Source organism: Pseudopipra pipra, chromosome 9, assembly GCF_036250125.1.
Source record: "Pseudopipra pipra isolate bDixPip1 chromosome 9, bDixPip1.hap1, whole genome shotgun sequence".
Classification (NCBI taxonomy): Eukaryota; Metazoa; Chordata; class Aves; order Passeriformes; family Pipridae; genus Pseudopipra; species Pseudopipra pipra.
In genome coordinates this window covers 7,986,454-8,058,542 of record NC_087557.1, presented here as the reverse complement: position 1 = coordinate 8,058,542, position 72,089 = coordinate 7,986,454, and positions in this window count along the sequence as shown.

Genomic DNA, 72,089 nt, shown 5'->3' with positions numbered 1-72,089 from the left:
GCGATAAGCTAATTTAAAAATGTTCACAAAGAGCATTTGAAAAACAAGATATACTGGGATATGAGTGTAAAACTAGAGAAGTGTTACTATAGTAACCCATGTTGCAAAGTACTGTTCATGCAGTATGTTTCTGAGCAGACAAATCACCCTCATTAAGAGTAAGGTGCATCTCTGCAATAAGTTGGTCAAGTAAATAGTGTTACAGACTCTTTAGACATACTTATGTCATTACATCTGTTTGTATCTGGAACAACATTTTAAAAGAAACAAAAAATAGCAAGGTCCCGAATACACCCCAAAACCACCAAGCTGTGTTTAACAACACAAAGATTTGTATTAACTTCATGATTAAGTAATTAAACCTCAGAAACTCAGGAATATGGCATCCATATTCCAGATGGGTTCAACTGAATCTAGGTAAGACATCATGCTTTTTATGAAATTTGTTTTCTTCCCAAAAATTACTTAATTAAACCATTCATTTCAATGATTTATCTGTTCGAGATTTGTATTTTGCCTTTGATTCTTTGACCAAACTATATTACAAGAACTTCTTGTGTGGAATGGCAACAGCAGAAACCATCTGTTCTCACAGAATCATAGAATGGTTTGGGTTGGAAGGGACCTTTAAGATCATCTCATTCCAATCTCCCCACCGTGGGCAGAGATGCCACTCACTAAATCAGGCCCCGTCCAACCCGGCCTCTTTGCTTTTCTTCAGTTTGGTTGCCTTCATTTTCCTTGGACATGAACAACTTATTTTCAAATTATAATATTTCTTCTTAAGAAAAATCCCAGAGAATGTCTTAAATAGGTATAGTATGATACAAATTTCTGCATTATCCTTATAAACTAAATATTAATCCAGTGTATGCCCTGGATATTCTTGGATTGTAACAGCTGCTTGAAAGCAGGGTCACACTCATTTCAGACAGATACATAAGCAGCTTTCAAGAATGCTCCTCAGCAGTTCACCCTTGAATGTTAACAATGGCTCCTGGGTGCACAATAGTTTTGTAATGTCACATAAAATTAAGAAGTGCATGAATCATAACTTTCCTCTGTTTAATTAATGCTGTTAATTTTAGATAAGTTAGACAAACCAGAAAAACACATATGCTCTAAACCTGACTTTACGTCGCATACTGAGTTGTTAAATTAAATAATACACATATGATTAGAAGATCACAGATAAAATAAAACTGCCTAAATTCTATCTGTTCCAAACAGATTTTGAGTTAATCCTTAGTAACCACAGACATAGCCCATATGAATAAGAATTTTGACAGTAAATTGAATCTACCTTGAGAAACTGAGGGCGATGCTGTAGCAGTTTATGACGGACGATCTGACTCCGGCATCAATCCCTGCACATCTCTCTGGGACAATATATCATGGCTTAACCTGGTTATCACACACTTCCCAAACCACAGCTTGAGTGCAAGCCCTCAGGCTATAGCAAATTCAAGTCAGTACAACTAAGATTATCTCCTTACTTTCCACTGTTATATATATTAACAGTCAAGCACGAGGCCAAGCTGTTCTCAATTAAAAGAAATCAATGCATGGAATTCTTGAATTCACAAGAAGTATGGATATGGTGTGGAGGGGAAGTTTCTCCATGAAATAGGAGAAAACAATAAGACCAGAGTGGATTTCAGAGACCTTAGTACAAAATATGCCAGACAGCTAGATTTACCTCTATTGCTCTGAAATCATGCAGTTTTTTATCAATGCTATATTTTATAAGCTAAATTCTTGTCCAAGACATATTTAGAAGACCAATTAAATACACTGGAAAATTGATCATTTATAATTTCCATGTTACTCATGGAAAAATTCCCTGTAACACTGTTACTTTTAGGTTAGCCCACAGTAGTGGCACAATTCCAGAATACCACTAAAACTATAATTCAGGTACATGGTATGAAGAGTGCAATCCACCAGTAGCAGAAATACAGAAATTAATATATTCAAATAACATAGAAATTTATTACTCAGCTAACTGACAGCTTTAAGGCCCAATATCTATTACAGTTCATTTTCTCTGCTGTCATTCTAATCAGAGTCTATGCATTTATTATAGTTAGCTTGATTTCTATTTATTGAATGCATGTGTGAGACTATATATAGGCATCTTGATCTAGAGTGGAAACACCTGCATTTATTTAATGACTGCTATGTTACTTTTCTTCAGCAATGCCCAAGTAAACCCTTGGATCCAAAGGACTGAGTGAAAAATTAGAATTTGAGGTTTATTCATGACAAAACCCAACAAAAAGGTTGGTTCTTACAATCCCTGTCATCATTCTACTTTAAAGAGCGCTCAATAAATTACTCCTTTAATGAAAATGTCCATATTTACATGGGAGAGAGAAGAAAAGCAGAAAAACAATTAGATGTTCTTGCTCTCTCTTTTGGCAGGTTGTGTGATGACAACTGCACAGGCATTTAGAGAGCTGCTTAACTGATGCTCCTAATATCCAAAAAGAGGCAAAAAACACACAATGCCCCACTGATCAGTACCCAGCAACATTAAAGCATAAAAAGGCAATTTTGGTGAAAAAAAGAGATAAGGGCAAAAGAGGAGGGGGAAAAAAAGCCCCTTTCTTACTGATAAAACTTAAATACATCAAATTCACCTTACATTCAAATGATGGTGTACAACCTCGCCCCCCAAACAAAACATAAACCAAAAACTCAAAAACTTATGTCACATTGATATACCAACAGCTCTTAATACATAAAGAAGACACAGCCAAAATATATATTGTGAGAAGAAATATGAAAATAGCAAAGGGGTGGTATGGATAAAAACTTCAATGTATTAGCTGTGTACTAAAGTAATAAAATCATGGTTTATCCTTTCTGTAACAGTATTTTTTCTTTTCCCTATAAAATACCATCTTCAAAGATGAATGGAATTTTTCAGTTCAATTTTAATTTAAATTCTTCTGTAAAAAGAAAAAAACTTAATTTATATCCACAGAAAAAGAAAGCTAAGGCACTATAAGACAGGGCCTATGAAATGTACATAATCCACCCACTCTTTTCTGATTTATCTTAACTTTCTTTAATCCGTGAAGCTTTTGAGAAGATACCTCTGTATTTTTAAGATTCAGGAAGCAATTTGATTAAACTTCAGAACAGGAAAGCTACCACTATTACAGTTTTCAATTTATGTTTTATCCACCCCAGGTGTATGCTAAGTAATTTCATTTCGTAAATACGCTGCTGAGATTTAACATGCAACAACTCATAAGCAGGAGTATCTGGGTAAGAAAGATTTATCTCAAGGCAAGCAGACAAGGTCTTAGGGTCAGTAGAGAAAAGGAGCATGGAGAGAGAAAATGAAATGTGAAATAGTGTAAACTAAAAAAAAAAAAAAAGCAAATGTCACATCACATATGCACAAGAATTTCTGTGCTAGGTCAACTTTCTCAAACACTCCAAAGAAGCTTTTAATTAAAAATTACTGGAATAATGATAAAAGCTTATTAGAAAACCCAGTTTATACTTTCCACGGTGTCAGAAAATGACTATGGTTTGCATAAAACCACAGGATAGTGTTTTTCAGTGAAGGAAGTCAGAGTTTCCCCAGGATTTCTCCATCTGTCCCCATGTGGCAGGAGGTCTCTCCTTACACACCTCTCACCTGCACTTCCTGCACACTATGATTTTACAACTTCCACAGAAACTCATGGATAAACACATACTCTAAAAACGTCTAATATTTAATCAGTGGTTCTTCATCTCATTCAGCTCTACACTTTACAACACATTACAGAACCCAATAATATAATTCTTTGCCCTGAAATCATGTATCCACTGCTATGTTATACAGCCTGCACACCAGACAGCACCTAGAGCTTAGATCCAATTGTAAAAAGGATGCAATCTCCAGGTGTAAAGTACTCAGTCACCAGTTCACAAAAATGAAATAAGTCTGTGTCCTGGGATGGGTGTCTGAAGGGGGCCTTCAATGTTAAAAGGTTTTCTTGGGCATGCTAAGGACAGGAAGGACAAATAAAATTAAACTTAAAACATCACTATTACACCACTTTCAAACCTCTTCCAGTTAATGTCTTCTTTCTTTGGTGACTTTTAAAAATAATTAAAATGTAGCTCTTCATTGGATTGCAGCACTACTTTCATTAAATTCTTTTAAAACTATTCCACTGAAGGCAGAAGAAGGAGGCATAAACCAGTGAAGAAAAGCACAACACCCAATTAGGAAACTTCCCCTAAAGCTCATCCTGCTCTCACAAACTCCAGTTTGCTGCTTTTACAACTCAGTGCCTGGAATTACTACAAGAAAGGAAGCAGGGGGAGAATTTCTCTGTGTAGGTGATATTCATTTAGCAATAGGTTAACGAAAAACTATAATTACAGAAACTACTTGGGTGACTCATGGAAAAAAATGGAACCTGAATTATTTTAACTTTATTCTATTCAACTTACCAGATTTAAAAAGTTGATAATCCTTTATGAGTGGTGAGCACATATTTCTTACCCAGGCTATTTCCATTGACTGTAAGTGATTCATACCACATGCAGAACTGCATTCAGCTTAAGTGGGGTTTTTTATTACAATTTGAATTGCATTTCAGCCATACTCACGGCCAAAAGCCACAGGATATTGTATTGCATCATCTGCCATGCAAGCATAAAGTGGGAAAAATTCCCTGCCTTAGGTTGCTTTCATAACAAATCAGGCTTGTAAAAATTTGAAAATATAAATGATGACTGAACAAGTGAAATGATTTGCCCAAGGTACAAAAGGTCTTTTTAAAACTTGTCCCACAGAAAACCACTATGATGCTCTCCTTTTGCACGTAAAAGTATTGTTTTCTTACATAAAAACTTTTTTACATTAAAAAAATAATTGAAAAACAATGCTTCTAGTTCTGTACTGCCCTCAGATGAACCACAGTATGCTTTGATAATAAAGATAGTAACTATGTGAAGAGTGGAAAAAAATGGCATGAAGCCCAGGGCCCCGTTCTCTTTCCCTAAATTTGAATTATCTGGTGCTGCCTTGCTCTTTTTAATGGCATCCTTAGTGTCCTTAAGTATTATTGCTTGGTGCTATAATATTATTTTGGCTTATTTCCTACTGTGAGCAGGAATGTTTCCATATCTACAGTTTTGTGCTACCTACATCTAATAAATGTTTACAAACTGTCTTCTAACAGGAAAAAATAATGAGAAACCTAGTCAATAAAATTGCCCAGAGTTATGACAAAGATTTGACTGAGAGTGGGTTTTTTCCAAAAATAACTATAGTTGGTAAAAGAAAGTGCTAATATAGCTCCTGGTTGGGTCCAAATTCAGTCTGTCACTGAAGTCTTTCCAATGATTTCTTCAGGGTTAGTTCATACCCATTTTGTGGACCCACACTATATGAATATAATTTGTAGAAGTCTGAAGGAATTGCATACAGATTTGCTGTGCCTTTAGTTACTATGAGTTCAGAAGTTTTAGCTTCTGCAACAAGGTGCAGTAAGTAGAATTGTCAAACAAGCACCAATGTTTTTTCTTATGCTAATAAGAAAAATGTGCTCTTTGAGAGTCTATTATTTCTACTAGCTGAAAGGTCCTTCCACTCACCCAACAAATTTCAAACCGAATTTAGCACTGATAATTCTTTTATAACGTCCCCATATGCTCTACCATTTATTCCAAGGTAAACATAAAACGTGATAAATTACTCTTTAACCATCATCCTTGGAAATATTCTTTTCAAAAAAGAACATGCAGTGCGTGAACAGTGATAAGTGTCTATTTATCATTGTAAACATCTTGCGGATATTTACAGCTTACTATTAAAATTAAGTAATTCCATGTGGACCACAGGTATTTCCTTGACATCTTCATGTCTGTATCATCAATAACCATAAGTCATTATAGCCTGGTTTTATGGGAATAAATGTTATAAATAAGATTGAGCAGGACAAGTGTAAATTCCTACCAAGTCTTACCATTTGTTTTGGAACCATAGAACAGTTCCATTCTTCCTTGCAATTTTCAGGTGACCTTCAGAATATCAATTATGTAATTGTCTTGTAACTTACTGTCAGCAATAAAAGGTGTGCACCACTGAATTCAAGTACTGGGATACAACATGACACCCCTGTTAACTCTAATGACTATTAATAGCTGGTTGGAAACATTTTCACTTAGAAGTTATTCTAAGTATCTTGACAGAAAATGCTACTTTCAACAGCATAATTATTTTTCTGAGAAATTATTTGCTTTTTGAAAGAGATGCCACCATTTCATAAAAAATAACAATTTCCTAAAATATAATTACCTACCCACTGCTATAATACCACTTGTGAATTCTCTCCTCTCTAGCCAGAGGCTCCAGTGAGACGTGGTTTACATCCCATGGTTCATCTCAATGGATAGAGATTCCTGTGTTGCTCTGCACTAAAAAGAGAGTATATACATGTGTGCTTCCAACAAAGGAGCTCTGGAAGCCACAAAGCCACAGGGGCAATACTGTGTCTAAGTTATAACCATTTTTGTTAGGTACAGTGGCATTTTCTTATATTACTACTGAATTTTGAGTAAAAACACTTTACATCTTTGCAAAAAATCAGTGTAAATGAAGAATTGCAGAGGAAAAGCATACTCTGACCAATTAAAGACTGTAAGCAGGTCTACCTTAGTTCAGGGTGATGTATAGGTATTAGAGAGCTAGAGATCTACATAATTAAAGCTCTTGTTACAAGAAAATACACAGATTGTAGGAAAGACTTTTATCAACTATCCAGAACAAGGACTCTCTTTTGTAGCCTCCACAGTAGCAAACCTTCCACCAGAACAGCCATGACAGAATTAACTTTATTCTATACCCTGATACTAAGAGAATATATCAATACAATTCCTCATTTAATTAAATAAATACAATTTTTTTAGCAAGCAAAAAAATACTGTTTCTCTTCTACAGCTGTATATGTAAGTGAGGAAGATCAGCACTATAACATTTGGTCCCCAAAATCTTTCTACACAGTAGGTACATTTGCTTCACTCCAAAGGACTCAGTCTCTGTCTCTGTTTCCTCCAAACAGACTTAACTGCTTCTTCCCCCATTGTGACCAAGAGAAGCAAATGTTTTTACTTCTCAATCCTTTTTATTGGAAAAAGAAACTAATCTTCTTTCCAGTTAAGGAGCTGAAGCATATGAATCTCTTCCCCTGTTTTTCCCAAATTGTAAAGCACAGAACCAAAATCCACTTATATTTTGCATAAGAGTTTTGCCTGCAACCAATGAAAACTGGCTGCAAAGTCAAAGAGGATTTTGCAGGCTTGGAACTGGAGAAACAAATTATTTTTTGTCAAACATTTTGTGCATATGTGTTTCCTTATTTATTCCTCTTTTGCATTAGTCTTGCAAATGATACCTAATGGGCTATAAAAAGACTTTTTTTTTTTTTTAATGAGTGGAGATTAATTTGCTTAGAGATTAGAACACAGTGGCAGATATCTAAAACTTACAAGTGAATTACAAGATACAGACATCAATAAAAAATTACTTAATGAAAGGATAGGTTAAAACAAGGACTGACTGAATGAGTCAAGTGAGCGAAAGAGCTGCATCTACACCAAAATTACCCCCAGAGTGGTGGGCATTTCAGGTCACTGCTCTGATCACAACTGTACTAACTAACACAGCAGTTAATACCTCACCTGTCACCCTTTCCCCCCTTAACAGTCACACACAGTGCCCTGCTCTGTCGAGTGTTTCAGTGCATCTGGACACTGGGTTGTTACTGGAAAAGCAGCTGCATGAGCAGAGCTCAGGGTACCTCTGTCATCAAGGCCTTCTCCCTCTAGCACACCCATTTACTGAAGAAAGGTATATTCTATAGACTAGCAGAATAGCTTACAGCAGTATGTTCTTTAAGTAACTAGAAACCAAGACAATAAAAATCTATCTCCTAATAGATCCATATATACTTTTTATTTTTTTTTTGCTTTGTTTTTAAACCTGTAAAACACATTAATGTTATAGGAAGTGAATGCTACCTATGACACTAATAATGTCTATTTTCATTTTTTTAAACTATTAAACGTAGCACAAGATATCTCATCTATTGACCAGTGCATTTTGAAGGAGGAGAAGTGGTGAAGTAGAATATTAAAAACAAATACTGCTAACTTTCTGGCATTTGTCACTATTTCAATTCGTTTCTTCAAGAAGTCTTTTAGTGTTCTCAAATTCCAAAAGACCTTTCCAGACATTTCTTTCTGAGCAGTTGTCTTTCAACAGACACTTCTGTTTCCTTTTCTATTATATGATAAGCAAATATTCTCCAATTAAAGATAGAATGCTGACCTGAATATTTTGCTGCATTTAAAAAACAGAAGCAGTGAAGACATAATAAATAAAATCCTCATTATAGTATAAACCTTCTTTGAGTGATTTCTACTTGTTTGAAAAATAGCTAATTGACTCTATCACTGTAACAGCTGTTTTGAACTAATGATTTGCTGAATACAGACAGATCATTTAGCAACTGGGAAAAAAATTAAAGCTGAACAGGCAGCATTGCTGGACTCCAGTATAGCAACTGCAGGTGGAGTTTCTTGACACATATCTAACAGTAAGAGCAGGTGTACTTATGAAACCCTTATTAAAATAAGCAAAGACACCATGTAAAGCAACAGCTGAGTTTAAGAATGAATAAATAATTTAGGGGTAAGTGTGCAGTTCACAAGAAAAATACCTTCACCACAAGTAATTAAGTTCTTGTACAACGTTGGTTATTGCTTCTGACAAACATCTCCAATGCCATTTGCTTTGAGTACATATGCTAGCATAAACAGTGTAAAGCAGATAGTTTAACTACTTTGTATTACTGAAATCCCATTCTTGGTCATGCATTTATTTTCTTTTAAATTTATTACCGACAGAAAATGAAGGAAAGCACTGATCTGTCCTGGGTAAAAGTGTATCTCAACCATACTCACTGAAGCCTGCTAGGGTAAATAGGTGTAATTTTATTGAGATAAATGGAGCTAAACCAATTTTAAGCTTCACTGAAGCTTATGGAGCTGAGGAAAGAATGCATCCCTTGTTTTGTAAAAGGATAGAAAAATTTAGTAAAAAGGCATAATGTTAAATTTAACTGCACCGGGATCTCAAAGATGCAGTAGAATCATTTATTTCCCAAGTATTCTGTGAAGAGCTGGCAATGTAAGACTAAGTACAGAGTTATTTTTACTTACAAATGCTGCTTGATTTTTCCCTTTAGTAGATCTTGTTTTAGAAGAGTTAGGCTACAGATTTAAATTCTTTGCAGGAATTCTTTGGTATTTCTGAAGAGAAACTATCAATATTGCCAGTTGAAAAATCATCCTTGTGGAACATCAAGAGATTCCTAAAGTAACTGATTGAATTTCAAAGAAAATTAATTGCCTCGTTGCCTCGTGTTCTTACAGGAGGAATCATCAGCTCAACGCTTGTTTTCGTGACTCCTGTAAAACATACTTCTCTCAGTCAGAGGCAAAGCATGTGTGTTAAACACACAGCTATTTCAAATTATTCACCAAATAATGAAACTTACAGGTAACATCAGAGCTCTCATTTCTCTGCTAGAGTAGTAGATCAGTAAAAGTCTTGTTTCCAGCGGAATGGTTATGAAAATAAAACAGATGTGATACATAAAAATGGAATTGGCTTCTTTTACTCTGAATAGTGAAAATTGCTTTGTATTTATTCAGAAGCCTTTCATCAAGCTATACTCTCCAGTAGTTTATTCTGCGTTTGTTTCTTCCCTCTCATTGTCTTTTACTGTTCTGCTTACTGCAATCACAATTCTAAATTCAAAGAAAAATAAAAGAGATATTGGAAAACAATAATCCAATCATGAATAGAAAATGACAGCGGTTATGTCACATACACAGTGATGCTGAAGAAGTCAGCCCTCTACTATTGTTACTACTTGGAAGGGTGGTGACAGCATACAAAGCTACTCCATTCCTCCTTCCTGGAGCCACTGACTCCGTGCATTAGGTGCTGCAGCAGAGATATGGAGGAAATAAGAAAAAGGAAAATGGAATATACATGTTGTCCCAAAGAACCACACAATATAGAAAGCCAGAAAAGGTTTTTCACAGGCAAAAAGCTCAGCTGTGGCTGGAAAGTGCAGTCTGTGAGCAGGCAATGCAAGGGGTATGTTACTACTGGCCAGACCCATATTCAAACACTGCCAGTGGAGTTGTCCATGAGAATACTGGAAGCATGTAATGGCACTTTCCAGTAATTTCAAACTTAGGGACTTTCACTGCTAGACATCACATCCTCATCCAGACAAAAAACACTCACTTTTCCAGGAGCTACTTGTGGCAGAATTGTATCTGGACCTGCATCTCTAGAATAGACTCAAATTTTTGGCTGTGACAGATTGTCTATTAAAAATTCAAAATCTGGATGTAAGAACAAGAGCTGCAACTAATTTTGACTGCTATCAGCATACCTGAACTGTGCTCCTATCATTAATCAGGTTTTAAAAAATAAAGTAGCACTACTGATACATGAGCCAGTCTGGATTTCTCTGCCTTACTTTCTCCACAAGCACACATATTTTAAAAAGTCTTGAAGAACCAGCCCTTTTTGTCTACTTTGCAAATACTTGCATATTTAAGCAGTCACACTGAAATCAGTATGACTGCACATATGCAAGCTGAACACTTTTTTTGCCAAGTGCTGCATTTTCTGATGTCCTGTTCAGACGGGAAGAGGAAGTTTCTCTCATGAAACTGAGAAACAGTTCCTTTTAAGACTGGAAGTATTAAAGGAGAGTTTATGAACATTTCCAACAGCTCCCTAGAGAGCACATGCTAAAGATTAGTGGTATCTTCTTTTCCACTCAATTATAGAATTTAGGTAGGAGAGATTTTGAAGGAGCCGTTAAAGCACTTAATACCAAAGTTTTAGGGGGCAATTCTGGGAAGTATAGATATAGCTGTAAGTCTGTGCTACTCCTACTTCATTTTAATTTAGAAATAGATAGTTAATAGAATAGTAAATTCCTTAACAAAAGAAATAAAATGGCTTTTTCAAATAGAGTTTTCTCCACTTAAAATTCTTACACACATAACAAAAGCCCCTATAAGAAAAATACTGGTTTAGGATAATATACTTATTTAACTCAAGCTGTTAAAAGGATAGATAATTCCCCTCTCCTTATAAACACAAAATTTAAAGGGCAATGTTGTAGTTATTCAAACTGTTTCAACTGAAGCATGTTATGCTGATAACAAACAGTGTAATAATTCCCTTTAACAAATTTGTAATTCTAATCAGCATTGGCTTTCTGTCAAGTACAGTAATTAAGGAAGTTGTCGATGTCCATCTGATTATTCTTCTTGATAATGGCATTATTTAAACATCAATCAAGCATGAATGTTCCATTTTTGCTTGGAGAACAGTACATTAACACGGAGAACATACTGTTAAAACCCTCATGGCGTTTAAAAAATGGGTCTCAACAACCAAAATTGTCTACATAAAAATCTGCACACAGATGTTCATGATTAACAGTTTAGAGAGATATCCGTGACCATCTTTAGGTAACTAAAGGTTTTTAATTAGTCCTTAAGGTACTGAAGGCCTAGAAATGGCACAGAAATCCTTGAAGCAAATCCTCCAAGAATTCTAATACTACAGATGATGTCAAATGAGACCACATATCACACCAAGATGCCTGGCAAAGAACCATGAGTGAAGGACAAAGCACACAAAGATCTTCGGGATTATGCTGTACCTCTTGTTCCTTTTTTAAGGCTAACTGAAAGCAGAAGAAAGACATCACCATATTCCACTATATGCACATATGAAGTACCCTGAAAAAGCATATTGTGATGTGCCTTCAGCTCCCATCTTTCAGGGGGACTCATACTGCCCTTTCCCACTCTACTGAAGCAGGACCTTCCCTGGTGCAGAAGGTGGAAGGTACAAAACCTGACGCTTTTCTTTCCTGGTCTGGCATCTGATCATGTGCTGAGAACCATATCTGTCACTGAAACACTATGCAAAGCAGATTAATGAAGTCTATCATATCTGTGTTATAAATTCAGACTGTACATATGTGCAAACATACATTTTCAGTTGGGTAAATATGACTCCTAACAGAAAAGGCAGAAAACGAGAAGAGTGACACGAAAATTCTGGCTTCCTTTGCTTAGGAACTGAGCTAACCTGAAACTGTGTTGTGGAAATGCAGCTTGAAAAATGTCATGGGGCTTGGATCCTTTGCTAATATCATTTTCAAGTACATTTGGCTCTGGATAAATGGGATACACAGAGCTCTAATTTAGCTTTTATGTGTACTGAATACACTACTTTAGTTACCACCCACATTATTTTCAGCTAATTCAATACCTTGCAAACCATCTTTCTTCTTTTAATATATTCTGAAGTACATTTAAGTATCTTAAAATACAAATCAAACCTCTCCAGAGTGCAATAAAAGCACAATAAAGCAGGTCTAACACATAATCAAATATGATAACCATATATTTAAAGGTGGAAAAGAAACTCCTATAACACTTGGAAAACTCAGCCAGCGTTCAATACTTCAGAACAAAACAAATTGTCAGTCCAAATTCATTCAACCTGTCCTCATTACACTTCCAAGTTCCCATTTCTCTTTTTGTAAAATATAGAAAAATAAAAAGGAATGAGACAGAAACCTTTGAATAGCAAGAAATTACTTATTCTTCACAGCCTACTACAACCATGTATACTCATGAATTTATTCATCAGCATTTAGAAATATAGGCAAATATTCAGTAGGTGGGCTGTGCTTGTCTAAAAAAATCTAGTTCTTAAAACAGGTGAAAGAGAAAGACAGGTCTGTAAACCACTCAAAAATTAATGAACAATAGATTTAATTTAGATTTTTATCACACGCTTCTCATAAAAAATTACTTCAAAAAAATGAAAAAACCCATTTTATCCAGAAAAATAGCTTAAAATTTATGTCCACTTGGTTAGAATGTTAAAATACCATACTGCACCTGTAGAAAATACTATTAATAAACAGGTTCAGATAGTTTCACTTAGAGAGCATGTTCTAATTACAGATGTAAGGTGAGCAATTCTGCTGTTGAGTGAATACACTACACTCTTTGATATTTTTTGGTGGCTTTTCTGCATAACAACATAAAAGCATCCTCCTTTGGATTTCCACAAACATTCACAGACAACTATGACTTGCCCATAAAATGAGGGCATTTTAAAGAAAATAATTACTTTCAGTGTGGAAATGACAGGAAGTATGGAAAATGGTAGAATTTAAAGAATAAAAAGATAGTTTCAATTTCTAGATTTAGCTACAAGAGCTGAAAGTCAGACACTGTGCACTACTTAAATTCCTAATGCATTTCCATAAAGAGCAGCAGAACTCCAAGGGGGGAACCACCTGCAAGCACAGGTACTTAGAGGAGACAGCTGAGGATTACAGGAGAGTTTAATACTTAAAATGCTTTTAGGCCCCTATCCAGATATATTTGAGCACACGCTGCCCTCTTACAAAACGTTATATTTTACTAACCTGAACAGTAAAACATGACAACACCACTAAAACCTTCAACCCTTCTAACACGAAGTGCAATAACTGTTCTAAAATAAAAAAATGTGTGCAGAGGTTTTAGAAATCTTTGCCAGGAATAGGTTCCCCATGACAGATTTCCCACTCCCCCCCCAGGTGTTTCCATAAGGAATTCTGACTCTCACTCCATCTAAAAGAATCAAGAAAAACATTTTTTAATTAAGTGTTACAACTTTTATAGCAAAACTTATTGGGAAAAAAGTACTTAGTTTTTGAAAGAGCTGTGGAAATATTACAACTATTTAAAAAAAAATTGGACCTACTGCACCTTACCTGCTGCAACACTGCTTAGGAAGCACATCTAATTCTCTTCATCTGTCCCACTTAGATGTAGCTTCAGGAGTGGCTGTTTGCAGGAACGTGAGAATCATTCAAAGGCCATGACTTGACTCCAGCACTGGTGATTGCTTGGAAAAGCACTGCTTTGGAAAGCAGTAGGTTCACAGAAAACCTTTTAAGACAACATAAAACACAATTAAAAAAAAAAATAAATATTTAGGCACAGAAAAGATGCTTTTAGTATGACTGTTTTACTGTTGCATGCATACATTCCTACCTTTACCACATAAAGCCTATGATCAGAAGACCTGCTTTTGATGAGATCAAAGTATTTTTGCTCACAATTGGTACAACTATTCCTCCAAACCTCAATTCTTCCTCCACATGACCATAATTTATAACCTTCCCCCTTGTCAATACACTACTAGAAATCTCTAAACAAACTGATAAATGTGATTTATTCTCTTTCTCCAGTTCTCTCAGGGTGATATTCACCCACAGGTAGTTTAGAAGGTTATTTAAGGAAGACAAGCCTTTAAGGGTTAAGTATGCTCTAGGAAGAAACACTCCAGCTTCTCATACATTTGGGAAGTAGGTGATTGACTTGGCATGTCTGGAGGAAATGTTGTAACAAAAATTCCAACCATTTTTTTTGAGCAACACATGGTTCCATAATCCCCAGCCACACACTGGGTAACAGGTCAGAACTTTTCCCAATACTAGAGCAAAGGATTACTTTGCACTCGTCACTGAGCAACACCAGCAAATTATCACATGCACCAAAGTGTTCCTGCCACACTTGGGTGATGAAGGCAGTGACCTGAAGTTCACTGCTACCTACTGAATACCCCAATAAACTAATTATGGACTCCAATTTGGAAACACAGCAATGACTCCTCCATTTTTTTTAGGTACAGTATATTCTGAGAAACATCACAGTATAACAAGTACCATTTCATCTGGACATATTTCCGATGACAATGTAATCCCAGAAATGGCATTTCTGTTTTCAGGAAAGGTCATTGTCAGTATTGGAGTGGAGATAAAGTAAAATGAGGGGGAAATTTGACCTTTTGGAGCGTGGCCACAACTGTTCTGAGCTCACCCACGTAACAAAGGAAGGAAATGTGGAACGTGCCCTTGAGTGCTCTTATGATTTCGGACACTAAATACATTGTCATAGCTGCTGAGTGGGAAAAGCTGCCATTGGAGTGACCAGGCTTTAGATTATCTTTCAGCTAAATAGGCATAATCAAGACATGCCTTTCTGCTAACTCCAGAATGATGTGTGGAGATATGTAACTTACAATTTTGTTTTAAGGTTGTGTTTTAAGATCATGATGTTCAACTCTTTCAAAACACAGACCGAATATATAGAAATAAAACCAAAGTTCAGTTTTCAAAAATAAATGAATAAATGAGTCAATAAACAAAGAATTCATCCACATCCAGCATATGGATTTCAGTTGCCTGGACTAAAATGGCAAGGCAATAAAAAAATGCTGTTCTGTCATGTATTACTGAAGCCAATTGATTTAATATCAGGAAATCTTCCTTTGAAATCACGTTAATAAAGGATTACTGTAGCATCGATTTTGCATAACTATTTATTTATGAGTTTATAAACTATAGTAATAAAATTCTTAATCAGATAAGGCATTTCCATTGTTTGAAGGAAAATATTATTGTAAAAACAATATTCTAATTGTTAAATCAGCAACTCACTCCTGAAACCAAAGCCATCATCAGTGTGTCAACTCATCAATAGTCATGATGCTGTTGGGAATAAAATATTTCCAGTACTACTAATATCACCATTTCAACAGCTCATTTAGAGGAAAAAAGCCTTATTATTTTATCATTGCTTGAGTAAGCTCTTCACATCTCACAATTTATTACTTTAATTACAAAAAGTGTTTCATATTATTTCAGGACCATTGAAAAACTATTTCTCTACAAAGGTGCAGAGATGCTTTCATATTTATGGGTATATCAAAAACAATTTAAGAATTGTTGATGATGTAAGTTTGAAAACCACAGAATAACCAGACTCATTTTTCAGTTTCTCGCAATTTAACTGCTGTCACTGGCCTAATTTGAGAAAATCCCCTGAAAAAGGAGTCCAATTTAAGAGGTTGCCATCTTGAAAGTAAAAGAAGGTAATTATTCAACAGAATAGAGGTGCTCCCAGAGCCTCCCGTTTAGATACCAATTAAGCATGCTGTCTCCGTATTTTCAGGCAAAAATACATCAGCAAAAGCAATACTTTTGAAAACGTGATTGACATAATGAAGTGGGAATAGACCCTGCAGTTACTGAAACAAAACCCAAATCACTACCCACACTAAATGTACTATTAAAAACATAAGAGGGGGGAAAAGCAAGAGAACTAGTGGTGTCAAGCAAAAAAGAAATCCCCAAACACAATCACTACTCTGTTTCAAAGGTCTAGACATTGTTGTATCACCGATTATACATATTCCCCTTAACCCAAAAATTATTTTTGGCTAGATAAGACTGACTGACACAATTTCAACAGCAGCAACAGTTTGGATTCACTGAAGTATTTGTTAAAACCTGCTAAAAATAAGAGCAACGGAAGTAAAATATCATTTTTTTTTTTTAAGGAGGGAAAAGAAAAATAAGTCTGAAGCCTTGGAAACTACCTGAGAAATGCAGTAAGCTTGCACCTTATTTCTATGTGGGAACAGAATTTATAAATAAGGAGCACAGTCAGTTCCATGCAATTAAGGTGTAGATGATACAGCCATACATCCAAGCAGTATGGGGATTTTTTCCTTTAACTCTTAGGAAGGACATGAAGAACTTTTAACCAAGTGCCTATAATTTCCGAGCCATATCATATACTATTAAAAACATCTAATAGACTGAGTTTAAGAGAGAAAAATAAATACCACTCTGGAAATACAGGGTGACATATACTAAGGAAGTAATTAAACCTCAACATTATTTACCAAAACCTGAATCACTTCCTCCATTGTTGGGTTCCTTATGGAATAACTCAATCTAACAGTTCATCACAGTGTTTCACAGACTGGCATCTTCCCACACAGAGAACACTGTTTGAAATTGTTTTACTAGCAAAAGTTGGTGAGAGATTTTACATTCATTTGCATGTGTCTGGGACTTTTTGCATGACTGATGACACACCAAAGAGTTTTATTTTTGAAAAGAAGTTACTCTCTGCAACACTGTGCAAAATATCATTGCCAGCAACTTCTGCTCATGCTTGAATGACAGTGAACACTGATCCCCTGGGGTCACCAAAGATGAGCCTGGGGTCAAAGGAAAGCAGATGAAAACAATTAACTGGATACTTCACTAAGCTTCTTGCCACTTTGCAGATGAAGTATTCTGTCACTGCAGATCCAAACAGCGGAAAAACTAGTAGTTTGTAAACTAATATGCAACCAGATTTCTTTTTCCAAAGAAAAGCTGAATTTCATAAAAGATTTTGAAGCGTAACATTCTGCAAAATCAGCTCAACCAAGTGTTCATGGACTGCTTCTTCAAATGATTATAATGAAGTCCAACAGTTTACATGGTCTCTCTGAAGTAAACTCTATTACATTCCAACATTTGACGTAAATAGATAAAAGCTGATATGCAGTTGATGAACCCTTTTTTTCCTGAGGGCCTTAAGTTTCCAAAATCCATTAAGACTTTTGAAAACCCAAGATCTGTCTCAGCTTAATTATCTAAGGGAGTGAGTCATTTGACAAAACATCTCTCTGATTCATAAGCTACTTGCATAATTTAAAAACTGCTACTGCTTATCCAGCCTACACCACTACTGGTGAAAGAATATGTGTAATAGTTGTGTTGGCATTCCCTCGAGTAATGCAAGAAAAGATTATTTTCTCATGTCTTTGTATCATAATTTGTAAACATATGTGTGTATATATATGGGAGAGAGGGATCAAAACCATCTTACCATATACTGCTTTTAGCACAAGGTCTACTATCAGAACCTTATCAGTTCACAAGTGAAGAAAAAAACCAAAACACTAGATAATTTTAGAATACGGGCATGCATATAATCAGTCTTTTCCTTCTTGAACACCCTTAAAGAAATAATAATCAAGAGATGCTTATTTTAACGAACTGTAACATCTCAAAAATTCACCTCTTTTATTTTCCAATTTTGAAAAAAAAAAACCCAAGCCTACACGTTCTAAAATTAACATGAATACAGTTAGAACATATACAAAATTTCATATATTTATAGTGAGTTTTGAGATTTCCATCACATTTTCATACACACAGTAGTTTGGGCTGGGATAGCTGTTTCCTTTACAGTAGCAGGTATGAGGTTGTGTCTTGGATTTGTGACCAAAACAGCAAACCCCAGGGATGTTTCAGCTGTGGCTGAGCAGGGCTCTCACAGAGCCAAGGCCTTTTCTGGCACTCACACCACCCCACCAGCAAGGAGGCTGGGGGGGCATGAGAGGCTGGGAGGGGGCACGAGAGGCTGGGAGGGGGCACAGCTGGGACAGATGAACCCAACTAGCAAGAGGGATATTCCACACCATTTCCCCAGCAACAAAAGCTGGGGGAAGAACAAGGAAGGGAAGTGGATGTCTGGAGTTAAGGCATTTGTCTTCCCAAGTAACTGTCACATGTGGCAAAGCCCTACTTTCCTGGGAAAAGTTAAGCATGTGATTGCTGGTGGGAAGTAGTGACTGAATTATTCTGTTCTATATTGGCATGCTGGCTATCTCCGATATATTTTACAGATGTAAAAACCCCCAAACAACTCCATTTCCTTGTGTTAAACTTGTACTAAACAGAGCATTGCCTTCTACTACTTATTCCTTATGAAAATTAGCGAGAATAAGATTCTCAATGGTTACTCATTATCTGGACTCAGATGATAAGACAACCTTAGATGGTATTAGCTGGCTTACAATAAAAATGGTCCAAAATAATAAATAAATAAACAAATAAATTTGCGTAGGATTCTTTAAAAAAGGACCTTCTGAAATAATGAGGGAAATTAGTGACTAAACACCCAGAATTTTACCATGTAATACTATATAAATTTCTTGGCCTTAAACTAGATTACTATCTAAATTGTAAATGTTTACTCTTCTTTTACCACAAACTGTTTTTACCTTCCATTTGAGCTTACTGGGGTAATGAGTGCTGAGAGCAGTATTTAGACTTTCCAAGTTCTGGCAGCTAAAACAGCAGCTCAACCTTCTCTGGCTCTCTATGGCCACAGTGAAACAGCAACCCCTCAAAGGCAAGCTGGCTTAACCTCACATCCTCCAGAGGGTGATTCAGAGCCATCCTCTATCCCTTCATTGCCTATCTGAAGTGGCCTGCGAGACTACAATCTCTTAGATACCAGTTAGATGTTTAAATATAGATACATGAACTGTTTTCTTGCATCCCCAAAAGTGCTTAAATTACCTCCTATGAGAGAACACGGGCAAGAAATGAGGAGGACTTCATCTCTACTACCTGCTTTAAATTACTGCTCCCAAGAACATGATAAAATGGAACTGCAAGTGTCTAGTTAAAGGAAACAGCAGGAAATCATTTTGGGTTAGCACAGTTCAGAGAGCAGCTTGTGCTTAGAATTATGATTTTCTTCCTATAGGTAAATCCTTTCTTGTGTGCTCTCTACTTATTCAAAGCCAATCAAAGCATCATGATTTTTTTTTTTACAGATAACAAACATTTAACCATTTAAGAGCCCTAATATTCCCCATCACTACAAAGAAAAAGAATCTCTGTAATACAGATATGAGTATATTCCACTTGTTTACAACCTTCTCCTTTGTTACACAACTTCTGTTTTGTTTGCTTTACTCCCTCCTTTTGTCCATTGCCAGTATAATAAGAAGTGGAAGTGAATCATGGACATGGAAAGCAGTCAATGACTTCTAAAATTTCTCAGGAACTGCCTAACTTTACAAGAGTCAGCACATTTTAATTTCAAGAACAACGAAAGCCAGGCAAAAACACATCTTTCTAAGCAAAGCATAGCATCCTTTATTCCAAGTTACACTTCAAGTGATGCAACTTACAGAGCAGTCACCTCTCATTATGCCTCACTTGATTTTACTCTTGTAACCTAGATATTTCCAGTAGATATCTGTACTTTAGACAACTTTCTGTTCTGATTACCTTTCTCATCTGTTTTATACCAACCAGCCCTAGAGAGGAGTGAGACTAGTGCTGCTTAAGTGTGCTGGTAAAACTGAGTAATTCTGAGCTGTGCATTGCAGTTGTCCATTAGAGCCCGGGGGGGACATCGTTACACCAAACACAACTAAAGCTCTATTTGTCTATACAATAGACAAAATTATTCAAAGTCAGGTGAGGGATTTGTGGTGAAAAAGACCTTTCCTCATCTGTTGTCAACCCTCAGCAGTTTACTCGGCTTTTGAACTTTCACCAGCCCATGTTATCAAGGAAAAACTGAGTGCCAAGCAGTTGGGTGAGCAATTCCAGCTCAGCCAGAATACTCCTGTCCCTGCTGAACAAACAGATGCACAGATACAGGAAGGTGGTTTAGTTTGGTCTGCAAGTCTATTTGGCCTTCACAAGAGATTTCACAGAAGCAGAACAGTCTTTTAGAAACAGATCAGAGCCTTGTATCTCAAAGTGCATTTGAAGGTATTCCCCATTTAAAAGGTTAACAAGTTTTAGCTGAAAATGACTTAACTCCTCAGGCAGGGATTAAAGTAATGGTTAGTAGATGGAGAACTATCATCTTACAGCCACCATACATCAGACACAGCCACCATGGCCCAAAGAAGGACTTTTGCCTAAGGCTGTGCCTAAATTCATAGCCCATGCTTTCAACACAAAATTAATTTTGAAATAATGGTCCTTGAAGGAATAGATAAATGAAATGGGAAGATATCTAGGGCTGGGAAATGCCTCCCCATTTCATACTTTCATTTTGTGTAGAAGAAGCTGTAATCACAGTCAAAGAATGAATAGCACGGAAAGAATGATCTTCTGTTCCTAAAATTCAGTTTAGGTAGGCTAAACTTGTAGGTGTCAACAGCATGCAATATCATACTTTTAACAGAACTTCTAAAATGAAAGTTTTTATCCAAATTCTGACACTCTGAAAAATGAGAAAGCATTTTAAAATAATTGTTCTTGCAAATGACACCAGGGAATTTAAAAAAATTTCCTCTCAGTATGTTCCCTTCAAACTCACAATATTGCTCCAGCATTTAGGAAGCAACAAAAAGAATAAAAAATCATCCATTTATTGTGTTCTGCAGGGTGGTTTTACCCATGGCAGGCAGCACTTCATATTCATCATTTGAAGTTTGACATTTGATGCTGATTGTTGGATTTGGGTATTTGTTTTGGATTTTATGGTGGTTTTATGTTTTTTTTAGTTTAAATACTGCCAATTACTTCAGAGCACAAGTAATGGGTATGAGTCTCAAACACCTTTAAGAAATACAGAATGATTTGTGTGAATGGCAAGTTTTTTATTTTATTCACCTGCCATTCAAACAGACATTGCCAGTGTTTCAGTGGTGACTACAATTGAAATTACTGTTTTGCTCAGTGGAGGGGACAGACCCCCTCATTTTCCTTAAAATCATAGTGATCAGGCGCTTAATAGGAAAAAGCAGTGGCAAAACTCCAGTTACTTTTATAGTTAGTCCAGATATCACATGGAAAAATCTGAAACATAACTTCATTCTGATCCTCTTTAAGAAGCTAAGCAAGGCTGCCCATGGCCTTGGCTTCCAGATATCTTAGTACTTCAGGGCTCCCTGCTCAACACACCCACAGTCTTTGCTGTTCTGTTCTCCTGTCAACTCTCTGTTGCTAAACTTCTCTTTCCTCTGAAGTGTTTCTAGTGCTATTTGAAGATAAATAAGTTGTAAATGAGGTGTAGTCTAACCTTTAGAATAAAAGGGAAATCCTTGCATAATTATGATAAGCAAATTAATTGTCTAAAAAGCCAGCTTTTGTCAACAGGTCATAAACAGCTCCACTCTCTTCTGCACGAACCTTCTGATCTGTGTTGTACCAAGTTAATGACCAAATTCTCCCAGGCTTCATTTCAGAGTAGCTATTTTCTTACACTTGAGAAATACAGTCATTTTAAATCTTAAGGTACACAGACTTTTATCAATTAAGCCATTCAAAAATTAAAGAAGTTATATGCAAAGTACATTCTGATCATACATAAAATTTTAAGCTGTAAGATTTCTTTCAATGCTTGTGTCCTTTAATATAATGTAAAACTATCAAATATTGATCATTTGAAATATTAACAACTAACTCCATTTAATGAACTATAGCTACAGAAGCATTTCTAGAAAACATTGTTGCTTATTACCATTGAAAACATGATCATTGTTACTTAATTATTATTGTGCAAAGATGTTGCAGCAGATTAAAAATAAAATTATCATTCCTGATTTAAGCAAAGAAGTTTGCTCTCTTTCTTCATAACTGCTATCAGGATAAAGTGAGAAAATCTGGTATGACATCAGGGATTCAAACTTCCAGCTAACACAGATGCTTTTCATTATTCCCAGACTGCAGGGAATGGATATACAGACAGAACCTCTGAGCAGTATAAAAGTCTATATCCTATAATAGCCCATCAAACAAGTTTTTTCCCCTACGAATGCCCAATAGTTATGAGCAAGAGGCTGTCTTCCAAAATAATGTCATATGTGATGTTAATAGCAAAATAAACTTTTGGTATTGAAAGACAGACCTGACAACCCCACCAATTTTTAGACTGTTGACTTTGTCATCAAATTATTTGTTATGTAGAACTGGGACACAAAACGTTTTCCTTTAAAATAAACTTCTGCAGATTAATTTCTGCACATGCAAATGCATTTAAGTGATAAATATTGCCCCTTGCTAACCTCCAGTACTGGGTTAGTTAAGGACATTAACACACAAGAAGAAGCCAGAAACAAAGTTTCAATAAATACTGTTTGAGTTCACACCTCCATGAAGGTAAGGTTGTCACAACTGTATTTTCTGCATGTTTACATCACTGCTATTAAATGGCAGAGTCAATAAACAATTTAGTGATACTTTGGGTCTTTCTCTGTCCGGAAAAACAACCATTAGATTTGCACCTAGAAATAGCTTCACTATATTAACAAAAATTGTGTTTCAATGCAATCGGAAGTGAGAGCTCAACTACTCTGGTGCAAATAAACAAAAAGTTAAGGAAGGATCTATAGCATAAAGAGAAACAAACTAATGTTCTTCAAATGCTGACTAATTATTTAAGAATAAAATATTTTGAATAACGAGTTTCAAAACCTATCAACATAATTACTGCAACTAAGTGCTCACTGAAAAGAATAAGAAACAAAATATGCATCTTCAGAGTTTCTCTAATTTTAAAGGATATAAAGAATATTTATTATGTTTCTCAACTTTCTACTCTGCTACCTTCTTAACCAGTCCTGTTTCAGAACTATGTCTACAAATAAAAAGCAGTTTAGCTTGTCTGGGAAAGATTACTAATACTAAAAAAATAGGGCATTTTTGTACTATCAGGATCTAATATTATTTCAATTTAAAATTAATAACAATCTGACTGTTATAAATTGGAAAAGGTTTTCATAAGACCAGATTTTCTCCATAGTGATTAATTTCCCCATTTTTACTTGCAAGCTGAATCAAGCACACGTCAGAAGTTGCCCTTGATTCTGATAGTGTTTATGATTCTGCTTTATGTGGCTGCAACTCATTTTCCTTAGCTAAAGCAGTTGAACTTTTCTATCTCCAAATAACATAAAGGTTTGTTAAAATGTAAAATTGTGTGAGATATTAAGTCTTGCATATAAGTAATAAAACAGTTGAAACTTCAAGCTTACATATTTAATTGATATAAACTTCAAAATGTTAAGTACCATTACTCACTCCTTGCTTTAGTCATCAAGACAACTAAACTGCATTTTTTTCCTTCATGCAAAATCAATTCACATAGTATATGTGAAATATTTCAAATTCCATTATTCATGTACAAAACAATTCCATAAAGGAAATCACTCTGGGCAATATATTTATTAAATTGTATAAATTAGCCTGGTAATAATTAACAAAACTTCAGAAAAAGCCTCAGAAGACACCTACCAAATACATCTCTTCATTAAAAAATGGCAATTTATAAAGAAATCCAGATAAAAATGTTTTATAAATATATGTGCAAGCATATATTATCAAGGGTGGAGGTGTGGGTTTTACAGCTCATTTTCATAGAATCAGAGAATGGTTTGGGTTTCTTTGTAGGAACCCTAAAGCTTATCTAGTTCCAACCTCCCTGCCATGGGCAGGGAATCTTCCACTAGACCGGGTTGCTCAAAATTCCATCCAGCCTGGCCTTAAACACTTCCAGGGATGGGACTTCCACAGCTCCTCTGGGCACTTGTGCCAGGGCCTCACCATCCTCAAAGTAAAGAATTTATTTGTGATATCTAGTCTAAACCTATCTTCTCTTAGTTTAAAGCCATTTCCCCCCTTGCCCTGTCGCTCCATGACCTTGAATAAAGTCCCTCTCCACATCCCATGGAGCCCCTTTTGGTACTGGGAAATGCTGCTGGTCTCCCAGGACCCTTCTTTTCTCCAGGCCAAACAGTCCAACCCTCTCTCAGCCTGTGTTTTGGGGGTTTTTTGTACAATACCCAAGCTCTCTATGCAAGGCCTCATGTAGCAGAAATGAAGAATTTCCTTGCTGTTTTTACACGGCAGAAACGCAGATGGACTAAACTTACAGGACAGCAGGAAAAACAGAGCAGGTGAAAGAAACAGAGGCACAAATGCACTCCCATGTTTGCCACGGGACAGGAATTGGTGCTTAACAGCTGTGAAAAGCACCAATCTTTGAAGATGACCACTGTGCTTGGATGTGCAAAGTGTTAGATTTGTTTTATAAAACTTAAAGGTAAAATTTCTGTGAAATCATGCCTAATATGTCAAGCATTGCCTGATCTGAAACTTTCATACTATTTTCTTTAAGGGAATCTTTTACATTTCAATTTCTACTTGAATGAGATTCATCCAAGCTTGAAAAGAAGGCAAATCAGTTTTTACCAGGTGGCAAGAACTGTGACGAGTTTAAAAATCAAAGAGAAAACTTTTATCAACTACCTTTCTCTCTTTGCAAGTTATGAATATGCTGAGGAGCGACACATGAAAGGGAAATGAATCAAAAATATGCTAATATATTGTATTTCTTTTGTGATATGGCAGGAAGTATGCAGCTTGGATAAATCAAACTACACAACGTAATTAAAATCCAAATGTAACATTCAAATGGTGACTAATAGAAAATGATAAAGAGTTCATAAATAGGAAGTATTAAACACACTAATTAGTACATCAGAAGCTGCAAGGGAGCTGGGTATCTCAAAAGTAAATGTCTGCTTCCCCTCTTCAGTGAGAAAACACTCATATAAGCTTATGTTGATTAGTTTATGTTGAAAAACAGCTTCTGTTCCTTTAATTGCTGATGAAATAGTTGAACTTAAAAGCCTGAGCAAATTATTAATAATCTACCATTACCAAGTTAAGAACTTTTGTCTTGATTGATGGCCTACTCTAAAGAGCTATTTTTAAGATACCTGTTCAGATTACTACTTTATAAAGGCCCTCATAATATCTTTAATTGTCTTTAACCTTTGTGATTTCAGAAGAATCTTCCTGAAGTCATAAAGCAGTTTCAGTTTGTTTGGCTTATTCTCAGGAAGGATTTCCAAATCAGTTCAGAGGTGAGGTTGCAGTTTGGGTTTTATTACACACTTCAGGGTAAAGGGGAGTATTCTCAAAGCAAATGAGAACTTGGGTGAATACTCTCAGTTGACTTCAAAATTCTTTTTATATATATGTTGCTATTTTAGACTTTAAAGTGCAAGAAAAAAATGATTATCAAGTTTATTAATTTTAAATATTTTATTCTAAAGCTATTCTGTCACTTGCAGAACCTTAAAACAGAAGTCGAAGCAAGAATCTGTAAAATACTAAAACACTTTAACATACGTTAGAAGTCGAATCAGAAAATTTTTCTGAAGGACAAAATGTGATCCAGAAATAATAATTAAAAATACCCATAGCCTGAGTAAACACAGGACATCACAGAAAGAAGCTGAACTGGAAAGAAAAAAAAAGAAAAGCAAAAAACACCTACCTAAAGAGAAGTACAGGTTTAAAAAAACAGCACTAAAGAATCACCACACAGAAATATGTGGTCCAAGGAACTCAAGGACTCAATACAGAACATATGGGAACATAAGGAGGGATCCCAAACTAACCCTGTCTATTTAAAATGGACAATTTGAGGTCTTTAATACGATAATATTTCTAGTTTATATATTCAATGCTATTTTTTTCTAGGATACTACTTGTAATTATTTGAAGAATAGTACGTAGAAAGAACCAAATATCTTGTTGAACAACACATGAGTAATAAAGCAAAAATTCTAAGAATCCTAAATACTCTTTCTGATTTAAATCTTTGTGACAATCTCTTTGGAGGCAGGAAAAACATTCGTGTATATCCATTTAATTCTGCTAAAAACATTCTTCTTTATTCTTCCAGAGTAAAACCTGCAAGGTGAACAAAAATACATGCATTTTCTGAACTACTGGGTTTTTTTCATGGATATATCAGCTTCATCTAAAAAGCAGGGGAGATAATGAAAATCCCAACAAACAAAATACACAGCTAAATTGGATTATTATGAATTTCTGCAGTAAGAAGTTAAGCCATGAAAACAACAAATGTCTCCTTGACACTGCACTAACACTCTGTTTCAAGACTAAGAGCTCTTGCACTCAAACTAAAATTTTAAAAGCTGTCAAGGACACTGAGCTATAAAATTGTTACCAAAAAGGAACTGTATAACTGTTCATCATTACCACTGAAAAACTCGACCTTTCTCAGGTGTATCAGAGAAGATGCTCATTCTACTGATGACTAATATGCTGACAGTTATCAACAGAAATTAAGTGCTTGTTCAGTAAAACCTTTTTTGTTTTTTCTTACCCCTTCAATGTGTCTCCAGAATTTCAATGCAATTTGGAGAGTACAGGAAGGTCTGCCTGCCTCCTTTTTTGCCAGGAAAACAATTGCACAATCTAATTACTGAAAATAATCCCAAATGAAAACCATTCAAATAGTAAATTCTGAAAACATAAACTCTTTTCTGACTGTAAAAACAGTTGCCCAGGTGTCAAACACCGACCATATCCAAAATCAGAATTATTCTGGTAGTTTTGGTTTGGGTATTTTTGTGGAGGGGATATGTTTGGGTTTGAGGTTTTTTTTAGTTAGTGGGGTTTTTTTGGCTCTTTTGGTGGGTTTTGTGTTTGCTGGTTTCTTTCCTTTTTTTTTTTTTTTGGTTGTTTGTTTTCATTTATTCCATAGCTGCTACCACAGAGACACAAAAGTGCAGGCTACTTAAAAAAAAGTCCACTGCTCTACCTACCAGTGCCACCATATTTAGAAATAAATATGGAGGTAAAACAGCATCCCAAAGGGAACACCTGATAGCTTTGGTTGCAACAGAAGGACTTAATCTGTCTTTAAATGTTTCTATTCCAGCACATTCCCCTTTTATTTAACTCAGCAGCTTGCCTGGGCAGATGTTCTTGTTCAAACCCTAGAAGACAAAGTTCTGTTTTCTAACCTAACCCTGTAAAGAGCAGCTGGGCAGCCATAAGGCACAGGAGCCCCAACTGGTATCAGTTAAATGCCACATGTGTTCAAGTTAATACAACACATTTGGCTACTGGGTCATGAGAAATTATATTCCAAGGCCTCATTACTGTACATCAAAATATTCTGGGTCTGTAAGAACCAAACACAAAGGAAAATACACTCTTAAACAAAGTTCCCTTCAATTCAAAAGCTGAACAGTTCCTTTATTGAGAAGTAACACGAAAGTCTGAAAGTTATTCAAACTTTTTTGGTTAGAATTAGCCAGTAAAAGCCAGGAATGAGGGCTGGCATTCATACTAATTGCCTGCCAGTTCCTAAGGTTGTCTGGTTTGAATTGCTCTATGAACACACTTGTCTTCACTGACCACAAAGAAATATTTTAGTCCTAAACTTCAATTCACCCAAGTCATCTTCATTAGATGCCTGAAAACGATAGTAAACATCCTGCAATCTTAAATATTCTGTATCATCTTATTAACATTAATGTCTGAGTCTGCAACCAGAACATGCATACAATTATAGTTCCCAGTCTTGCAAGCAATAACATGGGTCATCCCTGCTGAATCTGAGGTCATCTCATCTTTAAGAATGAGAAGCAATGTGAACCCCCCATGAGTAACAAATGGCAGGATAGGAAATTCAGCTGACTGTCACACAGGTTATACCCTCAGCATTGGACCAACTCCACAATGAGAAAAGTAATTACGAATGAAAATGAACCTAATTTGAAAATTAACCTCATTAAAAGTCTCCTTGTAATTAGCAGCAGGGGGAGGAGGGGAGAAAGAAGAGGGGGAACAAACAGACACCCCCCTCACCCCACAAAAGGTTCTACTGAACACTAGCTTAGTGAGGATTGCTTTAAAGTCATGCTGAGTGCTTTGGGTGTTTGTCCCTCACAGAGCTCTCACAGAACCCTGCACAGTATCTACCTACTTCTGTTCTTTAAAGATAATATAATTAAATCAGGTATCGAGTGCCTGCCTGCCACCATTGATTAATTTCTAATTAACACTGCTGCAACAATGAAGCACACACACCCCCCAAATAAAAAAGCCAACAGGGTAGTTTTGAACAGCAAGGCCAGGGTCTTAACTGTGATAATGAGACTTCCTCCCACTTCCTAAGTGTAAAAAGTTACTTTTCTGAAAGTTTATATTACTATAGCAGTCCCCATTAACCTGCAGCTTATGGACATTCACAAAATTACCCAAGGTACACTGTAAAAATCTGTTACATTTGAAATGGTGCTATTTCTATTAAAAACCCCCAAAAAACTCAGAAAATTTCAGATATATATGCAGTAAAGCACACAGAAGTTTAATGTAAGCTTTCTTTCACCCTTCACTTTTGGCTGCACATACATTCATCTGAAACTATTGCAGTTTCTGGTTCCTCCTAAGTGACTTCTTTCTCACAAACTTGTATAGATTTCCAAGCCCTCTCCCCTTCGTATTCTTGGCCTTCCTGGAAAATGCAGCCTAACAGGCAATATATTTTAATGGGCCTTTGGAGATTCTATGCCATTGCTAAAATAACAACTCAACTGGCAGGGCAAGTCTATGCGAGCTGCATAATGTGGCTTCACAGTGGATGATGATTCTTCTTCAATGGAAGAACTGTGAAGTTAACAGAGGCAAGAAAAATGTGATTAGGAGACAGATTTCTTCATACAGGTACTTGATTTCACAGCAGTTGGTCTCAGAGGTGCTGAGTAAAACTACACTTGAAATAATATAATCCCTTAAGATCCATACTGAACTGCCAGGCAGAATGTCTTGAAAGAATGGAAATTGTAGCCCTGTTAAATTTGTTTCTCATACACAGAGAGAACATTCTTGGAGCTTAAATCTTTATTACCTTGAAGGAATGCGTGACAAAGGGAGGTATTTGTTAAACCAGTGACACTGTAGGACTGCAGTTTAGATTTATGCTTTTGACTAACCACCAGTTAGACAAAAGCAGGACTGGAGGTGCTCTTTCCTTGCTTTGTTATGAGACTTTCATACTAGGTTTTGTAACTTATTATGGGTCTCAATATTTCAGTATAAATACAATATAATTGTGTTCATTAGCATAATAACAACACTCCCAATAAATGGCTCCAAAGGCCACTGTCAAATAGAGATAAAATACAAGCATTGGCAGGAAGATGAGAGACTGTTTCAGTAAAACTGAAGTTACTCCAAAATACATTACTTGGCAGACTGGTAAGTCAATGCCATTTTACAGAACTAGTCTGATTCCACCAAAACGTGGTGGTTTCCCCTGTTATACAACCTCCTTGGAGTTCAGTGAGGCTGAATATTGCTACAACGTAAGACAAGATATGCTGGGGAGATACCGCAGTACACACCCAGGGAACCTGGAGAGAGTCCCTTAGAAGGAGTTACACAGATTTTTGACTGTAAAAGAGCACAAGCTCAGGCAGTGCAGAAAATGCAACACTGTTTTTAGCTAATAGGATGTCATGTTGTGAGAAAGCACAGACTGAAGCTCAGAAGCTTCTGCTTCCACTTCCAACTCTGGCTGCCTGTAGAGTATGAAAAGTTAATTTGATCTCTGGAGTTCTGGTAGCCTTGATACCCTTATGACACCAATATAACACACTCATTTTTTTAATGTTGCACTATTTCATAAGGATTTAGGGATTCAATCCTAGTGGTTCTGCAGAGAAGCTCTTAAGGAGCTGTATTTTTAAAAGAAACTCAAGTTTTTAAAGACTGCACAATATTTACAAGAACACAAGAATGAGCAAAAGAATGAAAGAAAGAATGAAAGAAATTAATTATGTGGAGAAATCTGTGTAGGTCACAGGAATGCTAAAAAAGAAATAATCCTCCTGTAACTGATCAAATATTACTGATCAAATGTTAACAAAAAAGGGACAAAGAATTATGGCTTACTACACTATAAAGGTCTTTCACAAGTTTGCCAAAGAAACTTAATTTCCTTCCCTGAGTGTTTGCTCACTTTACAAGATAAAAGCAATATTCCAGGCCTCGTTGCTTTAAAATGTCTTTATGAAGGTTAGACACCTCTATTCAGGCACCCAAACCCATCAATAGCTGTAAATAAATGAGACCTGAACCTCCTGTATGGAGCCCATGGAAGTCACCTCAAGACTATTCCTACATACCTGTTGAGATAATTACAGTGTTTCACCTTTTGTATTTTAAGACAGTTATTTTGAATTATTTTTTTCAACTGTTTTTACTACCATGAATTGGAACTTCCGTACTTGAGGATTATTTTACAAACATCCTAAGTAACAACTTAGAACCTTGCAGAGGAACTTGGGGCTCTTCTAATGCCTGACAGCACAAAGCAGAAACCAGAAGTTTTAAGTGGTTCTGGCATATTCTGCAAGCATCACTTGATAATTGTGTTAGTCTGTAAAAAATGGAAATGATCCTTTAATTAAATGGAAATAAAGATGAGATCCTATAGGAAACTTTAGTTTCCTCTATAAATCAGCCAATTCTAGCTGGTCTTTCAGAATCTGCATCAGTAACTAACATTATTTAGAACATATAGAGTAACAGTCTGTGCTGACAGGAACCACTCCACAAATACACTCTGGTTCCCCTGACAGAGTTTTATAGGGGAGGAGGTGGCATAAGAACAGCTTTGCCAACTTAACCACTTCAGTGATGTCCTTTCCTGGCAGCTTTTCACCATGTATTTTATTCCACAGAGGAATCCACTCAGAAGCATCAACAAACTGGCATTCCTGATCATCATATTCAGTCTGAAAAGTTGAGGTTTTTTTCTTTTAGAGAATGATCACAATCAGTACAGATTCTACCTTGCAAGGGCACTTACATAGCAGTGGCAGAATCTCCACTGCCACCCACACTGCCTTGCAGGATTCTTACTTAAAAGGTAACATACTCTTTACAAGGTGTACATGACATTTCTAAATGACATACACCGAGGGTTTTTTTTTAGGTTATCATTTATTGGTTCCTCCTCACTCACCCCCTTCCTCCATGGAGTGAGAAATCATCAAGGAGACATATGATGAACCACACAGGAAGCGACTGCCAAAATGTTTCAGTGCAGATCTAAGTGACAGTTCAGAAAGTGGAAAACCCTTTATACATCTCTCATGTAGAAAAACTAGTGCATGCAGATTAGAGTGCCCCAGTTTCTTTGCAGAGGAAGCTGCCTTCAACCACTTGTTCTTTTTTTTTTCCAAATTGGTTGCTGCTTTTCTCACTATCACAAAATCAAAAATTCAAACAAGATTTTCAAAGGATTTTGTTTAGCAGCTGAATATAAGGATACTATGCTTGTCTGATACTAAAAAATTATGCATTCCTTTTTCACTCCAAACTCTATGACTGTTTCCGTAACATAGGGAGCATAATCCACAGGTATACAAATACAATTTAGTTGAAGTCTGATCTGGTTTAACTATCTTACTGTTTATGTTGCATAATGCTGTTAAATTAGCAATACCAAGAAATAATCTATTAGGGGATAAACCTTTCATTTTTCTTTAAAATCTCATTCTGATTTTTCATTCTGATCAAATGCATTTCCAGCATGAAGCAGTGATGAGGCTGGCACTGAAGAGAGAGACACAGAGCATCTACCTTAAAGAAAAAAGCAGCACAAGTAAAATAATGCAAGAAGGTGAAAAACAAAGATAACCGAAATTTAAAATTCTCTCCATCACAACATAAGCTAGTAACTAAACAGAGAAAGAAAAATGTACTTTGCAGTACACGCATTTGAAGCTTCCTCCAGCAGGACATTTTTGGTTTGCTGGTTTTGCAGTTCAGATACAACCATCTAGAAAAAGGAAGACAATCCCAAGGAATAGCAAAGGCAGGAGCCCAAGTCACAGCAAAGCAGGCAGGGCTGTGCCCTTCTCGACAAAGGGGCAGCACTGCAGGACCCCAGCAAGGCACACAGGGCAGGTCCAGTGACGGTGACCAGGTTTTGCCAACTGGCCCGGCTGTCTGCAGTGACAGGGCAGGTCTGGGCCAGAACAGCATCAGTCAGGGAGGTACAGAACGGGCACGGCCGTACCTGCAGCACAGCTCAGGCAGAGACTGAGAACAGGAACCACAGGTTAAAGGCAGCCCCCGAAAGAGAAGGGGCAGGTCCCTGCTGAGGATCCTCAAGGTTTCAGAGCTCTGCCATGTCAAAGGTGACCTAGATCTCCAGAGGAGGGCTTGTGCTCTGATCTTGACTGCCAACTGCATTTTGTGGGTAAAGAGTGAGTTAGAGTCATGAGGGATAACACGAATTCCCATTTTTGTTATCAACCTGCAGTGTAGTTCTCCACCAAATCTCTTTACTCTGTTGTTTCTTCTCCCTCCCCATTCCTGCTGAATCACCCCCTCTCTCACACTGATACCACTTACCTACCTGCCTACGTGACTTAATTACAACAGTCTGGTTCTATACCACAAGCAATAACAATACCATTCCTCTCTCCCTACTGTAACTCTGGAGCCAGGAAGGGTTCACATTCAAGAGCACAACTCAGATAAAAAAGATGCAATTCCACCATATGCTCAGAAAAATCCTTATGAATTTAATTAGTCCAAGATGAACTTCATGCATCTGAAAGATGCTAATCTCCAGAGAACAAAGATCATGACCAGTTTTAAATAAGGTTTCCTAATTATCAGAGAACAAAGACAAGGTCAGGTCTGTTGTATACACAGCTTTTCTTCTCAAGGACACCACAATAAATAAAAAGAAATGTATAAAACCTATTTGATCTCTACCCAGAAAATTAACAGAAAGAAATTTCATCTGCAAGATAAATTTTCCAGAAAACAGCTGGCACCAAACTCAAAAATCAAAATAAAACTTGTCTGTAACTACAATAGTGCTAATAAAATGTTCCTGCATCGATTAATATTAAACGTGGTAAAATTCCCAAGATGTAGTTCACACAAAGAGCAAACGAAAAGTGTTCTCAAAAGAGCCACTAAAGTGTTTGAGGGAAGGATGCCACTGCCTGTCTCTCTCTGAGTATTTAGCTTTTAGTACTTTTCCATGTATTCTGAAAGCCAGCAATCACTCGGGAGAATGATGTATTGATGGAATATACAAAATCAGATCCTTAAGCATTTGACTGCCTGATGGAAGGGGAAAGTGATTAAGAAAAGTCTCAAGACGACAAGGTCACAGATGTGAAGAAGTGTTCCTGATAGTTTCAGAGAAGTAGTTTTGGCACTTGAAATATCCCTTTAGAACCAGAAGCACAGATTTTAAAACTAATTATGACAAAGATAAAACTTTTTGATCATCAAGTAAGAATGCCATGCAGTTGATACATCATAATTCAGTTCGTATATTATTAGGAAAAAAGTGAATAAAGAGACTTTAGTTTGAGTTTTTTCTAAAGTTGCTATCTATCAGCTGTTTTGATGTAGATAACTCAAGACACCTATTCAATGTGAAACAGAAGATGCTCTTTCTAAATGATTTGTTATCTGAAGTGTTGTTATATCATTTCAGTCTAACAAGACAGAAAGAGCCAGGCAAGACTGACTTTGATTGGGGATTTCAAAGGCAGCAGCATCTACTGAATCTGAAAAATGTAGTGTTTTGGCAATCTCAGCTATGTGCTGAGTGGGGGGTCAGCTCTCTCACACCTCCAAAAATTTTAAGTTATCCCCAAGTCTTCTTTACATCATTAAAAATATATTGCTTGTGAACAAAAACAGACCATTGGAAACACACTTGCCTAATTCTATCATAGGTCATCAAAGACCTAAATTGTCATTATTTCTGACCTTTTCTAAGGGAAGATACTCATTCTGCTCTTGTGTGTGATGAAATCATCTAAGTAACATCAAGAAACCATAAAAAAACTTACAGGCATGTTAAGGTAACGTTCAGGATAGGAGGTGGGGAAGATGACTTCAGCTGGGCTCATAGAATCATAGAATCATTTAGGTTGGGAAGGACCTTTAGGATCATCAAGTCCAACCATTAACCAAACACTGCTAAGTCCATGCTCCAGCTACACTAACACCAGGAGAATATCAGGCCAAGGGCAAGCACAGGAGTGCTGGGCATTGTAACACTGGCTGTGGTACACAGGACAGTCCCATGGCATGGCTGCAACAAAACTCATTTCTAGTCATTGATTTACTTTAAGTAGAAGCATGAAAGCATGACTTGCAGTTTTTCACCTCTTGATTAATTTTTGAAACTGTTGTCAAATACTGAAGGACAAAATTGAGCTTAGTAGAGCTCAGCTTGGAGTGCAGACGTGAAAAATCAAATGGTACTTATTCTAAAATGTCACTGAGGATACACTTTCCCCTAATCTTACTGTTCCACCAAGTGATTGTACAACACTGAGTCAATCATGTAGCAGATATTCTATGCACAAACACTGGGTCTTCTGTGCCTGTCTCATTCTCCCCAAAACAACTTTCTCTCTAATTACAAAAATGTAGATTAGGAATTCTGCATGTGAGAGAAGCAGCATTAGCCTAAAGGAAGATTTTAAAGAACGGATTATTTTTCTCCTTAAGGCTAGCAAATGTCTAGCAATGCTTTGTTCTGTCTGGTTAGACAATATAATCAAATGTTTTTTGTGTAACATGCAACAAAACATCACAGCCAAAACATTCCTATTTGCCCTGAAAAGGAAGTTATTCCACTAGAAAATTTCTCTTGATATCACTCTTTTAATCCATCTTCGTGAATGGATAAGCCCATCACTATTTCAAGATGCAAGACAATTTCAGTTTTACTAAAACGTGTTAAAATTATCACCATAACTGTAGTGATTTTTGAAAGGTCTCCTGGGTTTGGCTTTGAGGCGGGGTCACGGTGGGGTGAGGAGGGAGAGAGGGAGCACCTTCTGGGGTGTTACAGGTGACACCCACAGTAACTATCTCTAGCTCCTCTATAGTATTCCAACTGCCAGCCACAAGTGGACAACTCAGTCATGTGAAAAGCAGTACATAAACTAGGCAAATGACCTGAAGGGCTCTAGGACTGACCCTGATTCTTTCAATAACATTATAAAAGTTTCATGGATTGTGACTCCATAATGTTCTGTTTCCAGATCCAGGCAATAAAAGCTAGGCACTACATACCATAACCCACGTTTTTCAGGTTGCAGCAGCTGTAATTTTTATTAGCATCAATAACATTGGCTGTAAATGTTTCCAGTCTAATCCAAATTTTGACAACTCATATGATAAAAATACCTATTGCAAATTTTGCTTCTAGAAAACTCAACCACCAAAATAGTATAGTGAAAAAATTATATCTGATGAAAAAGGAAATTTTTACTGAGAGGGCCAGACCTGAAGCTCTCAGGCATCTATGGCACTTCTCTACCAGCTTCTATAGGGGAGAAGCAAGTCCACCAACTGCTGGTGTTCAATAGCTATTCCCACATATGACCATTCCATGAGCTGGACAGATAAGGGGTTTTTTTGGTTTGTTTTTATAAACCAGAATTATACCAAAGGTTTTGACCACTACTGCTAGCACAAGGAATCAAACTGACCTTCCATAAATGAGGTAGAAACCCCAAAAAAATCTAAAGAACAACATGGGGCTGGGGAGCCCATTGATGTTGGCTATGTGTGTGCTTACATAAGCTGATGGAAGGAGGGGCTTCAGACCGCTCTTGGAACAGGTCAGTTGGTAGTAAGAACACAGGAATTCTGTTGAGTTTCAAGTCCTTCTGACTGAGACATTCAGTGTGAGGGAATGGCAGAACACAGAAGTCCATCTGGAAAGAAGACACAGATATTCTTAAACCTGTTCAGTGATTCCACAATTGATGTGGAATCGCCCCTTAGGAGAGACCCAACAGAAATATTACCACTTCCAAGTGAATTGGAGTTCTCCAAGAAGATAGCAGTAGGCAGTGTCTCAGAGCTAAACTATGTAAGATTTGCCTAAAAGAGTAATTTGTGGTATGGTTTACTTCAGGAACTAGAGCTGTTAAATATAAGGAAAGAAAGGGCTGCCATAACCTTCGTTAACAGCCCACTGCACTAATATTAGACCAGGGAAGGGAAGTACTGCCAGAAGTAGGAAACACAGAGTCTAACCAGATTCATTTTAATCTGTTTGGAATATAACTCAATAATGGTCATACCCTCAAAAAGTGTGAGAAGCACAGAGTTGTACTGTGAAAATACTTGCTAAGTATGAACTCGGAAGATGTGGAAGTTCTAACTGGGGAAATTGGCAGGTTGACCAAATATGAAGCTACAGCTCTCTGGAAAGGTGAGAGGCTGGAGAAGCCAGTGGAGATGTGTTAGAATCACAGAATGAACTTTCTGATTTACAATCAAGCAAGAAAATCCAAACCACATATTTCAAACTGTTAATAATGACAAATCTTTTTCATTTACAGTCTTGTTCTGATGTGAACAATAATGAAAGTACTTGATCTTACGAACGCTATTGTTGACATCAGCATTGCTTTGATAATTTCCAACTCATTTTTTCATATATACAACAAATTTTATTGTTCTAAAAGCAAAACCGCCCTCAGGTTACTTGGTTTTGTTACCCCACAGGCTTTCACATTAACTGTGTGACTAACAGTAATAGTCATTTTCTTTAAAAACAAGCAAACAAAAAAGCCAGAACCCAAACAACAAATAGTTTCCCTGAGTATGTTATAATGTTTTCCACTTGTATGTTTCTACTGACTGCACAACTGCCTTTTGTAATCTCCTTTGATTTTTCACCTGTGCTCTGAAACATTCTTATATACATCATATTTACACATGATTTTTTAACTGGTGTGACAGTTTGGTATTTTTAAGTGGAAGGAAATATCTTTTATGAGAGGACAAATTTAATATCCAACGAAACAGACACAAATAATTCAAATCCATGAAAAATACTCTCTAGGTGTCATTCAGGAGCACTTCCATCTACCTATTTCAAACACAAACACAATCTCTATTCTAGCTGAATCTTCCTATTCAGACCAAGGTCTAGGAACTATTAACATGAAACTAGTAGAGCCATCTGTGAAATAGTCCAAATTTCAAACCAGAACAGGTTGCAGTACCTCAGGGAAGTGTTAACAGACCAGAGAGTCATCCAGACATCAAGCTTGACTTCATTTCAACTTGATAGCAGCAGAAAGTCACCCTGCCATTAAATGCGTATTCTTGAATCTATGCAAAAGCAACACTTATTATTATGCTTCCAGTTCTCTGGACATATATGTACACATGACACAAATTACTCTCACAGATGGCATACTTATTATCCCTTTGGACAGAGGCCACAGAGGTCCTGAATAAACATGATTTCCTATTAGTCACAGTTAAAGGACACTAATGAGTTGTGTAGTAAATTCAGTTGCAGCAGAAAGTAACAGCCACACGTATTTCAAAGTGGCTGAAGACATAGTATATGGGTGTATTCCTTTTCCTTTAATACCAGTCCTCAGAAAAGTGGTTTTTAGTAACAGATTTTTTTTCCCAGATCAAGTTTCTAATCCATTACTACAAAGACAAACCTGTCCTCTTCTTGTAATGCCTTACACTGCTTATAGGAGCAGCTGTTGGAACACACATATTGTGTCTGTCCCTTGAGCAAAGTAAAGACTAATCTCACAACAAGTACAGACAGGCTGGAGGGGTCACTTGTGCTGAAGGGAGTCGTAGTTGGCTTTTCAACTGCAAGTCTTCATTTCTGCCATGATGACAAGCTCTTATAAACTGAGCTTTATATCTTGCCCCCTCTATTTCTGTAGTTCGTACAATCATTTCTCATAAGCTAACCTAAAAACGATGTTTTGTGTGGACACAGACAGCAAAGAAACAAAATGGCATACTTATTGCAGGAGAAAGGATTTAATACAGTGTTTAAAAATTTTAAATTTAAAAACTTATTCTTCTTTGCCACAGTCTGTGCACTTGCTGAAGATGTTCAGTTGTACAGCTAACTGTTCTGATATAATGTGGTCTCAGACAACACAGGAAGAACCAGCCTGCAAGTCATTTAGTCCTACTGCAGCTGTATTCCTTCAAAAGTAATTCGTTCTGCTGGCTATTAGTGGACCTGATGCACAACTATATATTTCAGTTGATCTCCACAAGACCTTGATGGAAGTTATGCACTGTCCAGGCAGCTGAAAATCCCATCTTTCCCTTCTAGCAATTAGTAAAACTGATTTTAACATCTACACAGGACCTACTGAAATTAACTGAAAGACTTTGATCAGCTTTGGATCAGATGCAGCACGTGGGAGAGAGATACATGAAAGCTCCCACCCCTTTAAACATAAAAACTGAAAACAGCAGATGACATAAAAACCTCATTTCTCTTTGAAGTCAGTCTGATTCATCAACCCTGGTGGGCAGACACTTATAAAATATTAATTTCTTATGCCTTTAAACTTATTCCCTTGTTCTATGGAAAAGTCCATTTGACCTATACAAAACAGAAGGTAATGAAACCAAGATTTCATCTCTCAAAAGTTTGAAGTGTTCAGCTAATTATTCATGTTTACTAAGTACAGAATTCTGTCACTACATAGATAACAGAAGGTGAAGATTACACACTTCTAAAAAATAGAGTACTGGAGCAACTTTATCAAAATCATACCATCTTTTAAAATCACACTAAAATTATTAATTACTTTTTGAAGTGCCTTTCAAACAGAAAAAGTCCTCTGTGAAGATGACTGATTAATCCAGCAGTCAGAAGATACAACTTAACTCAGGATACTCTTTTCCAGTCCATCTGTTGGCCTTGCGTTCCTCTGTTTGACAAGGTCTCTGCGTGCAGCTAGTCCATAGCTAGCTATAACACACATGGAGATTATTTACCATAAAAAAGCCAGTCTCCAAGAGCATGTGTCATCCTGAATATTGGAACAGTCCTAAATTACAAGAGAGAAGTACAATTTTACCCTTGTATTCATAATAAACCATTGCTTTTGGAATGCCGTTTTTCATCCAAGATATTTTGTAAACAAACAAGACATCAGGGAATAAGTGGTGCTTAAAGAGACTACACAAAAGGTTCTGTTTGGACCTCAGTGCTGATGACTTTCATCCACCTCTTCAATAGAAGATTCAAACAGTTTTTAAAAATAAGGCTCAAACAGAAAGTAGTGAGTGGTTCTGCCAAAAACTTGGCTTCCCAGCTGCTGCTTCAAAATAAAAGACTGAGAGCACTAAGTTTAACTCCTGTAACCATATTGAGATGTTTGAAAACTTGTTTGTGACAGGACAGACTAAACCACATTAGGCTGCATTGCTGGTAAACTTGCAGAACTGAGGGGCTGCCCTTAGGGGGAGACATCTCTTCCCCAGGTAGAACAAGCCCTGTTTCCTTATCCTCTCACCACAGGGTCTCAGCTCCTGCCCATGACCATTTCAGTTGCTCTCTCCTGAACTCACTCCAATTTCTCCATGTCTTTGCTATATTAGGAGGCCAAATACTGTCACTGGACACCAGAAAAAAGAGTCTGTGTCCGTTTTCTTTACGCCTTTCTTTCAGGTATTTATTTACATTGATAAGAAGATCACTTTCCTCAGCTGACTTCTTTTTTCTACTGCAGAATCAATTAGATTCTAATCAATCAGGTTAGATTACAGGCACCATAAAACTATCATTTACATTAAATTAAACAAATGCAACAGACAAACAAAGTGCTGAGCAACCAGGTGAAATTTTGTACTTTTACACTGAAGTGTTCCTTTCTTTTCGCCAAGTTATTAAACATCAAGAATTCTACCAATGCTTTTTTTAATACCAAAGAGCTACTGAACGGTGAACTCTATTTTATACATAGTGAAAGTATTCAACAGCACCCACATGGGTGAAATATAATCAGGATGTTGCTAATATAACTGAAATTATTTTATACCATAGTCAGTTGTAACAATAAAAAAATATCCTGTAAAGCTCAACTAGTTGATGCAAAATTAAAACCATAGTGATTATTTGTTGTACAAAATGGAAAACCACATATATCAGCCAGAAAATGTCATAAAAGTCATATAATGCAGAGAAATAAGACTTGACCCTACTTTACAACATAAAACCTTCAAAATAGTTGGCCTGGTTATGAATAGTGCTTGTATTCAGATTTTAAACAGATTTAACAACAGAACTGCAAAAACTAACATTATAAGATCATCCCAGATGATAAACAATCTTTTTGCAGACCTTCAATGCTAAAATGTAGAGATTTCCAAAAGATATCTGAGGCCTGTTCAGCAAATGGCTAATTCTCAGAAATGCCTGCGTTCCTAATTGTTAGATATTATATGAACATCCACATATTCAAATACTTAGCCTGAATGCTCCAAAATTCTTTCAAAATGAACAGGAAACAATACAAGGATTTCATTAAACATCTCTTTGGCTCCATTTGGAACACTAATTAGGGCTTTCCCTGCACCATTTGACACTGTCATCTAGTTCTGGTTTAGGTAATACCCACCCACACCATGATCTTTGATATAATAAGGGAAATTATGCTTTTTCCTCCAGCATCTCTGCTGGACTGCTACAGGAAGGACAGCAAATCCAGAAAGCAACAGTATAAAAATACCTTTGTTCATAATCTCAACCAAGTTTCTTGGACCAGTCACTGGAGCAATTGCCATGCATTAACAGAACATTGCTAAACATCCCATCTGTTGTGCAGCAGCAAACTGTCCCCAATATCAGTGTGTCAACACACTCCACAACTGGACTAAATCTGCCCTTTTGTAGTTCTACATGGCTGATGGAATCACTGCATATCACCATCCTCAATTTTTCTAATCAGTGGTATAAAGAAAACGGCCAAGTCATAAATCCAAATCCCTGCTGCAGTGACAAGAATGAAATTTCTCCAGAGCCCACTGGGTTGAACATTGAAGTAAATCCTTTTTAAATGACAGTAATAGCAGCAAGCACTTTGACCTAGTTTTCAAAAGAAGTATAGAAGAGCTGCAAATGGAAGATGGCATCCTAATCTCTTGGACTCCTTTGGAAATCTGAGTGTTTTCTCTACAAAGCAGCCCAACATAAGAAGCAATTTTTATACATCTCAAAGGCACAACATTCAAACATCTAATTTCTCTTGAATAACATCCCCCCTAAAATCATGTCTTTTAGAGTACTTTTCCATACAACTTGTACTGACTTCTTTTTACTAAGAGGAGAAGTGATTAATGTAGGGTGGTTATCATACACTGGTTCTTTCAACATGATATAAAGCAGTGTGAATGTTTCCCGAAGCAAATTAGTACCTACAATTAATACAACACAATAACCATAACTACAGGATCAAGTGGATGTTGCTAATTTAGACAGAAAACACAGAGATGATGCTTTGCTGTACATTAAACATGCTCAGAAGAACATCAGCTTCTACCATTCACACCACCACTGTGCACCTGCAGATGCTGCAAGCAGACAGACCCTCAAATGCTGCGCAGAGCTTCATCAGGACATGTCTGTTGTCATCCCAATTAGAAGAAACATCAAGGTTCAACACCAGCATTGCAGACAGAATTGTAATTTTCAATGTCATGGGCATATTCATCTACGCTGATAAAGGACTTGTCATGGCACTGCTCTCACAAACCCTCTGACTATGCACTTAGTTCAGGATAACCAGAATAAATCTGTGTGTTTCAGTTTGACTTAGCTACTGCTAATCCTGTAGCATGGGTACCCACACAAGGTAACCTACCCCACACTTTTGTGACTGCAATGAAAACTTAGCCTTTAATCCACAAAACCAGTAAGGAACAATTCATTCTTTCACTTTCTTTACTTCCCCGAATTAGTGATACTTTTAGCTCATTAAAGCCTATGCCAAAGAAAGCCAGACTTTCTGCAAAAAAGAACAGGTGTGATCATGAAACTTACAGTGAGGTTTTAAAAAAATGAAACTAGGGTAAGTGCTACGTTTTAATGAACCATAATCATTTTAGTTCTTCACTGGGAGCACAAGTTATAAAACATTAAATCATATCCAGTTTGTGAGGAGCTCACCAAATTCAATTTAATCAGCTTATTTCTTTACAAATACCAAGTTCCTTATCTCTTTCACTCCTTCAGCTGCACTTGCACGTATCTGATACTGTGTTAATCTTCATCAAGAAGAAATAAAAGGATCTTAAGATATCTGTATGATACACACACATTTTGCTCTAAACACCAGCCAGTTTGTGCCATTCAAGTGTGGTATTGGGCCAGTCTCGTAATTACATTCACATAAAGATAAGCATAAAATAGCCCAACATTAGGGATACCTGCAACTCAACATGCCCTGGAGATCAGCTCATACATGTGCTTACAGGAATGCTGTTTTGTAATTTCTCGGAAGAAATATTGTCATAATAACAGGAGATTTATGGCAAAAAAAATATTGACCAAATTGGTCATGCATATAACAACTGACCAAAATGCTCAGCTATGTATTTCCTCATATGCTCCATCACTATAACTTCATAAATACTATGTCTGTTGCTTTACTCTTTATGGATAACACCACACAATACGAAGAAATATTTTACTGCGGTCTAAAACTGTTTTTTGGGATGATCTGAACTCTTTCCACCTCACTCATGCCACATACATTGGTCACCAGCTTCCCACGTTTAAGTTGATCACATGTGAATCATTTCTGCTTTTGAAATTCAGCATTTAAAAAAAAAAAATCGCTTTTGAGTGCATACAGCTGTACGTCAGGTAATTCCAACAACAATAAACCATAATTTATTTCTTTAAATCTCTAAGTTAATTTAGTATTTATATTATTTTTCTGCCCATAGTATTCCTTGTACAGAATGCAGCAATGGCTCCAGCCTTTGTACCAGCTCAGGAACAACTCTTCCTCTACACATGTGCCAGGCTGCTGCAGTTGGGGTGAGATCAGGACAGGCCCTGGGCTCAACCCCTACCCGAGTCACTGACCCTCGCTGAGCCAATCCCCGTTGGCACAGGAGAAGTTCTCTTGGAGTTTTTCATTTTATCAGTAGAGCTTTGCACAATACGCCATACAAAGATTCACTGCACATTTCATAGATTGATGAAGGTCTATAAAAACTGACTTTAAATGCTATTTCTTGTAAAAAAAAAAAAAAAACACTAGCTAAGGCAAATGTACCATACTGCCAGCGGAAAACTGAGACTCAGTAAAATACATTACCACTCCATGATCACAGAGAAAGCTAATGGAAAAGGAGTCAATACGTTCCAATATATTAATTCTAGACATGTGCCTCACTGAAATGAGCGAATTTGAAATCAGAAAAAAATAAAATAAATGATCATTTGGGCTAACCATATTAATCCACCACAGATCTTCACACAGCTCCCACAGTACTAGGCAATAAACATATCAAAGGTCTAATTTCAGTACATAAGCTCATGTGTACATCCTTTCTCCAGAATGCAGCCCATTTGCAGTTCCTGTCCTGTATCTGGCACCCAAAAAATTGAAGACTTATGTCATAACTCTGTTTTTTTTTATCTACACACAAACAAAAATGCGGGTAACACTAACTAATTGGTTTAGAGCTAATTGAAAATATATAATCGGGATGCAAACTAAAAATCTGTGTTTAATGCCTGTGGTAAAGGTTACTATTTTAAAAAATAGACTAGGAATGCAGCTTTTCTTTTTCAATCAGTCTGTGTTTCCAGTGTTAAACTCCATTGAACTGAGGTTTTTAATTCAACCTGTTCTGGTTTCAGTGATCTCATCCACACCACTTAGGATAATAATTCACAACTATCTTACAAAACAGTTGCAATCAGTAAATTACAGACTTCCTTAGGAGTACAGTAAAACTTTCACAGGTAAGTATTCTCCCCATCAAATGTATTTCAATACTTGCACTCATTATATCACTGGAAAAACAGAGCATTTCTATGAAAAAAATAAAGATCTCACCAGCTCTTCTTTTACTATAGTGCTTGATTTTGAAGATTATAATCTTTGTCCTCACACATATTTCATTGATTATGTGGGTGATTTATTTTAATTCAATTTTGCTGCATTATATGTGTGTATTAGAGAAAGTAATTAAAACAGAAAGCAGATAGCAATAAATGACAGAAAAGGCCCATAATTTTCTGTGTGTACACAGACACTAACCAAAGATGTTTACTTAATTTTATCAAAGCAATATCTCTGGAAATTAAAACTTTAATGAAAGCAATAACTGAAGCATAAGCAAAACAACACAAAAGCCCCAATATAATTTTTCATGATATTAAAGGTTTAAAACTGCTTTCCTTTTTTAATTCTACTGTGCACTCACAGGAAGTTCTTCAGTTTTAATATTATTATTCAGTTGAACATACTTGGAGAACAATCTACACATATAATGTCACTGGGGAGTAATGCAAGCAACAAAGTGTAAAAACTAAAAAATTATCAGTACAGAACATGTGAGAGCGCTTTAATAACTGGAATGAGGCTTTTTGTTATTAATGATATGCATCAAAAGCAATGCTGCTGACTCCCACAATAAGACCATTAAGATTCATTTCATAACTACTACGAAGTCTCTTTGCAATTTTTCAAATTAAAAACTCTTCATTTTTATAATGAACAGTATAACTTATCAATGATTGCAGTTTTTCAAAGACTAATATCTAGATATTCAAGATTCACTGTTGACATAGAGGTAGCCCTGTAATAAATTGGTTATAAAAGAAGAAACAGGAATGCACATTACAATTAACCTTTTTATTTCCCTTTGATATGAATTCATCATTTTAATTTGTAAAAACATTAGGCTGAATCCCAAAACATAACAAGTTAGAACATTTTGCAAGGTAAATGGAAGTTTTCTTTAATTTGCAGCAAACCTACTCTTCTGAGATTGTCTGTCAAGCCAGAATATTTGTTTAGAGATTTTCTAGTCCTCCTCTAAAGAAAAATCCAAACCTGTTTTTTACTGGTTTCAAATCAGTAACTTAACAGGTTTGATATGTCAATTTACTTTCATATAAAGTTCTCATTTAACTTTTCTGCTGTGGAAAAACAAAATGTAGCCAAGTTCTGTGCAGGAGGGAATCTTCTGCTCTGCAGAACATTATATAAAATCTACTTTCCCCCCCCCCCCTAATGTAAGCATTTGGGGAAATTACAATGCATGTTTAAAACAGTAGAAGAAATCAGTTCCATCATTTCAACAACTTGAAGGTTATAAATAAAAAAAGGCTAAGCCCAATAGCATGAGCTCCTGTGAATTGCAAAGTATCAAGCTATACCTTGTGTCCACAAAGCAGCAGGACATGGCAGTCAGCAGGGAACAGAGGTTAATTCAGTGGGAAACACAGGTGACTGACAGTGACACACAAATGGCATCCACTAATAATAGTTTCACAGAGGATGAATCAGCCCCTCTGCTACAAATGTGCAAAACCTTAAAAGGATCATTATAAACTGAAATATGAAATGAAAGCTCAGAAAGTAGAAAAACAATGAAAAAACCAAGCCCTTAAGTTTCTCACGGGGCTGAAATATTTCCATCGTTTCTCTTTCCAACTCATCCCACTGATTTATCTGGCTTAAGGGACTTACTTCAGATCATGTGGATCAATGAGAGATGCATGGTTCTTACGAGTCAATTTATTTTGATTCCCTCAGACATCGGTCTCTGCAAAACACATTATATATATGCACCCTGTGACACCAAGAGAAGATTTGTGTTCTTGTAAAATTACTTGCCCTGCTTTGCTGTCTAGAGACCCTGCTAAGACAGGGATGCTGCAAACTTACTGGAGGATGTAACTGGTCTCACAGTGCTTGTATAATTTCTAGTTACCTTTGGATTAATATTATAATAGTGTCATTTAATAGTATGAGGCAGTTTTTGTATGAGGTTTCTTCCACAGAGTACTCTGCTATCACAATAGCCAAGACATATCTCAAAAACTTTGTAATCCTCACCTAAACACCCTGAACCTTAAGTATTTGCTTCCCTCAGCAACATTTTATTACTAAAAAAGCTACATTAAGAGCCAAGCATCCCGTGTGTTGTGCCAGGTTTGTTGGCAATTAACACTTCCATGCCCATTGTATAAGTCTCACCATACGCCTTTCTAAGTCTATAAAAAACAACAGGACATTTGTTCAGCCAAATGAGTCTAATTTATTGATTGTAAAAGAACATAAACTGAAACTACTACGGGCTGATGGAAAATTATGCAAAACACATTCTAATCACAACTGCATATTATAAGGAACTGACCCTAGGCCATTCAGAACATATCGTACTATTAATAAAATTGTTAAATTCAATCCATCTAACAGTTTTTGTTGATAATATTATCTGCCACACAAGAAGTGCTGATACATGGTGAATTTAATGCAAAAAGCACCAACTTCCATTCTCCAAAATCACTCATTATGTAATCTCACTTACTGAATATGTCCCAAAGGATTTAATTTGTGTTTTAAGGGCAATTACATTATCTTATCTTTCCTCATCAATAATCCAGTTTCTTAGCTGGGCTAAATGATAAGGGCAAAGGACAAATAATTATTCACTTAAGATTCAGATTATCATGCAGGAAAATGAAAAGTTATTTACATTCTCATGCAAATTCAGTAGATGTGGTTTTGCTTAATGAACCTAATGGTTTCTACTATCCCTATTTTGGGCCAAAGGAAACCAAGACGTTTTCAAACCATTCACAAGGAAATCCTAACTGCTTTTTCAAAAGGTGCTTGGCTAATTTAGAGAGTGGTGATATTTTAACCATAGTATTAAATTAACCAAGGAAGCAACAACAATTTTACCTTGTGGCAGGTTTAAGAGAGTGGTGGTTTATCATGTTTGAAAACAGAATCCTTTTACTTTCATTTAGGGCATGTAATCAGCTTGGCTGTTTGCCTACAGGTGGCCAATATCAGTGAAATTACAGTTTTAAGAAGTCATTTGGCATTAAAATGTCCTCAAGTTACTCAGGTAACTCACATGCCTCAACAAATCCTGAAAACACTAAGCTATACCACTAACTAGGGAGCTGAGTGAGATAGAGAAATGGCAAAAAAGTGCCAGATTTTTCTGTTCTTACATGTACTGCATGTACCCCAACTAGATGGGTAAGTACATGAAAGACCCTAATTTTATGTTCCTTGAACAAAAATATGAATATTAACATCCATACTTACTTGCTGGTTTCATATAATTACCTTCACATTTAAGTTCCAGAGTTTTGCAGAACAGAATCTGCATACAGGGAAATCATTACAATAAAAGAGAGGGACACACCTTGCTGGTCTGGAAATAGCTGCATTTATTTGTGTTGGTATCGTCTTTTCTGGGAAAGTTTTTCATGTTTGTTTGGTCAAGTCATACTTCTTTCCAACCTGATTCTTAGATTGTTGTGGTTTTTAAACACGGAGTTACAGGCATTTAAGCTCTATCTAATAGTAGTGTTAAAAGCTGTTGAGTGACAGTTAAGCTTTAATCAATGTCAACAAAAGAGAAACTCGGGTTAAAAGGTTCGAGTGGCCCCAAAGGAATCTTGTGCTGTCATCGCCGGGAGCTTCAAAAACACACCAGGATATGTGTGTGGTACTCTGCAACCTCATTTCGACAATGCAAAGAGAAAGGTGATACCATTTACTAGTTAAAATATTCCCGCAAATGCAAATTACAACTCCAGCTTCTCACTAGCAAAATATCACTGCTGTTTCACTGCAAGACATTTATGTTTCTGATTTGCAGAGTGAGCAGCTACATTATTAACTTTGCTGTACAGATCTGGTGAAAAAACTTCTAAATTAAAAACAAAAATCAACTAGGAAATACACATCCTTTTCCTTTAAATAAAAAACCACAAAACTTGTATCCTCAAACAAACGTGGATCAGAGAAATTAATGATTATTGGTTTTGTGAGAACTCAATTTTCTTTTGTTAGCCTCTGTAAAATCTAGAGAACATTACATTGTAAAACATGCCTTGAAAATGTAGTGGGGTAAACTTCATAAGTCAAGAAATAATAATCACTTATAAAGGCTTTATGTTCACTGCATCTACAATCAGATGAACTGTGAACAGGAAAATTTGAGTGAAAGTAAGTTCCAAAATTCTCAGATCTCACTGGGAGAAGCATTCACAAAACAAACACCTACATTTTACACTAAATTCTATAGTTCTGCTCCTGTCAAATGTTTCACTGTGATGTAAAGTTCATGAAAAATAAAACAAATCTTTCTACTGTATCACAACATCAGTAAATTCTTTGAAGACAGAAGGACTACTCAGAATAGGAATGGGCTCCTGGTTGAAGAAGCGAGTAATTGGATGGAGATTCAGCCCTCAACTGCCTCAAGGGGATAATTGAACAGAAACAGTTTTCAGCTTCAGTCTAACCCGAAGGCATCAGGCCTTTCAAAGAATATCATGGCAATCAGTTCACACCAACGGTATAAATTCACTCTTCAACCAGCACACTCAGTTCACACACACTCTTCCACACTAACAGCATTTCCCTAGAAAGGAGCAAAATTGTGAGGACAAACCCAATCTCTGTGCACACACATCCCCCATCCTTTGCTTATCTTCATGCAGAGGCTATTTTCCTCTTTCATCTTCTGATACCTCTATACATGCTGAGTGAGGGATCACACACAGTTTATGAACACTTTCATCCCTCAGTATCTTTGGAAACCATCTTTTGAGCATACATTTCAAGGTGGCAAGCAGATAGTGCTCATGTATATCTGGGATAACCTTCTGGAGCAGGAACTGGCTCCTTAGTATTCGAAAAGCACCAACAGATACTGATGTGGCTTAATACTAACCAGTAATGAACATGGATTTACCTTGCAGACTCCTAAGCAAATATACATTTTATGGGAAAATATAGGTAATTAGGCAGATTGCTTTTTGTTACTGCGTAATTAAGGTGCAAAACCAATAACTATATAAGTTCCACATCTGATAACTACTTTGTTATTCAGTTTAATATTACTGCTGATTCCACACATATTTGAGCTTTGTTTACTTAGTAGATGTTTCTATAACATAATTTTTCTCCTTATTTTCTTTCTGATACATTCTATGACTGCTCCCTGTGAAAATACAAAGCATTTAATGAATAGGAAAAAAATCACCAACAGGCAAGTCGCACAAAAGAAAAACTGGCACCAAAAAATAGGAGTTTAAAATAGATTGAAAACTCAAAGGCTGTAGTGCCTGAATATCCCAAGTTAAAATATACAAAATTAAAAGCATGATGCTGTCTTCAAAAACAGTCTGCCAGTTCTACTACTAAATGTTTACACAGGGAGAAAATTATGGCTTTACAAGAGACAGCAATGTTTTTGAAATTGCTGAGGATGAACTGAAAGTTGGAAGAGCTTCCCAGGAACAGTACAGATACTGTCCTTCCTCTAACTCTATGTCTGCACAACCCTCCTTATAATCTTCCTGAATTCAGCTGCCAATGTACTCTGCTCTGACCCACTGCAACTTGTGCTCCCGAAAAAAACTGCTAAATTGTGGAAGACACCTATATGAAAGTCCATTCTTGCTGTAGCTCTGTTTTGAACTGACATAATTTGATTTGTTGTTTGGTTCCCAAGCTGTATGCCCTCACCTTAACACACAAGAGACCAATTCTTGACTTGTGGGAACAGTGCAAACACCACCAGCACATTAGCAAAAAGGTAACCACCACAGAAAAAGAGAAAAAAAAAGTTACCAAGGCACTTATTAAAAACAACACCAACCAGAAGAGATCAAATCAATGGAAAAGTGTATTTAAGTAGGATACCGAGGCTGAAGATTTACAGTGAAATTACATATACATGAGCACTCAAAGAAGAAAAACTACTAAAAGTAAAGAGTAAAATGCCTTAAAAAGAATAGAACTGACAGATGCTGGTCCCTTTCATAATAAAACAGTGAATTTTTTGTCTTAAATGAAGGATGTACCATCCTACATTCCTTCAAAGAAATGTACCGTCATATAGACTGAAGAGCATTTACAGTTGAGGCTCTGCTGAAAACAGAATTATTTCTCAAACCAATGTCACAACTTCTATATTTCATGTTTTGCAGTATTCTAATAGTTAAGATTTTTGTATTAACCATCTGCATATCTTTTTCAACTGTGACTCAGTGACAGAACATTCTGTCTCATGAGTGTATTTGACTCATCACATGAAGCAATATGTTTACTTAAGAATAGCTGTGCTTTAGAACAAGCTGTTTAACACAGGATGATGGCACCTAACCAGAAAAGTCACAAAGAGAGCTTCAAGCAGGCTGTATCAAGAAATTTGAGGAAGGCAAGTTTTTTAATAATCTACATGAAACTTGATTTTTTAAAAATTCTTTTACATTTTTAATACTTTACAAAATATTTCCATCACAATTTCAATTGTTTAGCCTAGAAAGTGCATATTGGCTAATGCTGATAAACAGAGAGCTGGAAGATTTCATTTCCATTTCAAATTTTACTTGCTTTTCTAAAGACCAATAGCTTGACTCTCATGAAACTCAAGAGCTTCATTTTTTTTTTCTTTCAAAAAACCTGGTTAAGATCAACTACTTTTTTCTATTATCATACATTTTTGTCAGCCAATGTAATGAAAACAGTTTTCACCACTTCTTAGGTATGTTACACGGCTTCATCAAGAAACAAGTCTAGTTACACAGAACAGGTATGTGTTGCTGGATTGAGCAACAGCATAATTTGGTTTCATTTTGCTTATGGAAGAGTTCTTTACCACAAAAACTCTTCATCAAGATCTCTCCAGAGATGCCTCTAGAGAAAGTGTCTCTTCACAAGCAGCATTTACTGTGACTGCTTGGCTGGTTTCCATTTAGCCCCACCCTATCCCCTGCTTTCTTTGACAGAGTTATAGTTACTAATGTAATTATTAAGCCCAACAAATAGCAATTCTTATTACTCTGGATAAGGGATGATAAAAATTTGTGGAACAAAAGAAGTCACTTGGAATTTTGAACATACTGAAAACTCCAAAGGCCAATCCCACCCCAGAAATTTATATCTCAAATTCCACCTGGCATTGAACAATGAGCTGAATCCTCCATTTACAGGGGCTGTCAGTGCAGTCAATCACTCAGACCAGCCCAGTCTACACTGTATTATGTCATTCTTTGCATAAGTAACCAGCACCTACAATAGTCACCTCTATACTGGGTTCCCCAGCCTCAGCCTGCAAGCCCGTCTGCAGTCACTCTATTCCACTTTCATTTTTAATTCTGGGCAATTACACAAATTAGAATTCACATGTATTTGTAATCTGATCCTAACTCTTTGATTATGCTTTAGAACGTTCATGTGTCTGTCCTCATCTGCCAAACTGTCTTAATTCCAAACTCTCAGACACCTACAGTGACCAGTCCTTTCACACACAGCTGGGCTAAGTAAAACAGTTGGCAAGGATCACCACACTGTGCATAAATGCAACTTTCTAAACAGATGGATACACTTATTCTTAGCACTTATTTCAAAATAACACTTTGAGAAGACACAGATAAATATATCAAGTGTTCATTCTGTGATAGGTCATGCATACAATCCTGCTGAAAATGATAGTAGTTGTAAATTATGAAATGCTGCAGTCTAGGATCTCATAACTCAGTGGCCTAGATATTAAAAAGGATATACATACTAATGATGATGAAGCAGTTGTCCATAGAAAAGCTGATTTAGAGAATATTCAGTTTTATCTTTCTGACAGCTCACACGGGAGCACATACAGTATTCATTTCTTTTCATTGTGCTAAAGACAAATTAGAATATTGTTTAAAGATAAGGGGCCATATCATCCCAGTTGTATTAAATAAAATAAGTAGGTCACACTTTTCAATCTTCAGCAAGAATTTTTTAGAGACAGGGTAAAATGCCATTCAGAACAATATAAAATTTCAGTAACTCTGTAGAAACAAGGCTTGTTCCAGTTTGTCTTGGTTTAACGAGACAGAACTGTTCCGTTAGGAGGGTGGGATGGGGAAAAACAACCAAGCTCCTCCCTCCGAGTAATCACAACTTTGAAATTAAGAGGCTCCAGTTGAAAGGTGTGGAAAACAAAAATAAAAGCTCTTTATCAAAGAATAGATATAGATATACAGGTAATACAACAAAGAAACAAGGAACAATCCCATAACCTAACTTTCACCAAAAACAATTAAGTACCTTTTTGCCTTTCGGTGCAGTTCTAACCACACCCAATCTGCTTAAATATTTCTAGCAAATCTGGAAAGCATAGTTTGCCTTCTCCTTCCAGTATATATTACCACAAATAAGCCTAAGGTCTATGGAAGAATCACAATTCCAACAGACATCCTTTGATCATTTTGCTTGGCAAGTGTTTTCCTGAAAGGAACCTTTCTTGTTCCTGCTCTTCCCTGGTACATATTTCACAAGTTGAATTCCAGCTAAGAAATTAGGCAGTATTTCAATTAAGATTCTTTACAGAAAAGACTCCAACTGGTGAATAAATTACTGAAAAAGACAAAAATAATTAAACTCCCTACCGAGTTTGAAATTCTGTTGTTATGACTTCTCATTGGTTAAAAAAAAGAATTTTGGTCTGAAAGCTTAATTGAGTCAAAACACTTTTTATATATTGGTTATAACCAAACTTACAAAGCAAAAGAAAAATTAGAGAACACCAGCATCACTTGTCTGTATTTTTAAAAAAATAGAAGAAAATAGCACTGAACAAGGCTATTGCTCTAGTCAGAGATAGGAGCCAAAAACAAGACAAGGGAATAAATCAACAACAGATTTTTATCCAGAGCTATTCTTCATGTTAAAAATGTGAGTCTTTATAAAGACCTAGCATAAAACTTTCTGTGAGAGAACATGCCATCTCCCCAGATATACACTGAAAAAAACCCCATAGGGATAAATGCATGAAAAAACTCTCATAACTGAGCACCCATAATGGAAATGGAAATTGCATTCAACAGACTCAGTTGAAGAAAAACCTTTATTTGGACAGACTAAAGGGATTGATCCAAATGATTAAAAAGTGACAACCACAACTTCAGGTTCCTCTGAAGCCTACATATTACATGTGTCAACTGCTGACAATTATATGGTGCCTATACAAGATGTAAAAAATATAAGGTTTTACATCCTCATACTTTGGTTATACACAAAGATAGTAGTTCACAAACAGCAAGTGTGAAGATACACACAATGTTCAAACACTTTGAGGTAGAACCTCTTTCAGCCTATTTGCCTATATCATAACACATTTCCAGGACTAACTGAAGCCTGCATTCTCCAGTAATCAGGGACACAAAAGGAAACAAGCTGACTGCAGCAAAGTTCTGGTTATCAAGCCTGTACCTTGTAATTCTGCCCATTTCACGGGCAAAGTAACAACACAGTGTTGCTTTCTCAGAGCTGGCAATTCTCCAGACAAATGGCTTTCCTACATCCCACTGTTGTGCTGAAATCATTTGGTGTCACTTCAAATGAATCCAAATTTCAGCTTCAAGAAGCATATATTCTAAGAGGTCATGTATAGGTGAGAATGACATTATTGATAGAGGATGTTGTGGAATACCAATCTGGTTATTTCTTTTCTAGTGCCTTTCCCTTAAAGCTAGATGAGTTTTTTCATAAAGGTTAGTTTTTATATAATATTAACAAATATATCTGCATGCACATACGTAAGCCTCCCTTATTCTCCCCATTTTATCAAGTGCTACTCAGGACCATGAGAAAAGCGTATCCCAGGACAAGGTCCATTATATATTGATGCTGCCAGAGAAGTGTATCCAAAATAAGAAACTGATTATATTGGTTAAACATCTCTTAAAATGCAAGAGTTGAGCACAAGAACCAAATCCATCCAGGTAGAATTTCATCTTCTTCCATCATGTAATTTTGAAGATGACAGTGGCAACAAGAAAATAAATTTAAATAACTTCTGCCAATTTAGATTTTTCTTAACTCCTAGTCAAACCAATTGTGTTAAAGCCCTTCAGTGGGTTGAGTCAAGTTTCCTATTTTAGTTTTTAGCCAAATTTGATTTAAACCATCCGCAAGCGTACAGCCTGTAAGATGGATTCCGCCTACAGGAACAACTCCTGTCTCAGGATCTGTGGTCCCTCCTCCATCATGGTGCCCATCAGGTGTCTAACCCCCACTAAGACATGTGATGGATTATTGCTTTGTGTGCTAGATTAATGCATGGTGGTCTAAGGAAGAGTGCACACGTGCACCAGTCATTGAAGGCTGCTTGGTTTGCGCAGGGAAGTCCAACGTTCACTCCCTGGGATAGCTGCACATGTGACAGCCTGGAAGGAGCTGCCTTCCCTTACAGGACTGGATGCAGAACCATATATCAAGCTTATAAACAGACATGTCTTATCATGTGCTTACATCATGTGACAGAGCCTGCAGAACTCAGTGTGGAGTTGAATAAGCAGCCAAACAAGCCTTTCCAGATAAGAAGTTCTGCACAGCCTTCACTTAAGAAACTGTCTAATATAATAATAGGATTTTAAGGTCTGCTCAATGTGTCACATTCTCAAAGCAGTTCACAAGGAAAGAAAACAAACACACCAGTATTTACATTGCTGTAAGCAAAAGCAGAGACAGACACTGATTCAATACTTCTGTTAAAACAATTGTAAGTAGTTTGACCTAAGCAGAAGCAAACTTACAACAAGAAAACAATCATAATTTTTTTGCTAAATACTTCTGACAGTATTTGAGCAACACTGGAAAAAATTTTCAAGTACTGCTTCTGAAGGAAAAACAATTAATTTTCTTTCCACAGAAAATATTCAGAGAAGTTCCTCTTACTCCTCCCTTCTTTGTAGGAGACTCTTTTGGGGAACAGTACTGCATGTTGTGCCTATTGCATTTCAAGAAACACCTTCTAACATAAAAATTCTGGCCAATATTTAACATTAGAAAGTACCAAAAGGAAATCACAATCAGATTGAAAGGAATTATACTTACACATATATACAAGGCAGCAGCAGTAACTTTTACTGAGATATCACCAAAAAAAGCTGATATGGCATGTTTAATATTTTTATAGCAACTTGAATATAATTAATAATTTACAAATTTAATTTTATTAAATGATCTAGTATTCTCGTATTTTACATCAAGATAGCCATTATCCTTGTAATTGCTAGGCTGGATCAGATGACTTGTGTTTCACTTGCCTTTCTATTAACCTACTTATGGGAGTTGTCATATGCCCTTAAATAATTTTGCTGAATAAAATGTAAAGTGCCAGAAGAATTTTCACTCTAAGATCTAGAAATCAGGAGAGGATGTCTGAACTTTGCTGTGCATACCAACGAACTTACAAAAAACCCCCCCAACAAATACACATTAAAAATCATAGAAAATTCTTACTGAAGAAGAAGATAGTCATTGAGTATTATCAAGTCATTGATCAGTTATATCATATATGAATACTCTAATGTTGTCACCCAAATAAAAGAGCACACATTAAAGTATTTAGAGCTACGTGTTTTATGAACAGATAAAAATCCTGTAGTTGATCATTCCGTTACTTCCTATAGTACAGTAACATTCATCATTGAGTGTCAGTTACATTTTCCCTTCTGCTAAAATTCCTTTTAAGTGATAACTACAAGTCTCATGAAAGAGCTTTCCTAATTTTCTTTTACTTCATACACAGATGCAATTTGTGTATGTTCCAGACACAAGTACTGACTGAACTTGTGACCAAGGTGTGCCACAAAATGGGTGGGGAGAGATAAGAGAGGGAAGTGCATCCTCAGAAACAAATGTTTCTGTGACCAAGATCTTTCTCGTGCTGCAAATGATACACCTGACTTAGTCAAAAGCAGAAAATACATTTCAGATGCAGGTATTAAAAACTGCCTTGACAAATTTTTGGTTTTATAGTGAATTACGCTTTATCTAATATTTGTAATCAAGATGGCTGTCAGAGTATGACAAAATACATAAAGCAAGTCTAGTGCCTTAAAAATCAGTGGTAAGATAGACTACAATAGGAGCATTTCTTATTGCCAAATCCTCAGCACTGTATTTAAAATTGTTGCTGTTATTGAATTGTGATAAACTCCTTGCTTCATTTTGCTAGAAAACAAAGGCTAAAATCATGACAGAAAAAATGGAAAGTATTGTGAGCCAAGGTATACTCATTAAGCTGAAGGCATGAGATCAGAATATGCAGAACTCTATAATCCAGCAACAGAAATAGGAAACACAGAGGGCAGGGTGAAATCTGCAGATCTGCTAGAGAGTCAGGGATTTGGGTTCCCAGCTACTAAATTTTGGAAAACATTTCTCTGGCAAATGGTTAGCAGAGACACAGCCCACATACTAAAGGTTCTAGGCATCAGTGCCACTTCAGTCAATTGGAACTTAGTGTTAATCACAATTATCACTTCTTAACTATAAAAGGAGTGAGATGACTACTAGGGAGGAGGAGGAAGCCTACAGTAGACTCATGTATCCCTTGATATTCATGACTGTGCACAGCTTGGAGAAATCAGTGAAAGTTTGTTGGAGTCAAAAATCTGGACAGATTTGAACCAGTAAATACCTAGCTTATTTCTCTCCTTTACTACATATCTTTACCTGCTGCTCCTGATTGCATTTGAGACAGACAGCAATAAAGCAACAAAGTAATCCCGTTAGGTGATAGATAATTCATTCAAGTATCTTTAAACACCTGAATGCAGCAAGAATGCCAGCCAAATCCAGAATCCTGCTGTCTCAAACATTCACTGCTAGAGACAGATATAATTATTCCAACTTAATAAATATTAACAAGTTTAATCACATTTAATTTATATTTACATTCCCTACTCAAGAACAAGAGAAGCTATAGTCTTGTCTGTATTAGCAAGTTTTGTAATACCTGAGAGCCATCTAGACTGCAAAACATCCTTCTCAAACATGGGGAATACCCACAATGTACCAGCTGCACACAGGGCACACATCGGCCATTCACCATCCAGTGAAGCCTTTTTAACCTTTGTGGCACAAAGGTTAAAGGCACAGGCAGCACCTCCTAAGTTCAAAACTTTTCCTTTCATAGCAGACAATACCAGCTACTGTAGACCTTCAGTAGCAGCACACTGACAGGCACTACATATGAATATATAGGGATGCCAGATGATTCAGCACTGTCCTTTCCACGCTTGAGAACACCCAGGGGTCAAAGGCTGAAAAAGTGTTCTAACCTGGCCAAGGTACCTTCACCTGTACCTGCTGTCTTGTGGCATCCTGGAGGCAAACGGTCCCTACTACCTGGCCTTCATAACATTATCCAGGTCACAAAACAGTGCTCCAGCTTGTAAGCTCCAAGAATCAGACAGCAGGGGCATGTGAGGACATTTGCCTTTAAAACTGCCAATGAAGTCATGCTAGCAGAGCAGTGATGGAGGTTCAACTTAACATTTCTATTTCAGTATTCACTTTCTTCTATGTGCTCCCAGTAGACCAGAGAGAGTTAAAACCATGTAGCAATTAAGAGAAGCAATGGCTTTTTTTCCATACTATAGCATTATATAAATGACCAACACCTACTGTGTTTTAGATTAAACTATTTGTGCTACAATGCCACCCTCCCAATATGCTCCCAACATATGAAAGAAGTGAATAGCTATCACAATTTATTGAAGACTAAATATTCACTTTTGTGGCTGTGGCAAAACTTTTAATTCCAATAACAGAAGGAGGATCATTGAAATCCACAAGCTTTGTTCTGCCACACGGGTAAGCCTTGGAAAGCAACTACAAAGCACATGAAAGCATTATGTACCACATTAACATCAAAGTGATCTAGTCTACACAGCTGGTAAAGTGGAAAAAACCTTCCTACAGGACCACCAACTGAATGTTTGGGAGGTTGGGACATTTCTCTGAATATCTATTTTGCCTTTGTAGACTGATGGATTAGAATTCTTGGGGGTCAGGTCTAATTTGTTTTACCATAAAATAGAACAGTTGGAAATTAACTTTCAGCTGTTACTGTACCTAAATAATGTTAAAGGTGTTGGATAATTATTCCAGAACCAGAAGGACTGACATTAAACCTCAATGTTACGATTGCCTGTTGTTTTGAGTTTTATTCTTACTTCAGGGGGGTTAGGGGGACAGGAATAAGACAGAGAAGTACCTCTCAAATACTGCATGAATTTTATCAAAACAGAAGATATACCATGGGATTGGATTTTCAATATGTTTAAAGAGACAGATTTTCCACATCTTTACTGGGCTGGAGGGATTCCACCAGCACACCTGTAATTCTGATGAAAACAATTCAACAGACCTGGAACCCCACTGTAATATGAAATACACAAACGAAAAACTAGAGGTTTTGCACATAAACTTTTAAAATACATACTAGTAAAAGAGGCTGCTAATTGTTGCAAGGAATTTGCTTCATTCCAACCAAAAAAGATACAGTTAAGAGTTCATTACTTAAGCTGCTGTAAACAGCTTCCTTAATCAAGAAGGAAACAAAAATTGTAGTTACACCACCTAAAAATATTATCAGTACGTCAGGAAAAGACTCAAGAGCTGCCTTCCCTCATTCTTTGAGTTCTCTGCTTTTAGGACAGCATATTTTTCATACTAAACATTTCCAGCCTACAGCCTGTTTTCTTTTTATTGTCATACTCTTTCTTTTTATTGTCATACTCTTTCTCACCTCCCCAAAGCACATCTGCTTCTCTGACTGCCTGTATTTGTACTCCTTTGGCTCTTGAGTCTTTCTGACCTTCTCATTCCCCACCCCACAAACCTGTCACCTTCTCATTTTTCCATATGTTAAGGAGGAACAAATTGAACATCTCCATGAACAGGCAGAAAACGAGATCTTAGCAACTGAAGGCAGAAGGAATAATGTCTGGGCTAAGGACTGCTGTGTTTTTGACATGACAGGTGTTTAAATCCTTTAGTATGCCACTGTTAAGCCTTTTTTACTAACAAATTATCAGTTACCTTTAAGGAGAGAAACTGTAACTGACTGTAGTACATAAGCATATAAAATATTGCATTTAAAACCAAAAATAGACCATATACCTTAAAAAAATATATACATTTTTATGCCATAAAACACAAAAATAAAATTTAAGTATTTATATATTCTAAACATAACAAACTTATAGTTTAGGAAAAACTTCTGAAATATGGAGGGGGGAAAAAATAAGCTTAACAATACTATTAAAACTCTACAATTGTACTCAAGTTTGTTCACTTTTCCAAAGTGCTGACTTCTAAATTGAGGAGTGGTGGTGGAGAGTAGGGGTGTGTGTGGATTTGATTACTTTATTTATTTATATTTTCTCCTAGGAGAGCAGATACCTTGCTATAACTGCCCTGCAGACATATGTTCAAAAAGCACACGAAAAAACATAGAAGGAAAATTAGAAAAGATAGGTTTCTGAATAAAAACAAAAGGTATTCACAAGTGTTGTGCCAGAGATTAAGTCAAGAAACTTCAGGCTGTAAAAGTAGCAGCTTCATTTTGGGGAGCTAATTATTTCACAAAGTGTTTATCATCAAGACTCAGCAAATCTGGAAGAATTTTTCTTCCAAGAAGTTCAGCCTAAATGTTAATGCTGGTTTCTGTCATCTGGGCAAGGATGAACAACTTCCCTTCAGTGGAAAATTAGTCTGGGAGCCAGAGGGGGGAAAAAAAGATAATTAAAAGAATAGGGTTTACTTCTGAAGCCTAAGGCTGTGACATGAAATAAATCACAAAACTGATTATCTGTAAAACATTGGTTTAGATTTACATTTTCGACTTAACATGGACTAGATTTGTTCTTTGTAATACTAATTATTTTAGCCACACTTGCTGGTCTTTAGCCCACATCTTTGGTTTTTTCCAGAAACTGAATGAAAACAGAGACATTTGCAAAAGAAGGTAACGATGTTAAACACTAAATAGATGAAAATGACAATTTATGACAGTAATTTAGAATAATTGACCTATTCATAACTACAGTTTTCCACGTTGTTTTTTCCCCTTGAAGGATAGCTCGAAAGATAAAACTTGTTCAAGAGCACCATGGTCCACTAAAGCACAATGAGCTTGCAGGCAGGAAAATCTCATTTTAGGTGTTCCTGTAACACACTGTGTTCTAATTCTGGCCACGACCTTTACATTCAGCAAATCAATGCAGCTGTTTTTCCCAGGTCTGTCTTGCAAGATTTTATTTTAAACCTGTATTGGGGCTGTCTCACATTGATTGTTCACAAAGCAACAAGTTCAACAAGTTTTGATCTCTTCTGGGACTGTCAAGGTGCTGAAATACCAGAGCAACAGAACCAGCTTTGTGTGTGTAAAAATACATACAGCTCCTGGTATTTCACACTCATTTCATTTGGTTACAGTCTGGAAAGGGAAGCAAAAGCACAGAATCCTATATGGTTATTTCAGCTCCCTAAAATTAATAAGCCAATATCAGAATTGAAGGAGACAGTAAAAAAAACTCTAATGTTCTGATTCAGGATTCTGAGAGTTACTTGTGAGAAGAAATATAACCACTGGGCTTGAACTAAATTTTCTGTCTCCAGTGGCAAATAATTTATTTGTGCAAGTCTCTTCTGAATTTAAACAGATATGTCCCAATTCATGCTAATGGGGGATTTAGCCCAATGAGCAACATTCAACACAAGCCATTCCATAGTATTCAAATGAACATACATATTAAAAAAAACAAAACTATAAAAACCCAAACAAACAAAAAACCACCCTACCAAACACTTTAAATCTTCACCCTACAGTTGGAATTTCACATTGAAAAATGCTAAAACTCTAAATAACTTGGAGTGTTCACTCTAGCCAGTGTGAGGGCATTAATCTTCAAGCCACTGACCCACTGTGGCACCTCTCAGCGACACTGACTGAACTGTCTTCCAAAGCTGCCCCAGTCAGCACTTTGCAGAGGATGTGCCACTGGAGATGCTGCTGAAACAACACTGAATTATTTAGCACTTATTGTACCTCACCAAGTATAACTAGGAGCAGTCAGCATCCTTATGGCCTTTGACTGAAGGCTACATTTGTTTTGCATACCAGATTTGCTTCTGCTTTACTGAAGGCAAGATTGGATCTAAACAGAAGAACACAAGACAAACTATTCCCTGCCTTGTTCCACACTGGCATGGCCTTAGTCTCAGCCGTCTGTTGTCAGCTTTCAGAATATTTTAACAGGACTTCTGCTTCCTCATACTCTCAAAGCACTGAAGAGGAGTTGAATAAGACAAAAAAAATTCAAAAAAATCAAAGAACCAAACAAATAATGGAAAAATAACTGCAGCTGTTGCCCACTGAAAAACTACAGATGACAATATTAAAGTTGAAAAGAACATTTATTGTAAAAGAATTTGTAAAACACCAAGAAATAAAAACAATACAAAACACAAAAAAAATACAAATGTACCTTTTTAAATGAACTATTTGACACATGTTCCTGAACCTCAAATAGGTTTGTAACTTACTATAGTTTTGTAATCCTCGAATTGACTCAAGACAGCAAAACCACAAGTTTTCTGAATCCAAAGCTATAGCTTGTAAGATGCAGCCTGAAGCAGTACAAAAACTCTGGAATATAATTTCTAACATCACAGAATCTTTTGGATGCACAAATACATTTTTACAATAACATTCTAATTTATAAATATTGCAGTTGCCATAATTATTACCATCTGACATCTGTCACTTTTCGATATGTTTTTCCTCGAGTGACAGCAGCATTCCTCCTGAGAGCCACATTTCAGAATTTTGAGCAGTCATGTCACTAGAGAGGAAAATATACTGCACAGGAAAAAACAGAATTCTATTACAAATTTTGTCTCTATTAATACTGCATGAAAATTCTACTAACTTGGTCTGTGTCGGGTCAGCAGCTGTCCAAGTTATTTCCACACCTCTTTAATAGCTGCTTAAGTGAAAAGCACAAGTAAAAGTAGCTCAGAATTGATTTTATGTTTCATATTAAGTATTGTGCCTTTAATATTGGTTGTGCAATATCACTAATAAATCTAAGGCTTCAATTTCAAAAGCATTTCTTATATTAAGTATGTTAATCTAACTAATAACCTCACCTCCATTTTCAACCAGGCATTCCCACAAGTTTTATATCAATTTCTTCTCTTCTATGAAATTTCTCTCACAAAGCCAATATTTTTTCTATATTTTAGCTGCACTTAGCTGTATTTCTGTTAGATAGGCTCTCTGACTGAACTAAGGCATTATTTATTTTGTCTCAACTCCTTCATTAAAGTGAAAACATGATATGCTTTCTATTGAATATATATTCCATTAATACCTAGACATGAAGACTGCTCTGTAATTAATAATAATTCAGATTGGAGCTAATCCAGAGAGTTAAATGGATTATTATATTCTCTGAAGGTCCCCACTTTGTATAGAAGTCACAGCAAACAAAAACCTTCGTCACTATTTAGGACTGAATTTCTTGTTTATTATCAAGATATCAAACAGAGCCTTACCACCCAGGTTTGCCAGCTTAAGTCAACACAATTGGTAATAACCAGAATTTTTTCTTTCCTTGATGGTCAATAGAATAAAGGGACCAAAAGTTTCTCAAAAACGCAAAAGTTTTAAAAAGCACGTTAGACAGGAACTGTGAACCTGTGAGTGTTACTGCTCTTGGTATGACTCTGATAAAGTGCCTAGCACTATTTTTTTTCAGTTAATTGTCCACAACACTGTCAACTGTCCTTTTCATTCAAAGTAGAGGAATCCCAACTTTTGGAGACAGAAGGGTCTTTTTTCCCCTATTGTTCATACAGTTAAGACAAAAAAATAAAGGATGACAAAAGAAATGCAAACAGTGCAGAAGAGTCAGGAATGGAGGGGGAGAACATGATTCAGTTTGGTGAATTAGTTATTTAAAACACAGATGGTTCGTGACCTACATACTAAAAATTGCCTGCAAGGCACCTTTCCCTCACTCTTACTACTCTCTCACAGAACTGCGTGTGCTGTTTTCACCTTAGCAAGAGTGTCTTGAGTATCTTCTTCATTTAAGACCCAGAAATCCTTTTCCTTGAATAAGGAAGATGGACCTTACTGCCTTTTACTCCCACTTCCAGTCTTTGTTTGCCAGACAGCCTTTGTTCCATATGCTCTCTCTCACTAAGGCTTAGATCCAGCAGCAACTAAGCCTAAGTTTATTAGGAGAAAGAAGGCAAGGCAGAGGGTAGCCCGTGCTGCATTCACCAGCCTTGGGCATGCCCTCAGCTGCAAAGGCTGATCCCTCTGATGAAAACACCTTCCAAGGCAGCAGAAGCCTTTGCCCAAATGCCTTGGAGAGTTAAAGAAAAAAAGACACCACTCTCCCTCACTTTCCAGTAGACTAAAGTATTGGTAAGAAGTTAACTAACATTTATTTTGATTTTTGCAATGTTAAATCAGTTCCTCAGAGGAAGGCAGCAAGCAGAAAAAAACCCAGCATTCCTACAGCATAAGAAACTAAAATGTGGTTAGCTAAAAGATTTTTTTTCTCCAGTTAGTAACCTGAAGAGCACATTTGACAACATGAAGCCCTCAAAACTTGCTTCTTTTACAGATCTTCTGTCTAAACTAGCAGCACACTTTATTATTTTGAGTGAGAAATACTGAGAAAGCAGCATGTGAAACAGCCAGCTACATGCAACTTTGATGTCTTCTCTTTCTCCACTCTTGAATATTGCAGTCTGCTGAAGTGAAAATCATTTCTCTCCTGGCAGAGCAGCAGGTTTTTCTGCTAAAAAACATATAGCTGAAGAGCTTTCTTGGATTTTTTTTCTTTTGGGTTTTCTTTATCCCTGGCTTTAAATCTGATGAAGGAAGAAATTCCACAGGTTTCCCCTTTATGGAAGCCAGAATCCTGCAGGCATTTGATTGAGGTGACGCCTATTCCCCTGCAGATGAGTGAGATTGCCGAACAAACCAGACAGCCGTGTCACCCAACGCAATCCAGCAATGTATTTCTCTGCTGACAACTTATTTAATACCAAAAATAGATTCCTCCTTAGTTGCCTACCCACTGCCTGTCTAGTTCATGTCCTACTGCAGAATTTAGAAACCAGCTCTGAGGCCTTGCCCAGCAAAACTCACTATTTAAGTACGGCAGTAAAAAACATTCATGTAGGCCATAAGGAGCCACCGTCAATGTCTGGTTAAAAAAAATAAAAAAAAATAAAAAATAAAAAGACAAAAGGAGATTGCTCTTTGTTTTGATGGAATTTCCCTCAATCCAACCCTTAGAATTTGAAATGTACAAAACTGGAGGGAGCTTAAGGGTTTTTTGAGGGAAGAGGAAGAGTTCAAGGCAAAAATATTCCCACTTTCTTGAAGCATTTGGGGCATTATGGAATAGTAGCACTCTTCAGATACACAAGACAATATAGGTAAACTTCAAGTATAAATCTGAGATAATTTGCAGTGGGTTTTCTTCCTTTAATAAAGGCTTTCAGAAATGAATGTCTGAATTTGCTCTGGATTTCAAGCTCAATCACATTTTGGAGCCAAAGAGTTAAATTGACAGAACACCACCTTCTGGTGTTAGAAGGAGTAGAATAAACAGCAGGAGGCTGTGGACAGATATGTAAAGCCCACAGGTCAGAACCAAGCTAAATTAGGGCATGATAGATAATTTATATAACCTCAGTGGGTCACTTCAGTTAACACCAAGCAGCTTAGGACAAATTCTACAAATATAATGTACTTACCAGAAGTAGTGCTTCTGGTTTAGTTCTTTATATTTGTAAAGCTAGACTTCTTACTAGAAAAAACCCTCTAATATTGGATTTTATTATTATTAACAGTCATAACAACAAAACCCCACCCCAAACCCATGTTTTATGGCTAGGAGCTATATTTATTGATGGAAAAGAATATCAAAAAATCTGACCCACAGTCAAGCCAGTTGAACTTGGTGAGCATGTTTAAAGCCAATTCTGTCCTTTTGATGTTGGGAGAAAGCCTTTACCCTTTTTATCAAAAGAAAAAGAGGTCACCTACTAACTGAGCAATGGAAACTATTCACAATACAACTGTGGACAGAACCTCAGCCACAAAGAAAGATGTCAAATCTGAAAGACAAACTGATTCCTAGTAAGAAGTTACTCACTACACAGCCTCGCCTTCATCAAGTAGAATTTCTAAGACCAGTGATATAGACTTCTTCAATCTCCAGAGTCCAGTAATTGAAATCTATTTTTTCATAATGCTTACTTTTATTACCAGAGAGTTGCTTTAATACCATATATTTGATATTACCCTCAGTAGAGCAAGAAAATATGACCATCTTCTCTTTCCCAAACACAAATTTCCATTGCTAAATTAATTAAGAAGTTTCAGGGACTTTCTGACGGATTGTGCTGAAAATTGCAGCCAAATTATTGAGACAGAACTATTCATATTTTGTTTCAATACTGAGAACACACAACTGTCCAGGCAGATCTGGCACTAACATCTATTTGGCAGACAAGCAACATGTCCAGTAAATCCAGCCGAGTGCACTGGACAGGATGTTTGTCTAAACTTCAAAGACAATGTTTTTTATGTACCTTGACTCACAGAGTCATCATAGAGCACTTCAGCATGAAAGATGAGAAAAACAGCACAAAACCACACTCAGGCATTGAGAGGGAAACAATAAAATGGAAAAGGCACCAATTAAAGCAGTACTGACCCCACAGTAAGTGCTCATGAAAACCAGTGAGGTAATAGAACATAAAGGAAGAAAGAAAGAGGGTGATCTTTAATTAAAGTAACTTTAAGGTGAGCTTTGATGGAGAACAACTCTAAAGACATTCTGGAAGATGAGAGAGAACAGGTTTGCTGCTGTTAAGAAGACATTCACAGGGACAGAGCTGCACAACACAACTGGGAAGTGTTTGTGTCTGGAGAAGTGGATATGAAAGGGAAGGAAATGCACATCACCTGTATTTTATAGATTTTTTCTTTTTCCCTTGAGAATCTTTGAAGAAAAAAGGGTCTGGTCTGGCTAGTGAAAAACTGAAGGCAGTGTGATGTATCAATTCAGTGGAAAAGCTGGGGGGTCAGAGGTCTGAGGAGTCTGGGGATATAAAGAGGGAGTTGCTTTGTTGAACAAATTTCATTTATTTTTTTTGTTGTTGTTGCTGGGCAGGTGGTATTTGATTTGGAGTGCCTGTATTGTACTAGGTGAGATGAAGAATGGTTGTGTACACTCAGTTTTGGCCTGGAAATACTTTGTGTCCTGCCTAGAAAGACAGTGCTGTAAACACTTAAATATTTTAGGTTCTGAGACTCATCGATAGAATATCTCATGTCAGAGCAGCACACTGGAAATTCCTCCACTAGGCATAAGCAGAAACAGCAAAAAATATTGGCTTGCTATGAAAAGGGAGTGTTTGGGCAGAGAGGAAGAGAAATAGTAATAAAGAATGGGCAAAAGAAGTGGAAGAACAATCTGCATATGGGAAGATGGAAGAGAAGGACAGAATGCAATTGATGAAAAGAAAATAACAGACTTTGTATATGTCAATAAATCTGTACAGATGCTACTAAAGTTACGGCAAAATTCTTCCCCAAATATTTACTGAAGGTTTTTCTAGCAAATTCAAAAGTAAGTCTTCCATGAAAACAGTTACTGGACAGGAAAAAAAAATATTACATCATCTCACCCAATCATAACATAAATTCATTAAATTAATTTAGGTCAGAAAAGACCTTCATGGGCATTGAGTCCAACCTAACACTGCTAAACCATGTCCTGAAATACCACATCTACCAGTTTAAACACTTTCGGGGATGACAAATCAACTACTTCCTGGGCAGCCTGTTCCAGTGCTCGACAATCCCTCCAGTGAAGAGATTTTTCCTGATATCCACACTAAACCTTGGTGGCACAACTTGAGGCTGTCATTCTCTCTCTTCCTACATTTAGTACTTGGAATAAAAGACTGACCCACACCTGGTTACAACCTCCTGTCACGTAGTTGTAGAGAGCAATGAGGTCCCCCCAAGACTCCTTTTCTCCAGGCTAAACAACCCCAGCTCCCTCAGTTGCTTCTCAGCAGACTTGTACTGCAGACCCTTCACCAGCTTTGTTGTCCTTCTCTGGACCCAGTCCAGCACCTCAGTGTCTTTCTTGGAGTGAGGGACCACGCAGTATTTGAGATGTGGCCTCACCAGTCCCAAATACAGGGGGACAATCACCTCCCTGGTCCTGCTGGCCACACTGTTGCTGATACAGGATGCCATTGGCCTTCTTGGCCACATGGGCACGTGGTGGCTCATGATCAGCCACTGTTGACCAGCATTCTCAGGTCCTTTTCTACAGCTTTCCAGCCACTCTGCACCCAGCTTGTAGCATTGCATGGGGTTGTTGTGACACAAGTGCAAGATCAATAATGTTGCCTTCAGGAAAGGCTGTTCTGTCAAAACCAAAATGTTTTATGTAGGTCCAGCTACAGCCCAAGCAGAGGTCTTTGGAAACCTGCTTTGATTTCTCTAACAATTTGTAGGCTACTGTGCAGTGTGAGCTTCCAGCCCTTGTGACAAGGGGTTGCCCTGGCAGTAGGCTACTGCTCTCAGAGCTTAATACAAGGCCAGTAGAGAGCAAGAAAGTCACACAAAGGCTTTTTCTATTGACTACCTTTTTCTCCTTCGTGCTCAGTTCCTAATCACAGAACAGATCTGAGAAGAGGATTTTGACTGACAGCTGTACCCTTTCCAAACCATTGCCTTTTCCTATGATTTTCCAGATAACAATTTGAAGACTAAGGGGATGCAACATGCTGTGCAATGGAAGGTAGATTTAGTTGCACTCCATAGCAAAGTAGTACTTCCGTGAACAAGGACAAAATGTCAGAGGCTTCTGCTTGAACTCAGTTCGGTTTCTTTAAGACGGTGCTCTTGATGTGCTGAGATTTGCCTTCTCACCTTTCCTCCCTTCCAAGCTCAGTGGCTACGGGTGCTGCCGGGGCTGCTGCTTTTTGCAGTTTAAACATCTAACAAAGGTAATTGTTCAGAACTCAGCCGCAAGCAACAATGAAACAAAGGAATGCAAATCGCAATTGTCATTCTCTGTAGGCATGTTAAGGAAATCTGAGTGTTAGCAGTGCTTCAAAATCTGTCTGAAAATCTGAGCAGGTAGCAGACTCTTGCTTCAGGAAAGTGCTTTTACTCAGGTTCCATCCCATGTCACAGGCAATTCTGAAAGGCACTTGGGCACCTTCCTTGGCTGCTTCTTTCTTGGTTTACTTCAACTTAAAAGGACAATGACCAATTTGTCCATTACTGTAGTATCGAGGAGGACATTCATAATTACTTATCCAAGCATATCAAGTATACATCTGTGGCTTTTAGAAGACGATTATAGTTTACCAGAGAGAAATCTTAGAAGTGTCACAGCTCTTTTCACAGAAGAGAACAAGCAGCAGCAGGGCTGCTTTGGAACAAACATTTCCTCCAGAGCTTAGATAAACAAATATTCTTAAATGTTTTCATTTGTTGGGGAACAAGTATTTTCAAAATGTTTTACTTTTCAAAAACCTTGACAGAATAAAATGCTGCAGAAGCTGTACACATATCAGAAAATAACAACAGCAACAATACTGTTGCCTGGTATAGGAGACAATCATTCTGCTGTTCACATTTCCATGTTACTTCATACTGTAGTAATCCCAAAAGATAGTTTTTGATCTAGGCAAGTTTATGACAAGAAGTAACAAGTCTATGTTCTCGAAGTACTGTCAATTACATTTTAAGACACCTGATAATATTAAATTTGTTTATGAAAAAAGAAAGACAAGAAGAGCAAAACAACTGGCTGTCACTGAAACAAGTTCCTGAGCTGGATGGCATCAAGTTTAAGAAAAAACTCTCCTACATTTCTCTACACGGAAAGACACTAATTGTATCTGTAATACACTAAGAGTCAAAACACTGAATGCTGAGCATGAAGAGATACCAGTTTGTAAAACTCTAAGTGATTCCTATGGAGGGAAGACAAGGGTTTCTTTTTTTCTTTTGATATTTTATAATATATGCCTGGAAAAGCCATCTCACTTTCTGGTAAGCTGTAGATCCTGCTTAGAAAAAGAACGCATTTGTCATGAAACAATATTCATGACAATTTGTCATTTTCTGAAAGATTAGCTACTTATTCCTGGGAGAGATGTTAATGGCTTTAATGATGCTGTTTGCACAAGAGCCCTGTAAAAGTACCAGGTCTGCACAACGTCAGGAACCGATTTAAATAACAGCAAACAATGATGGCTTGTACTCAGCACCTTTTATCTTGTAGACTATTACTGACCAAATACTATTAGTGTCAGTGGAAGTTTGCTTTAGCTTTAGGGCAAGCGTATCAAGAGTGCTTAACAAGCACTGCAAATCAACATTCAGCTATTCCTGTCCCTTGCCTAGACTTCAAATACTGAGTTTTTTCTGCTTGTTCTTAGAGTCAAGATTTTTCTGTGAAACTGGAGATAAGCATATATCCGGAGACAGACAGAAATCATTTATCATCCTATACCCACCAGAATTTTCTACCAAAAAACCTTTGTCTTCAAGACCAGCTCACATTTCCTGGGTTTTTACGTTCTTCTCTCTCAGGCAACAGAACTCAGACTATTTCCAAAGGCCTATCATGTTATTACAACCACAGTAGTGTCATATTCTAGACAATTTATACAACATTTTCTGTTACGTGTTTCTTAAGAAATTTAAAAGTTCATCGTGGGCTAATATCTAAGTATTTTAAAATTAGTGAATTTTAAGAGTAAAATATTAGAATGAAACGGAGCAAGACTACAACGAAAGTCTAAAAAGTCAGGTATGTCATAATTGTCTGCAGATGGGTTTATAAAACTTCACAACCCCTATTTGATTTGGAGATGCCGAAATGCACACAATAGTCAAAATGTTCATGTTTAAACCCTAATTTTACGATGGCAATTCTCACAAGTTGTGATTTACCACAAATTTTTATCATTTACTTCATCACATAATACATGGGGGGGGGAAAATGCACACAGAGATATGAAAACCTTGTTTAAAACCCAAGTATTTCTGCCCTTAAGGAAGTTCTAACATTTCAAAGTTGATTTCAGGGAAACAGGAAGTTGACATCCTGAGGTTTATTGCAGCAGAAAAATTTCTAGAAGTGATATAGATGATGATATACAAAGTAAAAGTTTGGTTTAACACAAGACCTAATTTTAAACGAGAATTTAAGTAACATAATTTGTATGTGAATAGTTTAAAATAATTGTGTGGGTTTCTCAAAGACATTTTGACAAAACTATTCCTAAAGAAAACTCCTGAATATTTTTACCTGAGGAACTTATATAAATTATGGAGGGAGTTTAAAGCCTACTGATTTCCTTTTTTTTTTTTGTTGAGTAGACAATTTTTAATCTTAGCTTAATCTTCACTAGAAACTACTCACTATTAGTTCATACAATCTAACTTATTTACAAAAAAAAAATAAATATTTGTTGTATTATACCTTCTGTACAAGGTTCCCTTCCTCTTACAAGCTCTGGTGAATTCTACTACTTCTTCTGTCTATACTTATTACTACTATTCCCAAAATAACTAAATACCAGAACTCAAGTGTTTGGCTCCTGCTCTTCAGAGCTGTAGCCAGCAAATGACAATATTCTTTGCCATAACAGGCAGATAGAATCAGACAAGGAAACAACTACCCAGAACAAAGACATAAAAAGGCATTCAAAGCAAGCATAGTAATGCAAAATTATGTGCAAAGACATTTTTGCCCTCCTGCACTTCCCTTACATTCTTGGGTTTATATTCTATTCCACAGGGGTACTAATTTTTCAAATTCAGCATTTTGAGCAGCATAAGAGGGGCTGTAATTGTATTTCACATTCTATTTTTTATTTTATGGGCAATAATTGCTCATTCAAAGTAAAACAGAAACGAAGACTGAGGCTCTGAGAAGTCAGAAGAGCTGGACTGCACATACTTGTTTATCAGGGCAGGAGGTTGATATGCAAATCAAGGACACCAAGAGCTATTTTTTTCACATAAATCAGGAATAAGCAGCACAGTTGTGAAATTTGAGCAAATCTCTCTGTAGGGAGTAACTTGCACAGTATCCTTTTAGCTTCAGTAGGAGATGCAAAACCTCACAGGAGTTGGACATAAATGTTCTCACTGAAAATCAGTGAAAATTTTACCTGCTAATTATTTTTAAGTGTATGATCAGTTGCAATAGATAAGTTACTCACTTGCTGAAAGCGTTTCACTGGTAACTGTGTGAAGAGTTGACAGCAAGCATATCTTGGTCACAAAAATAGCTCCTGTTAAGTCTTACTGTCTTATAAAGTCGCATATCACGGGACATTCTAGTGCCCTGAATTCAACTATTTTAACAGACATTGCCACCAATTAAAACTTTTCAGAGAGTATCTGTGCAATTATTCAGCCTCTGTTAGACAAGTAATATAAGTGAAATCTACAGTGCCAGTCAAAAGATGTAACAGTAACACACTGCAGTTCTCAAGCTCACGTAAAAATAGCACCTGA